The 72,089-nt window shown below is 44.5% G+C and overlaps 1 long non-coding RNA gene across 7 annotated transcripts; it reads left to right on the plus strand.

Moving 5' to 3' along the window:
* Nucleotides 1-13,989: 13,989 nt before the first annotated feature.
* On the plus strand, nucleotides 13,990-58,110 carry LOC121828094 (uncharacterized). Of its 7 annotated transcripts, XR_006070556.2 has the most exons (8): nucleotides 13,990-14,163; nucleotides 32,965-33,068; nucleotides 40,961-41,186; nucleotides 43,129-43,158; nucleotides 45,732-45,806; nucleotides 48,504-48,570; nucleotides 50,002-50,942; nucleotides 54,928-58,110. It is a non-coding gene; the product is annotated as an uncharacterized LOC121828094 (long non-coding RNA). The 7 variants fall into 7 exon arrangements; XR_013050101.1 differs by lacking the exon at nucleotides 43,129-43,158 and having other exon boundaries at nucleotides 13,991-14,163; XR_006070553.2 differs by lacking the exon at nucleotides 48,504-48,570 and having other exon boundaries at nucleotides 13,991-14,163; nucleotides 54,928-58,109.
* Nucleotides 58,111-72,089: the final 13,979 nt, after the last annotated feature.

Genomic DNA, 72,089 nt, shown 5'->3' on the forward strand with positions numbered 1-72,089 from the left:
GAGAGGGCAACTGGGTTTGCACCATAGTTCCAGAAAGGCACTGAGGCCAGGTAGTGTGAAGCAGGGTCAGATCCCCTGCATGGAGCTCTTGAGTTGACTGTATTGAAGGTAGGGATCGCAGGATTTTGGAGATGGCAGGTGTGTGAGATGAGATACCTAGTACAGCTCCAGGAACCAAATGGAGCCAGTCCAAGAAAGAGGGTGTATGTGTGTGTATGAAACAGAGATAGAGGGACCACCATGAGTTCTAGGTCCCAGATGAAGTTACAGGGTTTGCTATTTATCTTGCTTTGGCTCTCTTCCATTGACAGACCTTATTTCTCCCTGGGAAAGTTTGATCCACACCATTGTTTTTGGAAATCTGTAACTTTTAAGAAATTTTTACCCAGGAGTACACAATTAAGAGAAGGCCTTCTGTCTAAGAAAGGCTTTTGGGCCTTTGAACTTTTGAATAGCACTAGAACCACAAGACTGTGGGGACTCTTGAAGTTGGACTGAGTGCACTTTTGAGTTATGAGATGACCATGAGCATGTAGAGGTGAGGGGCAGGATGTTATGGTTTAGATGTGAAATGCCCCCCTTGGGTTCACGTGTTTAAACATTTGGTTCTCAGATGGTGAAGTTGTTTTGGGAGGCTGTGGAACATTTAGGATGTGGAGCCTAACTCAAGGAACTGGGTCATGGGAGAGTAGTCCTTGAGGTTTTATAGCCGAAGCCCACTTCCTCTTCTCACTCTGCTTCCTGATCTGTCAAGATGTAAGGAGGTCCAGAGAGCTAAGCCTCATCACTGCTGCCATGGAGCAGCCCGGTACTGTGCCTTCCCCACTGTGATGGACTGCATGCACCCCCACCAACTGTGGCTCAGAATAAATCTGTCATCCACTAAGCTATGTTTTGTTTGGTATTTGGTCACAGCAAGGTGAGAAGCAATTCCTATCACTCTTCAATCTATTCTAAGTCAAACTTTGTCCCAGGACAGAGCACTAACTTTTGTACAGAGTGCAGAACAAGATTCCAACTTCATTCTTTGGTTTGTAGACATAGTTTTCTAAACACCAAAGTTTGTTGGGAAGACTCTTCTTTCCACCCAGAAGGTTCAATGTTATTGGATGCTGTACTTCAAGGGTAAGAACAGAAATACCAGTGGGAAAAAAAAAAAACCCTGAAGTACAGCATCCAAAAACTCATCTCTGTCCCTGGGGTACCATACCTGTGCCAGAGCATCCATTCCACTGAGAAAAGTCAGCTCTCTGTCGGCTGCTTACCAGATGTTGCACAGGGACATCTATCCTATTCATCTTTCCAATGCAATAAACACATGGCTTTAATGAAATCATGTCACCATAATTTTTCAATGTTCCATTTGACCCTTGAAATATATGAGTAGCTTATGTTTTATAGACTGCCCTAGGTACTGTGTAATTCCCTGTAGTTCACACCTGATGGGTGCCATGAAGAACAGCTTTGTTAATCACTCTTACTATGAAGGGTAATGAAGATGTGGTTTCTCTACCACAGATAGACCCATTACCCTGGACCCATTACCACCTCCAAGCACTGCTTGCTTTACTTGAACACTGTAAGCAGTCATCTTTGGTGATATTTACAACTACTTCTCTTTACTGGGTCTATTGGTCCTTAGAGCCTTTAAGGTGAACACGCTGTTGTTTCAGGCATCTTTTGAATACAAGCCGTATCCAGTCCTATATTAATAGGTGGTAGCCACATTCTTTAAAATGGAAAGAAGTTTGCTCATAAATAGTCATTCTTTGGTACGCATGGGCAGTTTGTCTAGGAATCCATCACTAGATGCCCAAATCTTCAAATGTCCAAGTCTCTTATACAAAATGACTCAGTATATATATGTTTACATATCTCCCCACATACTTTAAATCATCTCTAGATGACTTACAGTACATAGTTGCTATGTAAATGCTAGACAAATCATTAATGTGTTGTATTTTCTAGCAACAATGACAAGAGAAAAGGTACGATTATGTTTATTATTGACAAAAAACCTTTTTCTGACATTAACAATCCACTGTTAGTTGAATCTTCAGCTACAGAATCAGATGATACGAGGACTTAGTTTATTGAAATATATATATCTATTTGACAACCAAGAGAACATTTATTTGATTTGAACAGAAGCCTATTTCAAACTACTTTCAGTAAAATACTGATTTTACTGTCTCATTAGCCCAAAGAAAGGCTGGGCCTTAAAAGATTTTATCAGGCCTCTCTCACTCTCAGCCTCTGCCTGTAGTTTTCTTTCCTCTGTGCTGTCGGCATTGTGAGTTCATTTTTCCTTTTGGTAGCAAAATTGGTCCCCGAAGAGATTATGTGCTAGCCAACTCTTTTTTTTTTTTTTTTTTTAAAGATTTATTTATTTATTATGTATACAGTATTCTGCCTGCATGCCCTGCAGGCCAGAAGAGGGCATCAGATCTCATTATAGATGGTTGTGAGCCACCATGTGGTTGCTGGGAATTGAACTCAGGACCTTTGGAAGAAGAGCCAGTGCTCTTAACCTCTGAGCTATCTCTCCAGCCCCGCTAGCCAACTCTTAAGTGAGTAAGAACATCCCTTCTCCAGTGACTTGAACCTAACCAGGAGAAATGCTATCCCTGACCTGCCTTAACCTAGATGCACAGCTCTAGATCAATCAGTTCGGCAGGAGGAGGCAGCATTCTGGCTGGCAGATAGGTCTCAATCACCCAGCTTTCAAAATGGTAGGGCATAGTTATCACGCTAAACTTCATAGTCTGTGAAAGATGGGATTAGAAATGAGAGATAGTGTGTACAAAATAGTTGGAAGAAATGCTGATCAGGGACAAATCACTCACTTTATTTTTAAAATACCTAAAACAATCCCCAAATAATTCCAACCTCATCACCCATAGTGTAGGAATCTCTTTCAATGTTCTCCATGTGAGTTCTCTTTAAGGACATCCCAGGATGGAGAACTCATGGCCACCAATCATTTTCCATTTCAGTGTGGTGTGGAACCAGTTATCAGAAAGGGTTTTCTTTCACCTATTCCAAGTCTTTTTCTGATTTCTAAAACATTGTCTCAATTCTCTCCATCCTAACTTCTTAAAACACAACAACAGCATGATTTCATCTTTCCCAAAAGTGCTTTGAAGTGTTTGAAGCAAATCTCCTTTATATATTATATTCTATTTCCCAGTGGATTTTGAGGCTTCCTGATTCCATCTGCATCACAGACAAGCACAGTCTTCCACTGTGGTGAGTTGTGCTAGTTGCCTAAACATCGAGAGGCATCTGACAGTTCTTGCCTATGTATTATGCAATTAGTAAATTAATGACTCAGATATTCAAAATATTTCTGAATATTGATTAAAATCTGCTTATTTTGCCAGGCAGTGGTGGTGCTCACCTTTAATCCCAGCACTCAGGAGGCAGAGGCAGGCAGACCTCTGTGAGTTTGAGGCCAGCCTGGTCTACAGAGCGAGTGTCAGGACAGGCTCTAGAGATATACAGAGAAACCCTGTCTTGCAAAACAAAAAACAAACAAACAAACAAACAAAAAATCTGCTTATTGCTCCAAAGTGGATTAACTTTTACCATGCATGGTAATTTTGGTTAATATTAAGTTTAACACTATAGCTAATATTGTTAAATTATGTCACAGCAGGGGGATGTGGGTTCACACAGATTCACGGAAAGAAGACTTAGAGGCACCTTAAGAATGAATCCAGCCTTTCATGGCTGCAGGGGGTTCAGCCTCAGGACTGAAGTGCTTTCCCTCAGCCCAGGGCAGTTTTATTTTCTCTCTATTTACAGTTTAGCCAGTTAATTTCTGTATCTTCAAAGCAACCTGAAAGGAGCTCCCAAAGATACACCGTCAAGTGCAAATTCCTCAATTTCTCAGGTACCACGGTTTTCCGGGTTTCCTGAACCAAATTTTGCATAGGCCTTTGTGTCTTTAGGAGATTCTCAAACAAGATTCACATAGGCTTAAAAGAGAAACAAAGGGTGTGGGTTAAACAAAGGATAGATTGGGGCTAGGTGCTACTCTCAGGAGCCAGGCCAGGACTAGCTCTGCAGGAACGCAGCCATAAGATTATTTACAAAATTTATAAATAATCACTCCAAGAGCTCTTAGGATTGATTATTCTTAACGCTATCCCATGTCACAGCTTAGGCTCAGTTTAGGTAGCTGGGAAAGATCTCATAGTTTGTGAGTGTATTAGTTCTTTTCCTTTCTTCTGTGACAGAGAGAAGAGACTTATTTGAGCCTACAGTTCAGATGGACCCATTTATCACGGTGCAGAAGGCACAGAGCTAAAAGCTCAACACATGGGGGCAGGAACTGGCAGTGTGGCTTGTTTCTATTTTGACAACTCAAGGAGCGGAGAACTTAGCCAGAACTAGAGAAGAATCAAGTCTGCTCACAGTACTCACTTCTGCTAGCTAGGCCCTGTTTCCCAAAGATTTCACACCGCCTGAAGCAAGGCCACCAGCCAGGCACTGGGTGTTCTCACGTGCAAGCCTATGGGGGACAAGTTAAACTTAATCTCTAGCAGTATGTGATGATGTTAGTGTTTGAGCTCAGGCAACTTTGACTGTGAAGCCAGGCTCTTCCCTCATACCTCAGGTTGTGTGGTGGAGGTCAATGGAGGCTATCGTACCTGCCTCATTTGAACGGTTACTCCTACTCTGGGCACACTTTTTACTGCTGAAATGAATCGGTGTTCCTATTGCGGGCTGTGCAGAAAGCAGTCACCGCAACAAGCCTGGGACTCTTGTTTGCCTGTCTGCAAGGATAGCTTTTGATCGGGACCAAATTTGGGGAACGGGATTTCAAGAGTTGCCACTATTCCTTGAAATGGCTCATAAGTTATTTCTTCAAACAATACAATCAATCCTGAATCTGGGCTTTCCTTCATGGGGTATGAAATTTTGATATGTGTAAGGCATGAGTGTCTCTGCATAACCATTTTAGATAGATAGATAGGTAGATAGATAGATAGATAGATAGATGATAGATAGATAGATAGATAGATAGATAGATAGAGCATACATACATACATACATATATACATTCTTCATAACAGATGAACATTTTTACATACATACATACATACACACACACACACACACACACACACACACACACACACACACACACTTTTTTATTTTATTCCATTCCTTGATAAGAATCTTGAAGTAGTAGGTGAGAAAACAAGACTGTATTCTGGTTGCTTCCTGAAGCTTCCCTCTGTGTTGGGACTAAGTAATTCATCAAAACAAAGAAGAAATAATTACCAAACCAGTTACATAGTTTTCTCCCATGTCACTGAAGAAAAAAAAAAAACCTCATTACATTGTTATCTAGAATTTGCTAGCATATTTTATCAAAAATTGAGGCGCACAGTCTGAAGTGGTTTCATTTTCCCTCTCGGTGGTTTCATGGTAGCTGTCCTCTACTGAAAAACAACGAGCTGCCCTGGCTTTGCTTCCTCTTGCTCTGTCTCTTGTTCTCCCTCTGCAACGCTTACAAACGTTACACGTTTTTGTAAATGATGACAATTTCTTTAATTACAAGCTAAAATTGTTTAGAGCGTATCAGTATTTGCATCTTACAGTTCTCGACATGTGCTGATGTCTCGCCCCCCAACCCGTTAAATAGCCAGTCACTTCCTCGATTCTTATCTTCTGCATTCCTTCAAATAATTGATATGTTTCATCTAAGTTATCAAATTTATGAGGTTAGAGTTGTCCAAATATTACTTTTTTATGCTCACACTACCCCCAGGCTTGAGCTCACGAACCCCCTGGGTGCTGGATTACAGATGTGCGCCACTGCACTGGGCTTCTTACGCCCACAAAATTCACAATGGTCCCTCTTCTGTTTCGCTGGCTGTCTTCTATCTGTCAGAATTCTCCATGGCTAACCTGGCGAACAGTCAGTTTTATTCATCTTTTGAGCGTCAGCCTTCAGTTTTGTGGATTTCTCTCTCTGTTGTTTTTATTTTTAATTTCTCTTATTTCTGTCCTAGTCTTGCTGTTGCTGTTGTTGTTATTATTTACTTTCCCCTGCTTGTTTTAGGTTTATATTGCTCTTTTTACACATTTTGTTTATATATTTTCCTTTCTGTTACATTTACCCAGAGCGATACATTTTCCTTAAGCACTCCTTCGTGTTGTATTTCACAAACTCTAAAAAAGCTGTCTTTATTTCCACTTAGTTCAAAATATTTTTATTTCATTCGGGATTTCTCCTCCTATTCAGGGTTTAGTAGGAAACATGTTTAATCTCCAAATATTTGAGAAATTTCCAGCTATCTTTCTGCTATTGATTTCTAGTTAATTTTATTGTGGTCTGAAATCATATTTTGTGTGAATTATATACTTTTAAATTTGTTCAATATGTTTTGTGGCCCAGAATGTGGTCTATCTTACTGAAAAGTACCCCGAGAGCTTGGGAAGAATGTGTATTCTGGCGTTGTTGGATGAAATGCTTCATAAACCTCAATTAGGTCCTGTTGACAGATGGCTGTCCTTCTCTCTGTGTCTTGCTGATTTCCTGCCTGCTGGATTTGTCCATACTGACAGAAGGATATGGACGCTGCATTTGTGGTACTGAGCCCATCTATTTCTCCTTGCCTTCTATTAGATTTTTTTGACTTCGACATTATGCTGTAAGGTATATGTAAACAGGTCGGGTACTATGCCTTCTTGGATACTTGGTCATTTATCTTTATATAGTTCTTTTTATCTTAAATAACTTTCTTGATTCTAAAGTTAGTATTCTAATAAAGCTGCCCCATTTTCATTTTTTTTTTCTTGGTTTTTCCAAGACAGGGTTTCTCTGTATAGTTTTGGTGCCTGTCCTGGATCTCACTCTGTAGACCAGGCTAGCCTTGAACTTACAGAGATCTGCCTGCCTCTGCCTCCCAAGTGCTGGGATTAAAGGTGTGCACCACCACCACCACCCTCCCCCATTTTCATTTTTAAATATTTGTTTTTATTTATGTGTTTGTGTGTGTGTGTGAGAGAGAGAGAGAGTTTGTATCACATGTATGCCGGTACCTGTGGAGGCCAGGATGGGTGTTGGATTCACTGGAGCTGGACTTACAGGCAGCTACAAGCTGCCCATGTGGCTGCTAGAAACCCAGCTCAGGTGCTTTGCAAGAGTGGCAAGTAGTCTTCAGTGCTGAGCTCCCTGTCCTAGGCTAGCATGGTGTTTCTTTCTCCATGCATATGTTTTGTTCTTATGCTGTCTTTCCACTGAACTGGGCCTCTATAGGAAACACACATTTGGTCTTGTGCCTTAAGACTCTGGAACCGCTATCTCCAGCAGGTATGGTTAGATCTCTGGTACCCATGCGCTCAGAACAACAGAGCTTGACAGAGCTTGTGTTTGCCTTCCCTTGGTTGCTGTCTTTATTAGCGGTTTCCTTTGTCTCTCACTTCTTTCCTGCTTTTTCTAGTTAATATGTAGCATGTTCATAATGCATCTGATTTCTTTTGTAGTGTATCGATTCTATATTTTATTTCCTGAAATTATTTGGCGGTTATCCTTATAACCAACAGAAGCCTGCTCTCCAGGTCATCGTGGAGTTGCCATGCCTCCATCCTCACCACAGCACCGTTTCGGCTCATCCACCAGCAGTGAGCTTCCTGCCATTGGTGCTAGCATGGTTTTCGGCAGCTCTCCAGCAGAACAAGGAAGAAGAAAATCACACGTTTACAGTTCATCTTTCCCCTCTACTAACATTTTTACTTCCTTTATTGAGATCCTGTATGTTTTTCTTATCATGAAAGACTTCTTTTAGCATTTCATTCAAGGCACATACAGAAGAAGCAAACCTATTTATTTATTTATTTATTTATTTATTTATTTATTTATTTATTTATTTCCTAAAAACAGCTTTTATTTCTCCTTCACTTTTGAAAGATAATCTGATCACAGCCGATTCCAGGTTGGTGGGGGCTTTTTTGTTCAGTTTTTTAGGTTTTTTTCCAATACTTTCTTTACTCCACACTCCTTTTTGCACAGTTTCTGAGGAGTCTTTGTCTCTGGTTTTTTGATGTTTGAATAGGTGTAAGAATTTTTTTTTTCATTTTTGTCCTATTTAGTGTTTCTGAGTTTCCTGGATTTGAGTTTGAAACTTGTCATTGATTTTGGAAAATTCTCAGGTTTGAATGTTTCATCAGTTCCTCTCTCCCTTATCCTGTATTACCACTACACACACACACACACATACACACACACACACACACACACACACACACACACACACACGCATGCTTGCACACACTCACACACACACACATGCTCACCCATGCACACACTATAGCTTTGTGATTTCCCCATAGTCCTTTCCATTCCCTTTCTTCCTTCGACTCTCAGTTGGGAGGTTGCATTGGAACCTGTGAAAGCTCACTGGTATTTCCTCTATCAGTCTAATTCTCGCCCTTCAAAGGCTTTCAGCATATTTGACTTCTAGGATTCCCCATGCATTCTCTGTTAGCATCTGTGCTTATCATCCAGCTTTTCTTTCTTGTAGCCACTTTGTCTCTAAACAATAATAAAACTCTACTAATAATACAGCATAACTATGGTTTTAAACCGTGTTTATAAAGTTAAAAACCTAATTATGGAGTCCTTTGATAATCTTGGATGATTTCTAGTGTCTGAAACTATACTACTGGTAATATGCACTGTTTCCTGTAAGAATTCATTTCCTGTTAAGATGTGTTGGTCTCCTTGCTGCCCAATAACAACCCTGAAGACGCTGAACCAAATGGCCAAATTTGTGGGAAGCCTGGCGTTGCCTGTGCATGTTGGACTCATCCTTACTATTTTCCCAAGCTGTAGCACACAGGAGTTGGATGTGATTTTCAGTAGAGATGCAAGCTGAGACTGCTCAACTCCGTGAAAGAAGCTTGTGTGCTTGTGTCCACAGGATAATCTGCCTGTAAAGCCATCAGTTAGCACATCTAGCTGGAAGCTGCAAGTCCAGAATCCACCCAGAGCAGAGCTGACCTCCTCCATCTCTCTTGCAGGAGCTCTTCTCTGCCTTCCTCTATTGGGCAGGGCGAACCTCTGCTTGGAATGACTGCCTTCATTCCCTCCCCAAGGCTTTTCCTCTTAAGGATCTGCCCCAAATTCTCTAACCTGAAGTCCTTCCCGCTACTCACACAATGCTGATCATCCTGGGGAAGAGGCGTCTACTTACAACTTCACATTTCACAGCAGTGTTCTTTAAGTAACGTGTGTGCAAGCCTGTCCTCCTGACAGGAAGTAGCTATACATCTTTCCCCACACCCCATTTGACTATGAGCCTTTTGGAACAAGGACTGTGTCTCCTATATCATATTCTACAACCTATTCCCCACATCCACCATGTAATAAAAGCTCTGTGAATATTTGTGGATATATACAAAGTGACTGAATGAGAGAGTGCTGGGATGCTTGAAGGGAGAAGCTTCTTTCGTAGACAGATCAGCCTTAGAGGCATTCTGCTGCTGTCCTGCACTTGCTGCCTTTCATCACATTTGAGAAGTGCCTGCACTTGTTCCAAAGGAAGATGTCCACTATCCTGAGAGCTGGAAACAATCCTTTCCAATAGGCTTCCTTACTGAGATAAGGGGGTTCCTGTCTTAGCTAAGCAGTGGGGAAAAGGAAGGCAAGCTTGGGGGCCTACAAACCACACCTAGAATCTCCTTTAGTTCAGTGCCATCTGGCTGCAGGTGGGCACCTTGTGGATGATGGAGTACTATGGGAGTGCTGACTCTTGGAGCATCCCATGAGAAATGCAAATGTGCATGTCCAGACCAGAGTCCTGCATTCCACAGCCCTGAGCAGACACACATCTGACCAGGGCCTGTAGATGCCTGTTTATGCCTGAATCATAACTGGCACCACATGACCCTGACACATTCTAGTTGGGATAGTGAATGATATGAACTTTTTAAACTTACTCTCATTATGCAATGGGACAATTTAAAACAAATCCCAGATATTATCTTTGATCAGAAACTACTACCACTTCTAATATCAAAGGGATAAGGGCACTTCATAAACACCTTGTATCTTTATTCCATTTAATAAACTTACCAGTAACTTCTTCATGGCATGAAATGTCTAGACAGTGTAAAAATTTTTCTGGTTATTTTCAGAACACTTCTGTAGCATGAACCTATACAAGTTGTGATCCAAATAAGGTTTCCATTTGGTTACATAAGGTTTACATAGTATTTGGTCTGTATTATCGCTAAGATGTCCTTTAAGTCCTATTGTGATGGTTAGTGTTGGTTATTGTCTTAGGTGGGGCTGCTACTGCTGTGAAGAGACACCATGACTATGGCAATTCTTATAAAGGAAAAACATTTAATTGGGGTGGCTCACATTTTCAGAGGTTTAGTCCATTGTTATCTTGGTGGGATATGGCTAGCCTCAAATTCAGAAATCCACCAGCCTCTGCCTTCTAAGTGCCAGGATTAAAGGCATGCACCACCACACCTGGCTCTAAGCTTTTCTTTAATTCCCTTTCACAAGTTGGAAGCTTAGCTGGGTAGGATCTTGCCTGAGGTCACTACTCCTTTTATTCCATTTCTTCATTTGTTTATCTCTTCGAACACAGGATTTAGTTCCATTCCACTTCCTGGTGTTCCTTCTCTCCTCAAATGGTACATTTTGTATTTTTCCTTACTCAGCTTGTGCCCTTCCCCCCCCCCCACCCCGCCCCGACAGGGTTTCTCTGTGTAGCTTTGTGCCTTTCCTGGAACTCACTCTGTAGACCAGGCTGGCCTCAAAATCACAGAGATCTGCCTGCCTCTGCCTCCTGAGTGCTGGGATTAAAGGTGTGTGCCGCCACCACCCAGCCAGCTTTTTATTACACGTCTTCATTAGAGTTACCACTAATAACCACACAACAGAGTCTATACTAGGCTGTTTTGAGATTTTCTTTACCAGCAGAATTAATCCAAAACTCTTCAATTTAGCCTCAGGCAGACTTTTCAGACAGAGGAAAAAAGCAGCCACATTCTTCACCAAACTATCACAAGACCATTCTCTAGGCAGCATACTAAAATTCTTCTCCTCTGCAACCTCTTGAGCCAGGCCCCACAGTCCAAATCACACTCAGCACCACTGTCTTCCATACTCCTACTACTATAGTCCATTAAGCAGCACTTAAAGCATTCAACTGCTTTTCTAATCCTGTAGAGGCCCAAAAAGGTTTCCTAGTGAGTTCTGAGCTTGTTTTACCCAACAGGGCTGCATTAGAGGATGGCTTGACCACGTGTGTGGTTACCAGGTGATTGGAAAGTGTCTGTACTTGGCTGTGCTGGGGGGGTCTTTTGCTCCACCCCTTGGCATTCCTATAAAAAGCCCTTTAGAAGAGACAGGAGGGGCCAATGGATAATGATCCAGGCCCTCCTGAGGCTATCCTATGTTGCTACGTTTCTCTCCCATCTATCTTTCTATCTAAATATTTCTTGCTCCTCCCTCCTCAAGAGTACCCTGGGGAAAAAGTGAAAGGGAACCTACCACAGACAAGTGTGTAGGCCCCCCACATAATCCACAGTCCCAAGCTCCATATTTCTTCAAACAAAAGCATAGTGAGACCTATGACAGAAATACTCCAGTCCCTGGTACCAACTTCTGTCTTAGATTTCTATTGCTGTAAAGAGACCATGACTATGGCAACTCTTATAAAAGAAAAACATTTAATTGGGGTGTCTTACATTTTCAGAGGTTTAGTCCATGGCAGGACTAAATGCCATGCAGGCAGACATGGTACTGGAGAAGGAACTGAGAGTTAATACATCTTGATCTGCAGGCAACAGGAAGCGAACTGAGTATTACATTGGGAGAAGCTTGAGCAAAGGAAACCTTTAAACCAACCCCCACAATGACACACTTCCTCCAACAGGTCACACCTCCTAATAATGCCACTCCCCATAGGTTTATGAAGGCCAATACATTTAAACCACCACAATTGTTGACTATAAACATGACAGGATCTGGAGTCTTGGAGACACATAAGGGATTGTTCAGCCTCTGGGTGTGCCTTTGAGGGATTATCTTGGTTAACAGAGGTGGAAAGAGTCATTGTACAGGAGAGTGATGCCATTCCCTGGGCTTGGTTCTTGAACTGCCTAACAAGGAGGAAGTTAGCTGATCACAGCATTCATTGCTCACTTCGTAATTGTGGAGGCAGGATGACCAACTGCCTCAGGCTCTTCTTCCTTGGTTTCTCCACCAGGATGGATTACATCCTCAAGTTGGGATCCAAGTAAACACTTTCTACTCATGTTTGCCAGGGGTTTTGTCACAGCATGAGACAAATAACTAATACACTTGCCTCTTCTTCTTAGTTTTTACTTATTTTTTCTTCTCACTTACTAATTAGGAAACTCAGATCAATTCTCCTACAAAGCTTTATAATATCTAGATTTGATGTTTGTGTTGTTAGCACATAATTCTATCCACCTCCTGCTTTCCTACAAGGAAAGGATATATCTAGAGTTTTGTTCAGTTAAGGGTTCAAGTCTTTAGGGAAAGATTTTTTTCATGTGCACATTCTATTGCATCATATCGGGGGAAATGAATGTCTAATTCCTTTTTATCTTGATGGTAGAATGGGCAAACGGTTTGGGATGTTGGGATGGCAAACCTTGGATGCTAACTTCAAACAGCTGGGAAGAGAGAACCTCCGTTAAGGAATTGCATCCATCAGATTAGCCTCTGGGCATGTCTGGGGGGGGATTTTCATGATTGTTAATTAGTATAGGAAGACGAAGCCCACTGTGCACGGTACCATCCCTAGGTGGTGTACACCCCTGGGCTGTAGAAGAAAGGCAGCTGAAAGAGCCAGGGAAGCAGCATTCCTTCATGGTTCTGCTTCAAAGTTCCTGTCCTGTTTGAGTTCCCACCCTGACTTTCCTCAAGGATTGACTGGTCTCTAATGTGTAAAATGGAAGCAACCCTCCCCCCACTACGTGCCTTTGGTCCTGGTTCCTATGACAGCCACAGAAGAGCAAGATGAGCACGCGTTGCTGCCCTTATCGATGCTTCAGAATAAATCCACTGGATCTTCACATTTTTAGCAGGCATACACTTTCTTTTCTTTTCTCTCTCTTTTTTGTTTGGTTTTTGTTGTTGTTGCTGTTGTTCTGTTTTGTTTTCCAAGGGTTTCTCTGTGTAGCTTTGGAACCTGTCCTGGAACTCACATTGTAGACCAGGCTGGCCTTACTCAAATCTGCCTGCCTCTGCCTCCAGAGTGCTGGGATTAAAGGCGTGCGCCACCACTGCCCATCCTACTCTTTTTTTAAAGTACATTTTTAATTGAAGAAGAATTAGATCACTTTCCCTCCTCTTCTTTCTTCCTCCAATCTCTCCCAGCTACCCTCTCTTGAACCTCTCCCAGATCCCTCCATTTTCAAGTTGACAGTGTCTTTTGCTTTGATTATTATAGTTACACATATATACAGATATGTATAACAATAACAATATATGTATGTGTATATATGTGAACAAATATATATACATATATATAGTTATTTATAAATGCAACTTGCTGAGTCCATTTTTGTGTGTATATGGTTTCAGAGCTGACCACTCAGCACTAGACATCCAATAAAGGGCTCATCCCCAGGATAGACTAATTCTTCCAGGCGTCATTAGCTGGTAGAAATGGATTTTCATTGTCAAATGGAACAAAAGTCCCATTATTTCCTTATTGTTTATAAGAATATAATTTTTTGTTTCTCTCATTTTTTCTATTTACAGTAGCCAATATTATATATAAAGAAACAATAATTTGATTACATATAAAATACATAATTAATGTGTGTGGTGATATTTTGTTTGTGCTCTAACAAATATAGCTTGCCTGGAGATCAGATTGGGGAGCTAGCCAAGCCACTAGTTAACCATAGAGGCCAGGCAGTGGTGGCACACACCTTTAATTGGGAGGAGGGAGCAGGAAGATCAGGAGTTCAAGGCCACCCTGGACTACACTAGAATGATCCAGTCTAAAAGAGAAACAGAGCCAAGCGGTGGAGGCATACACCTTTGATCCCAGCACTAGGGAGGTGGAAACAGGGAGTGATATGGCTGGGCAGAGAGAGGAATATAAGGCTGGAGCAGACAGGATCCTTTCGGTCTGAAGATTCGTAGAGGTAAGAAGTCTCTCTAGTGGCTGCTCCTTTACTTCTCTGATCTTTCAGCATTTACCCTGATATCTGGATCTGAGTTTTTATTATTTAGATCAATTAGAATTCATGCTACAAATGTGTAGTTCTTATCTCTCTCTCACTGTGTGTGCATATATATGTGTGTGTGTGTGTGTGCACATGTGTGTATATGTATAATATGCATATATATATGAAGCCTTTCAAACTGAAAAAAATATAAAAACTTGTCTTTTACATTTTTTTTTTTTGCTCCAAAGCTGAAATCAGCCACTTCTGCAAACATTTCCAATTGTTATTGAAAAAAGTGTGTACAAAGAATCCACAGTCTGGGGCCGAAGTGTGCTAATTATGAGTACTCTGTCATTGCTTCTAAGTGTTCTCAGGGGACAAAACTATAAAATACATCTTCTTTTTGAATGAAAAAAAACATAGAAGCTCCCTGTTGGTATTTCTTATGAATTTTAAATCACAAAGTTTTCATTTAACTTAACCCTACACATTTCAAAAGTAAAATGCAGACCCAGGACCACGATGTGGACTCTATACTCAGATTCTAGTGGCCAGATGGATGCTGATACTTAGGAAAGAGAATGGTATCACAAAGTCCTGGCCCTCATTTCTGGACTGTCTAGCACAATTAAATTTTATATATAGTTTTAAACTTGATTTCTCTTTTTTTCAGATGTCAAACATTATAGTGAAATATTTTATAAAATCCTGATACATCCTTGTGAAAACTGTGTGGAGAGGAAAGACTGGTATATCATCAGTCCCACTCCTATGAGAAACAGTTTAATGTCTCATATTTGGTTCTAAAAATAACTAGGCAAACAAAACGGATAATACTATGTACGCTGGTCTTGTGTCAACTTGACACAAACTAGAGTCATCTGAGAAGAGAAAACCTCAAATGTAAAACTCGCTCCCTGGGCCATGCACCTCACCTGGGCAGCACAGTAGAGCTGACCTTGTTGGCAGGGGCAGAGGTGAGTCTACTCAGAGGGCCTGAGAGTGGAGAACTGGCCCTTCCCCTTGCTGCCTGCAACATCGGGTGAACTAACTGGGACAATGCTGGAGAGCTCACCCTGGTGGTGAGGATAAGGGAGAGCTGTCCGGCTGATCAATCCAGCTACCACCCATGCCCGGAAGCAGGGCTATGAGTTGGCCCATCCCAACGTTCACCCCATCTATCAACTGCTGAAGTATGTGAAGGGGTTGGTCCTGCAGATCCAAAGCTGCAGGATCTCCACGACACAGAGAAACAGCAGGATATCCAAGAGGAGTTCCAGTGGGGGCCCAGTATGATGGTATGGCAGAAGCCAGAGGCATGGAGCCAGACCAATGACTCACTGCAATGAACACTTACAAGTAAAGACTAAATGGTATACCATGTGACTCACGGGGCCACACAACAGCTACATGATGATATTTTGGCGGGGGAGGGGGATTGCAAGGGCAGAGGGCAGATACGAAGGGATGGGGAGATGAATGGAACAGAGATGCATAATGTGAAATTCACAAAGAATCAATAAAAAGTTGAAAAAAATTTGCTCCCATCAGATTGGCCAATAGGTAAGCCTGTGGGATATTCTCTTGATTGACTGACAGTTGATCATTGATGTAGGAGGGCCCCTGGGTAGGTAGGCCTGGACTGTCTAAGAAAATAAATTGCACAAGCCACGAGGAACAGGTCAGTAAGCAGCTCCTCCGTGGCCTCTGCTTCAGCTCCTGCCTCAGGTTCTCACACCAACTTCCCCCAGTGATGGGCTATAAACCCGTAAGCTGGAATAAACCCTTTCTTCCCAGAATTGATTTTGGACGTGGTCTTTATGACAGCAATGGAAACCAAACTAAGACACCATGTATTGACACGTGGACATGTCAGGGCTCAGAGAGAAGTTCTCTTTCGGAAATAATATATATTAAACAATAGCACAGTTTTTTGAGATTAAGGTAGAAAAAGTATGTCGTGGTTGTTTTGTTTTGTTTTTCTTAAAAAAAATCTAGCAAGTCCTTTCTAACTTTTATTCTTTTAAAATACATTTTAATTAAAAGATAATTGCACCACTTCCCTTCTTTTCTCCTATGTCCAGCCCCTCCCCTCCCCCTCCCTCTCACTCCTCCATGTCGGCAGGTTTCCAGTACCAGGTCTGATTTCCTTCCTGTTGAGTGGGCCTTAAAAGCCCAATTAGGACTAGTGTTTCTTTTCCTCCCCTGACATGCTGCATGGTGCTTTCTGTTACTATAGAAACTAGACCACAGGGAGGAGACTCTTAGATCCAGCTCAAATCATCTGATTCCAGTGTTCTAAGTGTGTGGTGTCTCCAGCAACCTCTCAGAAGGAACCCCAAGGGCAATAGCAATAGCATGTATTGTTTGGGGGTCACTTGGACCCACACACACACACTAAGCTTACTGCATAGGAGGTTTCTCCTGTCTGGTGCTGGGATTTTGTTAGTGTATGATTCTTGTGCAGAGCATTGTCAGCCCAAGTAGCACAACTTAGTTTAATCTCTCTCTTCTCTCTCTCTCTCTCTCTCTCTCTCTCTCTCTCTCTCTCTCTCTCTCTCTCTCTCTCTCTCTCTCTGTCGTGTGCGTGTGTGTGTGCATGTGCGTGTGTGTGTGTGTGTGTGTGTGTGTGTGTGTGTGTATGTGTGTATGTGTATGCATACACACGTATCTTGGATAATTACAGGTAAATATATCATGATTCCTTATGCTTTACCAAACAGCCTTTGTTGGTGTAATTTGTCCTCCCTTCCTTACTGACCGCCCCTCCCCAGATGAAGCCCACTCCCCATTTGTTTTCCATTTTCTGTAGCCATAAGTTTCTCTGGTCCTGCTTGGCCCCACAGTTGGGACAAATCTCTCCCACTTGCTTCCCACAGCTACTTGGTCCCAACTTAACACACAGAGTCTTATATTATTTACAAACTGTATGGCCTATAGGTCAGGCTTCTTGCTAGCTAGCTCTTATAACTTAACTCAACCCATTTCTATTAATCTACATGTTGCCACTTGGCCGTGGCATTACTGGTCTGCTGGCATCTTGTTGTTCCTTGGGCTGCCGGCTGGCCTCTCCCCAACTCTACCCTTCTTCCCTTCATCTTCAGTTTGAATGTACCACCTACCCTTATCCTGCCCTGCCGTAGGCCAATGCAGCTTTATTTATCAGCCAATTAGAGCAACACATATTCACAGTGTACAGAAAGACATCCCACAGTAATTTTCTACTTCATATCACCTGTATCCTGCTATTCTGTATCAAACCACCCCTCTGCCCACAGTCCCTTTATACTTTCCTGGCTTCTACTGTTACTCAAGGTCACATACTAACATATGAAGATTTGGAGCTAGGAACCTCAGATGAAGGAGAATATATTGAGGTCTGGGTTACCTCACTCACTATTACCTTCTAGGTCCATCTATTTACCTGCAAATTCATAGTTGTCATTTTCTTTACAGCTGAATAGTATTCTATTGTGTGTATTATGACATTTCTATTAGTCACTCATACAATGAAGGACATTTAGGTTGTTCTAAATTCCTGGATATTGTGAATAGAGCATCTATGAACATTGCTGAGCAAATATCTGTGGGATGAGATGTGGAGTCCTTTGTACAGTTGCTGAGAAGTATATAGCTGGTCATATGGAAGATTTGTTTTTAGTTTTCCAGGATTCTCCATATTTGTCTTCAGAGTGGCTACACCAGTTGCATTCCCACCAACAATGAATAAGGGTTCCCCTTTCCTCAAAACCTCACCAGCAATTGCTTTGTTGATCTGGGATCTTTTCCGGTTTTATATTAACTTTATGATTTTTTTCTATTTATATGAGGGATGTTGTGGATATTTTGATTGTGATTGCATTTCTCTATACGTTGTTTTTGGAAGGATGGTCAATTTTCACAGTATTAGTTCTACTGATTCATGAACATGAGATATCTTTCCATTTTCTAATGTCTTTTCAATCTCTTCCTTTGAAGATTTGAAATTTTCATTGTAGAGGTCTTTCACGTGCTTGGTTAGGTTTATTCCTAGATACTTTGTTGTCTTTGATGCTATTGTAAATGGGAGTGTGTTCATCATCCATTTCGCAAGTGTTTGTTGGTGGTGTGTAGAAAGGCTACCCATTTTTGTAACTTGATTTTGTATACTGCCGCTTGTAACTTGATTTTGTATCCTGCTAAAATTAATGATTGTTTCCAGAAATTTTCTGGTGGAACCTTTGGGATCTGTCATGTAGAATGTCATATCATTAACAAATAGGATAATTCTTATCTTCCTTTTCCTATTTGTATCCCTTTCATCTTCTTCTCTTGCCTTATTGCTCTAGCTAATGCCTCCAGCACTATATGGAAGAGAAGTGGGCATAGTGAGCCGGTCTGTCACTGATTTTAATGGGATTGCATTGAGGTTTTCTCCATTTAGGATAATGCTGGCTGTATTTTGTTGAGATATGTTCCCTCTGGTCCTACCCTCTCTAGGACTTTTCATAAAAGCATGTTGGATTTTGTCAATGCCCTTTTCTGCTTCTAGTGATGCAAATTATGTGATTCTTACCTTTAAGTTGATTAATATGCTTTACTGTAGGTAGTGACTTCTGTATGTTGAATCATCCCTTCATTTTTGGTATAAAGCTAACTTAATTGGGTGAACCATCTTGATATGTACCTGTATTTGGTTGTCTAGTATTTTGTGGAAGTTTTATATCTATACTCTTCAAGGATATTGTTCTGTAGTTTGTTTGTTTTCTTGGTGTGTGTGTGTGTGTGTGTGTGTGTGTGTGTGTGTGTGTGTGTGTGTATCTGTCTGTCTGACTGGGTGTTAGAGGAACACTGACTTCACAGAATGAGCTTAAGAGTTCTTATACTTTTATCTTTTTTAATAATTTAACAAGTATTGACTATAGTTCTTCTTTAAAAGTCTAATAGAATTCAGCTGTGAATCCATTTCAACCTGGGATTTTTTTCGTTCAAAAGGCTTTTTATTTCTGTTTTAATCTCTTCCTTTAATGGGTCTGTTTATGTCATTGATTTTTACTTGATTTATCTTTGGTAGTTTGGATGAATCAAGAAATTAATCTGTTTCTTTTAGATTTTCCCACTTAATGGAGCACAGGTTTTAAAAGTATTTCCTTATAAAGTTCTGAATTTCTTGTATGTCTATTGTAATGTTTCCCTGTAAAATTCTAATTTTGTTTATTTGAGTTGTCTCTTTATTTTGTTTAGTTGGATGTTTATCTTCTCAAAGAACTCTTTGTATTGTTTTCTTTGTTTATATTTCATTAATTTATACTTTAATTTTTTTTTTATTTCTTGCTGGATACTGGATTGGGGTTTGTTTTTTCTTGTTTTTCCAAATTCTTCAGTTATACAATTGAGTCATTTATTTGTGCACTTTCTGATTTTCAACCTAGGCACTTAGGGCTCTAAACTTCCTCTTAGAACCACTTTTAACGTGTCTCACAGGTTCGATTATGTTATGTTTCTTTTCATTCAGTACAGGAATATTTTTTATTTCTTTATCAATTTCTTCTCTGACCGATTTGTCTTTCAGCAGTGAGTTGTTTGACCTTTGAGTAAAATGTGGGTTTTTGTTTGTTTGTTTGTTTGTTTTTGGTTTTTTTGGCATTTGGGTGGAATATTCTGTAGATAGAATACGGTAGTATATAGTTGGGTCCATTTGATGTGATATCTTTTAATTCTGAGGTTTCTGTTTAATTTTTGTCCAGATGATTTATCTATTGGAGAAAATGGGGTATTGAAATCACTTATTATTATTGGTTTTTTGTGTTAATCTGTGTTTTAATCCCCTTACTACCCTTTTTAATAAAGTTGAATACACAAAGTTGTATGCATATATGTTTGTAATATTTCCCTGATCCCTTGATTAGAATGAAGTACCCTGTTTTTGTCTCTTTGGATGAGTCTTAGTTTGAAGTCTTTTCTTTCAGGTATTAAAACGGTCATACTTGCTTGCTTCTTGATCCCATTTGCTTAAAAAATAATTTTTCCATCCTTTTACTTTAAGTTTGTGTCTACCTTTAAAGCTGAGCTTCTTGTAGGCAACATATAGATGGATTTTGTTTTTTAATCCATTCAGCTAGCCAATGTCTTTTAATTAGATAGGTGAGGCCATTAATATATAGAGTGATTATTGAAAGGTGTGTGTAGATTGTAGTCATTTTCTTGTTGTTTTGCTGGTTTGTGTTGTTAGTTGTGTTTTGTATTTCATTAATTATAGCTTCGTTTATTTTCTTTCTAGAGTCTCTTGGATATGCTAATTCCTGTTTTCAGTTCAAAGTATCACTTTCAGTATTCTGTTTAGCATTTTTTGTTGGATATGAATTTTTTAGGGTGTTTGGTTCATGAAAAGTTTTTATTTCTCCTTCAACATGGCAGATAGTTTTGATGGGTAAGGTAGCTTATGTTGGAAGTTTTGCTCTTTTAGAAATTAAGAGAGCAATGTTCCAGCCTCTTCCAGCTTTCAGAGTTTCTATTGTGAAATCAGCTGTTATTCTGATGGGCTTTATTTGTATGTAAGTTGTGTTTTTTCCCTTTAAGTTTGCAATGTTTTTTTTTTCTGTATATTTTATGTTTTACTATGGTATTCCACAGGGAGTTTCTTTTCTGGCCTTGTCTAGTTGGTGCTCTGTGTGTTTCCTGTATGGGTGTGCGTGTCTTTCCTTAGTTTGGGGAAGTTTTATTCTATGATCTTGTTAAGGACCCTGATCTATGCCAAAGCTAGAATTCTTTGTATCTATATCCTCTGCTTGCTCTTCCAGCCCTGATGCTCCACGTTCTGCTTGGTGCATTCCACTTGTAAGATTTTCCCATACATTTTTCAGTTGGAATACTGAGTTTTTCAATTCTGTCTTCATTTCAGCTGTGTTCTCTTTGATGTTTCTATTTATTTATTTATTTATTTATTTATTTATTTATTTATTTATTGAATTTGGCTTTTCAAACCATGAATTGTCCTTATAATTTCTCCGAGCTTTGTATTTGTGTTTTCTCGTACATCACGCAGGTATTTATTGTTACCCTCTTTAAATTCAATGAAGTTTATTCACATGATCTTTACATTCCTCGACATCTTTGATAAAATATGTGATTGTTCTTTTAAATTCTTAATCTGGGGTTCATCTAGGCAGTTCTTATTAAAGAACACTTTATGGGGTCTAGTGGGTTTGAAGGGAGACATATTGTCTTGGACATTCATATTGCCTTTTTTTTTTTTTTTCAATTTGACCTGGTCATGCATTCTTTTTTGCTTGTGTATCTGATGTAAGAATCTGGCCCACCTTAGGCTGGGCCAGTGCTAGAGTTATGTGGTCAGAGATAGTCCAGGTAAAGCTGTTTAATTGGACCATGCATAGATGGCTACCAAACCATGATTCTTGAGCTTGGCCTGTGAGGATAGAGATGGCATGGGTCAGGGGAAGGGTGGGAGAGGAAAGGACCAGTCAAAGGTGGCTCACAAACACAGTGGCTTCGAAGACCACTGATCTGTAGCTAGGCCTGCAGGTGTGGAGGTGGCAAGAGGGTGAAGGGTGAGAAAGGGAAGAAATGACCTTCCAGGCAAAGACGGCTCTTGAACAAAGAGGGCTTGTTGGCCATGCCTCTGGAGCTAGGCTTGTAGGTGTGCAGATGTGTGGTGCAATTCTTATAGTGTAAGAGTTACTAGTTAAAGTGTGATAGAGATACTCAGTAGTTACGAGCACAAGCATGCACTGCTGTTGCAGAGGACAGAAGTTCAGTTCCCAGCACGTATGAATGGTGGCTCACACTGTGCATAATTCCAGCTCTAAGGGATCCAACACCCTTTTCTGGACTCCAAGTGGATTTGTACTCAGGCGCGCACGCACACACACACACACACACACACACACACACACACACACACACACAAATATACATAATTAAAAACAAAATAAATTAAAAAAGTAATTACTGAAAGAGCCAGCTTTCTTAAATTCATATAAATCAAGCCAAGGTTATCATCAAACTGCCAAAGCATGGAACCTGTAAACAGTAACAAATTTAAGCATTAAGGAAATTGTCAATCTAATTTCTGATTTGATTTTTCCAAAGTTGTGTGTGTATGTGTGGAAGCAGGGGGGAATAAAGAAACACAGTAAAACATAATGCCATAGTTAATTCAAAGAGTTTTAATTCAGTCCATCTGCAACATTGCCACCATTCAAACTACACCTGCATGCTGATTTGGTGTTTTCAGACCTACACATAAATGTGAGCATATGTGCAAATCCCCTGTTTAATATAGTGCTTACCAATCACCTAAGCTCTTCCACATAAATAAATAGATGTTTTTTTCTGTTTGGTTGATAAAACTTGTGATGCACTGGCTCTGGTACAGGAACTCACATTCTCATCTACACCTCTCCGTTCACTGTCTGCTGGGCTGGGCTCTGTGGTTATAGAGGGACAGGGCTCAGAGAACAGGGAAGCCAGAGGCTTCCATCTCGAGCAATGCCAGATTATGGCACACAGTCTGAACTAAAATCCACTTGAGGAAAAAGGGCAGACTGAACTTGTGGCTTGTGTTACAGTTCCTGTGAGTGGAAACATGGAAAATCATAGAGAAGCATCTAACTATAAAAACAGAACATGAAAGCAAAGGCCTTTCTTGAAGAAACAGACAAATTCAAATGGCCGGATCTCAGCCATAGGGACCGTCACCTCTCCCAAATATCTGGGACCTGTTACATCCGTAAACACAACAAGATGCACTTGTACTTTGCTGCATGTTCTGTCGTGGCAAAGGTGAAGCAAAGAACACCAAGGGATTAATCAGCGACATGCATGATTAAAACCAGAAGGAATAGGATGACCTACAGGTCACAGGGAATTAAAAACCTGAGCAGAGTTTCCACAGAAAGCGGATACACAATATGCTCTGTTGGGGCACTTAACTGTAGCGATGTTTCAGACACACTGATTTCAGGTTTCAGTGACGCCCCTGTCTGCAAACTGTGGAAGAAAGGTTTGGCTTGTAAGTAAAGGTGACACAAGGGACTGGACATGCCCTGAAGTCACTTGGAACCTTGTCAAAAGCCTTCACCGACTCATTTCTTTCTTAACCCGCAAAATAGCAAAGGTCGTGTAGAGAAAGGACATGCACGTCCCGCATGTCTGTTTGCTCTGCATAGCACTTTATCAACTTGACTGGATGCCTTCTGGTTATTTTGACAGCATTCTTTGCCACATTCCAGTGAGATAAGCAGTCCCTGTGCCCACTTTGCCAGTGATAAGGACGAGATTGTGGAAGTCGTCGTTTTGAGACTGCACAGCGTGAGAACCCTGCATCCAGGAATGGAGCTCAGAACCTGGGAAGGCAGTCTGTGCTATTGTGCCTCTGAAGCAGACTGCCATCCTCTCCTTAGATCCGGCCGAGAACATCTGCGTTCATCTCTCGCCTCTGTCAGCAAGCATTTGGGGCAACTAATAAAAGCCAGTGTCTTTCCCCAATGCACTCAAGTGCTCATGTTGCCCACCATGATGGGCGTGTGTGTCAAGGAGAAAGAGCTCCTAACTGGCCACAACTGGAACCTCTGACTTGACAGTGCACTAGGATTACTGGTTCTGAACTTCCGCTTTCTCTACCACAGCATCTGGTGATAGTTCTTCATTTGCTCTGACGAAGGGCAGTGGGAGGGTTTGTTATTGGAAGAGTTAATGGCCCCACTCCTCCCAGACTCATGCAAAGCCACCTCCGGCTACTGAAAGTCACCGTGGGTTGCCAGAAAGTGCTCTACACTTTCAAAGCTAATTTTAGTTTGCTTTCAGTGGTCTGGAAAGACAACAGGCTCACCATAGCTCTATACTTTTGCCATCTTCCTGTGGCCTTCTAGAATCTACATCTGTCCAGGCACGTGCCTATTCTGAAGGAAGAGCCTGTGGCAGAACTCAGATTTTACAAACCTCACCTCCTGCTACAGAATTCGAGTGCAGTGTGAGGAGAGATGAAGCAAAGATGAAGATCCATCTCTGTCACAGTTAACTGAGTTCTCGTACTACCCCTGAGACTGGGAAGCTGCTGAGGTCTGGAGAGCATATCTTAATATGGGTGGAGCCTGGTGGTGTCTGTGCACACCTTTAATCCCAGCACTCTGGAGGCAGAGGCAGGCAGATCTCTGAGTTCAAAACCAACCTGGTTTACGGAGAGAGTTCCAGGACAACCCGGACTGTATAGAGAAACCAACCTGTTTTGAAAAACCAAAAATACACAAATAAATAAAAAGTTTGTGTGTTGAGAACTTGGTCCTCAATGGGGCAATATTAAGAAATGAACCATCAAGAGATGGATTATAAGAAAAGTATAGTGTCCATTTGGAGCCTCGGGCTCACCCCTGCACAGTTTGGGAAATCCCATTCTTCTCTCTCTCCAAACCCCACCCACTCAGAGAGTCTCCCAACCAAGGAAAGGCAATTACAGCAGCTTCCTCCCCTGCTGCCTCCAGCCACCCAAGTCCCACTTGTGGCAGACACATCATCACCCCTCGCCTACAATCTATAAAACTCTTTTGCCCTGACCTGGGCACGCAATTTCTCTGGCCTCGATCTCTGGGACCAGTGAACCCACCCAGGAGTTGCTTTGTTACACCTGTTGTTATACTTTCTCAGTTCAGCTTGATTTGGCTTACTGCATCAGCAGAGAAACTTATCGGGGGGCAGGGGGAGGCAGGAGGGGCAGAAAACCTGTTAACTAGGTCCCTCGGAGCCCTGTCCTCAGAAATGAATAATATAGTTCTTACATCATCCCTTCTAGCTCCTTTGAGAGTGGACTGGTGGACTATTGCAAAAGGGTTAAACCTGGCCCCTGGATCTCTCTGGCTTCCTGTCTCACCCTGTGATCTCTCCCATAGCTTCTCCCTCCACGCTGCCATCCTCCATGTGTAACGAAGCAGGAGGGCTTTAAAGAATACCATTGTAATGTTATTTAGAATCTTCAGCCACAAAAAGTGTGCAGCAAATAAACCTTTCTTCACAAATTGCTCACCTACGTGTATTTTGTTATAAAAATTTAAAAAACTAAAACAGAGAAGTTTGGGGATTGTCCTACTTATTTGAACTTTTCATGAGAGAGAGAGAGAGAGAGAGAGAGAGAGAATTGCAGAAGGGTGGCATGGGTCAGAGAGCTAGGCTTGCCATGCTGGGAAACATCACCTGCAGCCCAAGGCAGTTAGTTTTGCTCTGTATGACTGGACTTGGGTCTCTGGGCTTATCAGATCAACTAGCACAAGCCAGGCACTGGTGAATCAGGCAGCATCCACTCCGCCCTTTCCTCCCTGACTCTGAGATTCACAGGTCTGGGAATTATTCAGAAGTCGTTCACTGCATGAGCACTTGCCATGGGACTTGCAGATAGGGTGAGTAACGATCTCTTTTGGATGGTGATATGAGAAATGCACATGAAACCTGTTAGGTCCAAAGGAAACTCCAATTCCCCAGATTCCAAAAGGCAGCCCAAATACTCAGAAATGACCTCAGCCTGGACTATAGGAGGATTTCTGGTCATTAGATAAAAGCCAGCATTCCTCAGGAACTTGTGAAGCTGGTTCCCCTCTACCAGAAGGAGTTATTGCCCTTACTTCTGGCAGAAGGGACATACAATGACTATCTGTGGTGCCTCTCATCATATTGAAGCACATTCTCACCTCCAGGCTCCCTCAGTGTCCCAAGTACCTGTTACACATTCAAAGTCCTAGCCCTGCTCACTTCCTCCCCTACCCTAAACTTCCTGCAGCTCACAGGCTCCCCTCCCCCAGCTACTCATTCTCCTTATAACCCTGCTATTCACACTCCGTTTGCTCTCACTCATACATACATACATATGTACATACATACATACATACATACATACATACATACATACATGCATGCTCTACTCCTCTTCTCTCGTTGATTTCTTTGTTCTTTATCCCCTGCTATTCTCCCCTCTCTCACAGACAGCCCTGGCCATGTCCAGTCTGACAGCCATGTTTAGTCTACTGCTTTCTCTCTCTGCTCTGGACTCTTCCAGATGTCTCTGGCTGTTCTCTCTCTCTCTCTCTCTCTCTCTCTCTCTCTCTCTCTCTCTCTCTCTCTCTCTCTCTCTCATATCCACAATAAACACAATAAAGTCTTCCCCTTAACCACACCATGCAGGGGCCATGTGGTCAGTTGCATCTCCCGGAAGACCTCACCTAGTCTAATTCAGTTACCATGAGAGCCAGTTCCAGAGACCCCGTTGCTTATGTCATTGGCTATCTGCCCTGAAAATAAAATACACCATGTGTTTCTCGCCTATGACCCCAATCTGAAACTTTCTGTGATCTTGGCACATGTTAAAATCTTTTTGACATGAAGATTCATTTCTCAAACATGAAAATTTCCAAATAAATTCAGACTTGGCCTCCTCTGCTAAACAAAACCCTTAATCCACCTCTTTGGGCTTGGGTGAACTACCAAGAGGCCAAACAAATGGGTAAGAAAACAAGCAAGGAGGAGTTTCCTTTAGGTGCTTAACCAACCAACTGGACTTTGAAACTACCCTGCTTGTTCTATCAATGTTCCTAGAATATAGTGCTTGGCTGTGGGGCCACCCTGGCACCGGGGAGGCTTCCTGGTGCCATGACCTGACTGCACAGGAGTCTGAACAGAGAAGCATGTTAGGGGGGTAAGAAGGAATTCTAGAACAGTCTACCCCAAGGAAATCCCACATGCTCCCCCATCTCCCAGTAACAGAGTATGAATGTCTACTAGGGAGTGGTAGTGAGATATAATGGGATGACAGCATTCCAAATATGGGGTCCTCGCAAGTCCTCCATCTGAAGTACCCCATGTTCTGTCTATCCTTACTCTCTTGATCGCTGCAAATCAGTTTTGATGGCCACCAATGACTCATAAGCTAACATTCCCCACCCTGGATTCCAGACGCATATGTTCACAGGAGGTTGGGGGTCTCTCTGGGGAGTCTGAGAAACATCCTGACTTAATGTGCTCCAGACTCAGTTCCCCCACGAGGCTGCTCCCTCAGCCAGATGCTCAGGCCAAGCTCCCTAGCATACCAGTGGACCTGCTTTACCTCTTGCATTACATCAATACGAACGACTTCTACTGGTTCTGGAAAAAAAAATCACCCAGAATTTGACCTCCTACTGCTTACTGTCCAACACCAAGGCAACCCAGCCACTGTAGCATGTGCTGTTGAACACCACCTCTCCGGCTGGTTCCTGCCTTGGTGGCTTCAGCTTGTTCTGAACCCAGAAGTCAGCATCAGCAGTGTACTAGATGATGCTCAGCCTGCTTCCAGCTCAGATATGGCTTCCTGCTCACTCACCCGGCAGCCATGACTCTCTCTTCTGTATGACCTGCTGCACATGTCAGGCATGCACACACTCAGGCCTTTGCAATTACTGTTCCTTTAGCCACACAGCAGCTTCTTCAGTGCCTCTGTTTAGTTGTCTCTGAATGGAGTTCATCCCAGCCATCCAGCCCACGTCCTGATTAGTGCTTAGGTCTCGCTTCCCTGGTTTGTATCTTGTTATTGGCATTTGACAACATTTAATAAAATGCACATTCTGTGTGTGTGTCATAGATTGCTAAAGTCTGTCAGCTGTTAGAGCATGGGGTCTCCAGAACAGGAAGTACTTCTTTACTCCCTTACATTGAGCACTTAAGCCATGTCTGGCACCGAGCAGGTGTCTGGGCATCTCTGAAATGAAAGAGTGAATAGCTGTACCTACTCTATGTTCACACAGCTCCCATGCTGCCTCAGTCAAGGGTTTGTATCAGTTTACTCAAGGATCCAAGTTATTTCAATATGAAAAATATTTCCAGCAATTCCAAGTTCTCTACATGAGATCATTTTCCAAGGAGACGGAACACACACGTGTCTCCTTATTCCTGGTGCAAAGTATATCCAAGACCCTCGGGATTTTATATAAAGCAAATAGAAGGCCTGGAAGAGAGAAAAGAAGTCCAAGGTCCCAGCCTTGGACTGGAGAAATGATTGGTTCTGCAGGAGCTTTCCTGGTTTACTTACCTCATACACACCCTGGATCAGGTACTAGGAAAGCTAACGCACTCAGGCTAGGGTGTGGCCCAATAGAAGAATACTTTGCTAGCTAGCTTCCATCTCCAGGATCATTTTCAAGAACAGAATACAGGGCATGTAGGACACACACCTGCAATCCAGCATTTAAGAAGCTGAGGGATGAGGATCATTTGTTCAAGACCAACCTTGAATATACAGCAAGACCCTGTTTTAATAAAAGTAATATTTCTAAAATGGGGGCTATTGATGAATGTAGCTCAGAGTTCTTGCCTATCAAGTACACATTTATGGGTGCATTCTTTCGTATGAGGGAAGACAGATTAAAGCTAGCATTCTGGAAAAGAATTAAAAAAAAAAAAAGACAGCCAAACTCAGGTGCAGCTCACCACACCTCTGCCAGAGCAGGTAATGATGAGGCCAAGAAGTGAGGAACTGATCCTTGCTGTCCAACAGCAACGAAGAGCTCCACCCCAACCCAGATGCACCCCAACCCAGATGCACCCAACCCAGATGCACCCCAACCCAGATGCATCCCAACACAGATGCACAGAGCTACACCATGGAGAACCTGTTCATCCATCTCTTAATGGCCATAAGAAGGCAGTTCCCACTCCAGTCATTAGACAGATATGAAAGAAAGCCTACTAAACATAATTTAAATATACTCTAGCCTAGGCATATCTACAATGCCCAGATTTCAATGGAAAGAGGAGTGAGGAAGTGATGTGCAGACATCAGTGTGAGACAGCCCAGTAGCGGAGTTGTCCAAGAGGAGCCTTGATGAGACCCGTCTACAAAATGCTTGAGTTGGCAGTTCACAAGCCTTAAGCAATATAGAATATGGATGGTTCAGAAAGGAAATATTAAAACTCATCAAAAAGAAAAGAAAATAGAAGCAAACAAAAATTGAGGAACCAAGAAACATAATCATTAAAATTATAAAACTTAATAAATGAAGTAACAAAAATGGAAAGAGCAAAGGAAAAATTCCGCTCATGTGAAGACAGAACAGAACAGAGCAGTCAAGAAATAAGCTGAAGACACTGAGCAGAGCTCCATGGAAATGTAGGACCATATCCTGATGAGGGTCATCTCAAACTCAGTTAAGTCACAATGATGGGCTCTCATGATTAAGAGCTGGACAAGGACCACATAGCCACAAAGGCACACTCACTCACTATGAGATACTCTGTGCCACCTCAGGACTCTGCCAGCATGAAGTCCATCACCAGCCTGGGCAGGAGGTTCTGGGTGTGAACAAAAGCAAACTGAATAAGTCATGGGAAACATGATCTCTGCTTTGGTTCTGGCCTCCAGGTTCCTGACTTGACCTCCTGCCTCAGCTTCCCTCAGTGACAGACTGTGACCTGGCAACTAAATAAACCCTTTCCTCCCCAAGTTTGTTTGGGTTGGTGTTTATCACAGCAACAGAATCCACCTAAGACAAATGACCAGAGCCCCTAATTAAAATGCCTCCCAAACTCAACCACCATCAATTGCCAATAGTTCCTCGGCTAGGAAGTAGAGCCTCATGAGTCCTCCCTGATCTGAGGTAGAAATTTTGATTGGCTTTCTGAGTACATGTAAGCACAGTTGATCTGAGTTCCTGAGGGCAATAGCCAAGACATGTCCCGAAGATTTCACAGCACTCCACCCCACCCTCCAGCTCTTACACACTTACAGCCTTCTCTTCCCTGATGTTCCCTGAGCCTTTGCAGAGAGAGGGGAGTGCTGATGTAGCTCTTCCATTTAGAACTGAGGACCCCAAATCATGTTTACTCAGAGTTTCGACCAGTTTTGTTTCTGCATTAATTGTTACTGGCTGCAAAAGGAAGCTTCTCTGACCAGGGATGAGAGCAGCCTAAATCTACAGGTATAACCATGAATATTTAGAAGGTGGTTTGGCAGCAAGTCTGTTTTTCAAAATAACAATAGTGGGTCCTGAAACATCATTTAGAAAACCCCAATAAAATAAGATAAATATACAAACGTAAGCCTAACAAAATATCTGCAGGATCTTGTCCTGGAAAACTACAAAGTGTTGGTGAAAGAAATCAAAGATCTAAAATGAAGATATGAACTGAGTCCCTTGATTGGAAGTTCTAGCATGGTAATAACATTAATTACTAAACTGATATAAAAGATCTGTAAAAATCCAAGGTTTTCATAGATATAGACCATACAAGTATACTTAATACTGCCTTTAATTTATATAGAAAGCTATATGAAATAGCTAAAATTAATCTAAAAAAAGAAAAAGGAATAATAGAAATAACTCACTTCCCTGTAGAGAGTTGAAGTAATTAGTTCTGCATAGTATCCATCAGGAAGTGTCCACATGGGTAACACAGACCCAGACTTACATAAATATGCTTCCCTGGTCTTTGACATGAATGGAACACTTCTGATTTTGCCTGATAGATGCTATGAAGCAGAGTAAAAGGATCTAGCCACTCCCTAGCTAAAGAAAATTTGAAATAAAAGGGAAAACATGCATAAGTTGGTTGTACTGGGAAATGAAAGCTTTAGGTCCCCGAAATACCTCAGTCAGTTGTACATGGACCCCAAAGCACAGATAACCTTGGGGATAGCCACCAGGAACACTGGACTAGGGTTCAGTTCAGACCAATGCTGGCTGTGCCTGTGCAAATGTCTTACAGCCATCCTGGCCAGACCCAAGGGACCCGTAGGTGTGACTCTGCCACTCTCTGAGGAGCTGGACCCAGAACCCTATTTAAGAGACCTCCAGAGTTCCCCAGCCTACTGGCCTATGGCCACCACCCCCACTGCACTATCTGGGACTATCTGGATCTGAACACAGATCAGCTCCCTCCTCCACACAGAGGTGATGCATCCACACGGCCCAAACTGCTGGGTTGCTGTCTGCATCCCTCTCCTGCCTTTCTGGAGACCCTTTTACACAGGTTGGTGTAGAGAGAGAATCCTGTCCCTGGGTACTGGACCAGCTGCAGGAAAGGAACCCGTGGGAGTGACTGGCTTGTCTGGAAAGCCAAGCTCACTGTGCCTCAGAGCTCATCTTGTGAAATTAATTGCCATACTGGGATCTCTAGGGGAGGGGGAGGGGGTAGAGGTAGGTCCAGCTGGGTGAGTCCAAGGGGGCCCCAGATCCTAGAGTAGCCATTTTATAGCACATTCAAGGCATCGTGAAAATTAAGGTCTCCCCTGTGTTTGGTGGATGTTGAATTCTTCAGTTGCTGTTATCCCAAATGACAGGCTATAGGCCTCTAGAACTGATGCCTGGCTTTCAGTCTGTGACCACTTTGAATTTCTGGGTTTAGACTCTGATTGGTCCCAGTTCTGAAGTTCTAGCTGTGACTCTGGGCTCAGACTCCAAATACTCCCAGATGGATGCCCAGTTTGGTGAGTGTGGTGGTGATAGGCCAGTGGGTGGGGGAAGGGTCTGACTCCGGAGGTCTCTTAAATAGGGTTCTGGGTCTAGCTCCACAGAGAATGGCAGAGTCAGAACTATGAGTTCCTTGGCCTGGCCAGGATGGCTGCAAGTGCCAAGGGAATGGAGACGGGCCGGGAGGAGGAGCTTTGGTGGGTAGCGGAGGAAGGACTAGGGTGCCTTAGAGAGGAGGCATGAAGGGTTGGGGCGGGGAAGACACAGGTAGCCTCTGTGAACATGGACTGAAAGTGTCCACGTAAAGCATCTAGGGGTAGGGCACCCTCTTAATGAGTCATAGTTCTGGGTCTTTCTCATATGCTCAATGTACTTCGGTAAAATGCTGATGTGCACATAGTGTATAGGTAGTTAGTATAAAGCAGTAGTGAGATATAGGTACAGGACAGAGATGCATGGGCTGAAAACACACATATTCAGTTGGTGCAAATACTGCAGAGTTATGGCAAGGCCACAGTTGGTTTGCTGAGACTCCTAGGCTTCCAAACTAGTAGAAGGAAAGGTACATTCCAAGAGACAGCTAGTGTCTGTGTAGATGTGCCAAATGGGTCTGCCCAGTAACAGCACTGGGACACAGTGCAGCTTTGGAGGCAAAACTCCGGAGCTCACCCAAACCAAATGTAAAGGTCAGGTGCTGGTGAGGCATAGTCCAATGTGTGACCAAGAAGCCCTATGAGCCAGCAGGATTTTCACAATGGGGAACCAGTATGAGGCAAGAATGATCCAGAGTCCTTTCCAGAAGGACTACTGGAATTAAATTCCTATTAAATTCCAGAGTCCATTCCAGAAGGACTACTGTATGTCCCAGTTTGCCCCACACAGGTCCAATTTAGGCATGTCCTGACATAATCATGTTCAAAACTGCCACCTTCATGATATGGAAGAGCTTAGGCCTGGCCAGAGGCAGATGAAATTTTGCCTGATCTCCTGCCTGAGGTACCCTGGGTCACCCTTGGTTGGCCCTCATGGTGATGGTCATGGCAAGATTGTAAAGACAGTGCAAGGGTTACAGGCCTACAAGGTGTGTGGCCCTTGTTGAATGAAAATTGCTGGGAATTTTTATCTTTGGTATTCAAAGGGTAGAAAAGGAGAGTTATTTGTTTTTTTTCTATGGCTCTTGCTTGGCACCCAGCATGGGTACCCTGGCTGAGCCCTCACCCCCAGAACCACACACAAGATCTTAGACTTTTCTGTTTATTTGCCTTTTTAAGAATGGAACGGCCCCCAGAAGAATGGCCTGGTTTTCCTCACTCTTGTGTGTTTTTTTCTCTGTGATTTCTTCTTCCATCTGGCCCAGCCATGTTGGCACAGTGACACAGTGGGGTCACCCTGTGGGACCTGGCCTGGACAAAGCCCAGGCGGCTAGAAACTGGGAGCAACTCTGGTTTTCCCATGGCTCAGGTAAGTGCCCATATCCTGAATACTCTTTTCCTTCTTTTGTTGTTGAAAGAAAAAAACCCTTAACAAAATAATAGCAAATAAAATTCAACAGCATATGGTAAAAAGAAAATATGCCAAGTGAGTTTATCCCAAGGATGCAGAGCTAGCCCTATATTGAAAAGTCAGTTCATTTAATCCCTATATTGAAAAGTCAATTCATTAAATAGAAGGGGGGAAAGTCACACCCATCATATTAATGGATACAAAGTAAGCATTTAACAAATCAATTTTGTCTGTGAAATAGTGTAATAAGAGTACCTGTGTATATGGTTCTGGTTTGACTGTAAATAATCAACATAATACCCTAGAACACTGCTGTATTGGTCAACTCTTATTGGTATAATGAAATACCCAAAGTAGGCTAACTTCGTAAAGAAAAGATGTTTATTCGGCTTGTAGGTTCAAGTGCCCAGTGCTGGCCTTCATGCTGGCAGAGCCCCCAGGCAGGGCACAGATAGCATCACACAACCAAACACAGGGAACATGTATGTCTCTATCCCTCCTCTTACCAAGTCACCAGGATTCAAAAACTGTGGGCTCTATCCTAACAAACTCATCTAATCTAATCATTTCCAGAGGCTCTACCACTAATCTCATAGCTGGGTTATATTTCTAACCTCAACACCATTAGCACAAGACTTTGGAGATTAAATTCCTATACAAGCCAGAAGGAACAAACCCTATCCAAACCTCAGTGGGGCCACTGCCATGTGAGAGGGCAAGTATCAGTGCTAGCTCAGATTATAACTCGGATTACTTTATGATCTGAAAGACTTGAGGACCCAAGAGAGGGCTCTGTTAGAAAGGCGCTTGCCATGCAAGCATCAGGACCTGGGTCTGAACCCCAGAATTCGTGTGAGAGCAAGCCTGGCGGGCGGGGGGCAGTGCATATGCCTGTGTAGAGGAGGTAGAGATGGACAGACCCCTGAAGTTGGCTGGCCCCAGCCTTGTGGGTGAGCTCCAGGTCTGAGTGACCTCATATCAAAACACATGACAGTGCCCAAGGAAGAGAGACACCCAAAGTTGTCCTACAGCCACCACAGGTGGAGGCACACACATACACACATGAACATACACACTCGCACACATACACACTTGCTCACTCAGACACACTAGCGACAACAGTACAATGAAGTCAGTGGTCTCAAGGGAAGGTTCTGTGAGCTCAGCCCTCATCTGGAAGTTTTCCGTTCTGTGGGGATTTCACACTGGGACACTGTAGAATAATCATGGGGGAGCATCCCTGGGTCGATCATCAGCTTCTAGAGGCGTGCTCACCTTCCTTCCCCCTGGGATTGTGGCTTGGATCATAACCCGGGGCGACACTGACTTCTGTTCCACTGATTTCCACCAACCAGGTTGGCCTGCTTCTCTCAAATGCCTTCAACTTCTTCCTCTAAGGCTTCTCTGTCCTTCCTACACGCCTAGCGCCTGGACTTTTCCACATTACTCTCCCCAGCTCCACACGACTAATGTAACTCAGCAGAGCCTTGGCAAACCTCTGTTTAAAGAGGCCACACTTCGTGTTCCTCTCACATGCCGGTTAAGTGGAACCCACAGAGGCCAGCGCAGGGCCAATCACTGAAGAAAATTACCTTTTATTATTTTATTTAAGAAAGAAATTTAAAAATTCAGCTTGCAAAAAAAAGTGACCCAAACCCCCACTTTCTACCCTTAAACTTTTCTCCATGTTTATTGCCCACCATAAATTTCTTTAAAAAGGCAACCGATGTAGTAAAACCATCACAACAAAGCTGGAACAAATACGCAAGCCTAGGCAGAGGCCAGATTTATGGTCAAAAATATGGAGTGTGTCTCAGCGGGGGCAGGTCATGAAATAGTATGAGCTAATATTGGGGGTGTGAAAACAGGCATTGTTGTTTAGTTAGCTAAAGTCACACAATTAAGCGATTCTCAAAAATCAATTAGGCATATGCCGTAAGCAGGATGACATGTTTTTATAACTTCTCCCTGGATGTTTTATTGCCAGAGGATGCTCATGTGGGCACTAGAACAAGAAAATAAAACACCAGCCGGGGAGTCAAAGTGCAGAACTGCAGCCATGATTAATTAAGAGTCCGATCTGGAAACGCTGGGGTCGCAGAGCAGGCAGCAGGGTCTCGGAAGGCTGCTTTCCCAATGCCCACATTCTGCAGCAAAGAGTCTTTCCGCCCGTTGCTCTTTGTTTTTTCTGTTCTTTTTAATTTAGCACAGATACAGCTGTGAAAACTGGATATTCCATTTGAACTCCATATTTATGCTTCTAGCCAGCGGTTCCAAGGAGACGTCATTTTAAAAGCTTTTCATGGAAAGTGAGAAGCACATTGCTTGGGGTGAAGCCCTGGTGCCACACTGATGTTAAGGAATGCTTTTGTCTTCCTGACATTCGTAAAAGCAGCAGACCCGTCCTCTTTGGTTCTTGAGCCAGCAAAGAAACAGAGTCACAAGGAGCGGTGTCAGACATCACAAGAGAATGCAAAGCCGTGTTCTGAACAGCTGCAAATTCTCCCGCTTCCTGTATTCACTGTCAAGAGGCAGGATTTCTTTGCCTACCCAGTGGATCTTGGCAGGCCTAATGTTTAAATCAACAAAGTGGGGTACAGTTGGCGGATGCCACCTTCGTACCAGGCCCTCAGCACTCCACTGGAGGTTCCTCTTTCATTTCTGAAATCCTGCAGCCACTGGGTGGACAAGGCCAGGTCACCTGCTGTGTTACAGGAAGCCTGTGGCCCACTCTCCCCTGTTTATGCCTCAGCCAAAATAAAAACAACCTCCAGACTAGTAAAGCGGCCCCCCCAGACTGAAGGAACCCCCTCTTAGCTCATCACAGACACGAGCCAGTCCAGCCCCCATCCACTGAGTCTGGCTCTCAACAGCAGGATCGTCCAGCTACCCACAGACAAGTAAGCAAAAAACCCATAGTTGCTTATCAGCCACTAAGCTACCAGGTAAAAGCTATAAGACTGTAAGCGGCCCAGAGGACACATGGCAGCCCAACTTCAAACCAGCAAGCTTGCCCAGGAAGACCTCTAAACTGTCCTGCACACCACTTTATGCAGCCCGGAAGTCTACTTCATTTGCACATTTAAAAATATTGGGGTGACTCTGCTAAGCAGGCCTGCAGAAGGCGGTCGGCCCTCATCATTGTTCTGTCCCGAGCTATGGACCTTTACATCTCTGAGCCTCAAATTCTCCTTCCAAACTTCAGTCTAATAGTTCAAGGCTGTGTTTCTCAGGGTGGGGTTCCTGGACCAGTGACTGCAGCCTGTCAACACTGTATTTCCTCTGACCCCAGCTTGCTCCTGCTGGTTTAGAATTGTGGGGTTTCTAAGACTCCCGTGCTCTGTCAAGCCCTCGGGTGATTACAACTTCCTGGCTCAACTTGGAGCGCTGCCTGTAGGGTTGCGTAGGGTCGCTGCGAGCACGTGCAGCACCTAGTAGGGCCAGCTCCTGTTGAGTCATGGTTCTTGACCTGTCCCCGTTGTTGAATGTGCGTCAGTAAAATGCATATGCACACGTGAGTGGGCGGGTAGTTAATATAAAATAATAGTGAAATAGACGTACACGACAGAGATGTATGGCTTGGATATACACATACCGCCCCCTAGCCGGCCGGAGGTCATCCCACTTCTGAATTACACCGAATGAATGACATAAAAGCCCATCAATCACTTTCTGAAAACAAACAGGCCGTCTGTCTCATCAACAAATCAGCAGGATCTCCCCGGCATCTCTTCGAGAAGCTGCAGGCATGGCTGACCTGCTCAGGCCTGAGAGGGAGAGGCTCCTGTCAGGACACCCTGATGCCCCTTGGTCTGAGGGGCTGCTTCCTGGAGTCTGGAAGGTGCTGTAATCCCTATTTGGTACCCACCAGGTTCTACAAGAAAGGTCAGGACTGAATGGGGTTTGAGAAACTGGGATGTGGAGGAAAAGGCCAGTAAGTCAGAGCCCTCTTGATTCGCCCAGGAGACAAGCACCTGGACTCCATAATGGATGGCCCAGTCACTCTGTTCATCTCTGCACATCAGTGACTGCTCAGGACAGTGCTGTGTTGGTGGCTGGACTTCTCCAAGTGTGAACGATGCACGTCCATGTGCCACACGTGCCACCCATGCACGGCACACAGGACTGCAGTACAGTGTGTTCGAGGTCTTTGGTGAGAACTCTAAATAAGCAGAGGTGTGAGAACCGGAGCTGACTCTGAGGAACAAATCCCTATAGCCCCTCAAGCCAAAGAGGTGCAGGGAAGGCGGGGCTGGAGGAGGGGAGGGGAGGGCTAGCCAGTCCTGCAATGATCTCACCTCTGTCTGTACATTTCTATTGTTGAGGGGGCCCCTGAAAGAAGACAATTGCCTGTCCAGGTCAGCCATTTGAAGCAGCTGTAGTTCCCAAAGAAGAGGCCCAAACACTAAGACACTAAGCAATGTCCCTCCGAGGTCTTCGCTTCAGTTCCTGCCTCCAGCTTCCTGCCTTGGGTTCCCGCCTCGGTTTCCTTTGATGAAGGACTTTAATCTGGAAGCCACATAAATTCTTTTCTCCCCCAAGTTGCTTTTCATCAGCATTTTATCACAGCAACAGAAAGCAAACTAGGAAAGAAATTAGAACCCTGAGCTGGGTATTGCTGTGATGGACCGGACCATATCATTTGCAGGTGAGGATTGTGGAAGCGTTTAGAACTCTGCAAAAGTTCTGGGTACTCAGAGATTAATCAGCTGTTCTGGGGAACTTGGAAGGTAAGAATGTGGAGAGAAAAGCAGATGATAGAGACCTGACTTATGAGGCTTCAGAGGGATGTTTGGGGGTCCCTCAAAGACTCTACTGGGGCCATTCGTGTGATATATTTGAATTAAAGATCTTTAGAAATGAAAACCTGTGCTTTACTGGGGCAATGGACGCTGATTAGATAGGTCTGAAAACCCAGCTGTGATTAACAAGAGGCCAGGATCACTGAGGTAAAGCCTTCTGGAAAATAGTCCTTAATGTCAGCCACAGAAGCTGTGGTCCAGAGTGGATCAAGATGGCCTCTTTAGCCATCAGCCAAACTTGGGAATGTGTGAGAGTTTTCCATGTGATGCTGGGTTTGACAATATAAAAGTTGCAGAGCTGAAGGGATCATGGAGAGAAACTGAGGCTTGGCAGCATGAGGAAGATCAGAGTCCCCGAAGAAAGGCCAACAAGCCACTGATGAAGATGCAGCCTCAGTTGTAGTGGACACCCAAGATATCAGAGATGCTAGGACTGTGGGGTGACCACCATAGACAGTATCAAGTGTGGAGTGGACATCGTGCGTATTTATAGGGTATCTCCTTGATTGATAATTGATGTAAAAGGCCCAGCCAACTGTGGTGGCACCATCCTTAGGTAGGTGGGCCTGGGGTCTATGAGGAAGGTGGCATAGAATGAGGCTCTTAGGTTAGGCCTGCCTGGAGCTCATTCTTGAATTAATTCTGTCTGTCCTAAGAATGGTGTCTGAGCATCTCAAAAATACTGCCCTGGTGCTTTGGTCAGAAGCTGTACTTCTGCAGAATGTCAACAGACAACGGTTGTAAAACTTTATAAAAACACAACCAATAAGAACAAATATTTAAAGAAAACTAGTTTGAAAATTAAGTACTTGTTTACAGATGTACTCCTTGGGTGACGAATGTCAAATGCCTTTAATTACTGAGACACGCTGTTTAGAGAGCACTGTATAAGGGTGTGCTTAATTATCTTTGCTTAAAAATATCTACATTACAATTAGGAACACGTGAACACAGAGCTGGGAAAGTTTAATGTCGCTAACAACTCTAATCTGAAGGCCCCAGCTTACAAAAGTGTTTCCCTAAGCCTTGTATCTTAGAAAGCATATATTATATACCAGGGAAGTAAAGCCATATAGCATATGAAGGCGAAAGAAGCAATTAGAATCATTATTCAGAAGAACAATATAAAGTCCTTTATATCTTAACCCAGCTTCTACTTTTGAAATAAAATTCAAGATTGTTGGCTCAGTGAGATAATATGTCCAGAGCACTGACTAAAATAAGAACTATAGAAATCTTTCAAATCTAGAGAATGGTGCTGGTGACCACAAGGAGAGTCATTTTCTGTTGTCCAACTGCATCTTATACATACAATATAAATAGTTATTTAGTCAAGGGGAAGAGAGGCAGATCTGAGCGTCAAACAGCAGACTTTCCCAAATGCCAGCCTTTACCTCTGCATAGTACTGACGGACTGAAAACAGCATTTTATATGACCGTCCAGATACAATGTACATTGTATAAAACAGAGCACTTATCAATCACTTTGCATGTGTTAAACATGTCTTTAATTCTGCAAGCTTTTATGTAACGTATAAACTTTAGACATACACCTCTAAACATTTATAGTCACAGATACATAGGTATTATTAAATGCACTAAGATCACCGCAAAATGGTGGTTTAAGTGGTCATTTAAAAGACTTTAACGTAAACAAATACTTAAATGAACCTTGACTTTGTTCAGAGAATTTTTCTACATAGCCAAAAGCCTGATAAGGACTGGAAAGATGGCTCAGTAATGAAGGGCATTCGCTGTATAACCCTGAGGTTTGATTCCACACCCAGACAAGCCAGGCATGGTCTGACAAAAGTTACATGTGCCTATAACTTTTGTCGTAAGGGACAGAGAGAAGTGAACTGTTTGGGATTGCTGGCTGCCAGAATATCTAATAAACAGGGGCTCCAGGTTCAGGGAGAGACCTTCCTGAAAGAAATAAGGCAGAGTAGAAAAGGAGGACACCCAATGCCCTGGCCTGGCTTCTGTGTGTGTGGGGGGGGGGGGGGGACATAAACTCAAAAAAAGAAATAAAAAAGTGAAGAGATTTGTCAGCCAGTTGTTTTCAGGAACCCTAGGAAGAGATGACCTTCGGGCTTCAGAAGCCATGGTACCTTTAGATTAGTCCATTGGAGTCGATGGACAGTGCAGACTTGGTATTTTCCATGCTTACACAATCATAATAGGATGTCCTCAGCATCCGTGGTTCTCGGTTTTCTATCACCTTTCAGCAGAACTCCAAAGACTTAAACTCTTCTAGCCTACAGCACACACCCACCAAGTTTAAAACTCCAAATTTGCTCAAAGGAGCTTCCAAATCAATACGATCTGTCATAATGCGGCATAATGGTACCTAAAATCTGTGAGGTGTTCCATTTGTGTTGTCTAATGATGAAAGAGAAATCTAAGTTCCTTTCTTGGGGTTCTTAGTCTCCTTATTAAAAGAATTTGACAATCGACTCAAACAAAAACTCCAGGACAATTTCGTTTGAGTTTAAAATAAAAAATCCAGGACAGGCAGTTGCCTGGAAAAGAAGAATAGAGAAGAGAAGGGAGGAAAAGGCCATGCCAGCTGAGTTAAGGCAGCATGCAGGTCAGCCATGTGGTGGTAGGCATCCACATGACTAGGAGGGAAACCCAGTGTGTTGAGGAATGCAGTCTTAGAAAAAAGAATGACCAAGAGGAAACATTACGACTCTCTGAGTAACTCAGGAAAGTGAGCAGCCTTAGGAAGCTGCGTGTCTGTGTTAGGGGAGCGGGAATTCTGGGAGCCCTACATATATATGGCTCACCACAATTGTTACCAGAGTTGTTAGGGTCCTAGACTGGGCCCTGGTAACCCTAACAGGCAGTGCTTGGCCACGAATTTTCAGTAGACCAGTGTGTGTGTGTGTGTGTGTGTGTGTGTGTGTGTGTGTGTGTGTGTGTGTGTGTGTGTGTGTACTCTCATGCAGAGTCAAGATATCCTTTCTGGCAACTGGTTTCTTTCATATGCTAATTTTATAATGCTTTGCTTACTTTTTCCCCTGACTATCCAATTCTCTTTCTCAGTTGGGAATAGGAATGAGCTTCATTTGTAAACGTTGGATTTCTGGGAAGAGAGTTTTATGTAGACCTTGGTGAATTCAAGAATTCATGAACTGCTTTTACCTCACCATCACCGAAATGTTGTCACTTGGATTTTCTCTGACTTGCCTGCCACTCTCCAGTGCTGTGACTGCACTGAAAGAAGCCATAGAAAACCCATAGGAGACACGGAACGCGGACTAAAAGGAAGGTAAGGCTTGTTAACGAGCCATTTGAAATGCTACCAAAAGTGAGAGCAGACAGTGGCTGGAGAGACCATCGCATAGGAGGACACTCTCAAGGGGAGGGCGGCCAGTGGCCAGAGGGACCCTTGTGCTGACCTGCGCATTTAAGGTTAGGGTTATTTTCTGAAGTCTCAGCAACAGCCTCCTGGGCATATTTTCCTGTCCAGGTGACTGTCAGGCCCATCTGCATTAACTCAAAGGGAGGAGACAATATTATGTCTTTGTTCTTTCCTAGAATGCCTCCTGCTAGATAGTAATTTTATGATCCTCTTGGATTATAAATTGAGAAAGACAAGTCTCCACCCTAGACCACACATAATTCAGGTTCCATTCTTTTAACCCTAAATCATATAACATAGCATTTAAAAAAAGTTAAAGAAAATAAAAATAAATCTGTGTTGGGTGGTAGTGGCCCATGCCTTTAATCCCAGCACTCAGGAGCCAGAGGCAGGCGTATCTCTGTGAGTTTGAGGCCAACCTGGTCCACAGAGTGAGATCGAGGACAGCCAGGACTGCTTCACAGAGAAACCCTGTCTCAAAAAAATAAAATAAAATTAAATAAATCTATAAAAGTAGCCATGGTTTACAGGAGAAAATAGCCTTTCCTTAAATGGCCTCAGCAAAGCTTCCGCCTTCCTCCCTTACATACAGTACTTTGCATCTTAAGACAGGACAACTGAAGCGTTGGCTCCCTCCTTCACACAGCACTCCAGGCTTTAAGGAAGAGCCATTGTAATATCCCCTCCCTTTACCCACCTCTGCTTTTCCCTTCCAAAATGAGTGGGCTCAGAGCTGATTGCAAGGGACAGGCCATCCCCAGTGACCTTTCTTAAATCATTTACTGGGGCCAGGGAGATGGCTTAGACTAAAAGTACATGCTGCCAAGTCTGATGATCTGAGTTCAATCCCCAAGACCACACAGTAGGAGAGCACCAGTTCCCTCAAGCGGTCTTCTGACCTCCACACGTGTGTCCTGCATGCATGCCCACACACACACAAAGAAATAAAAATGTGATAAAAGTGCACTTATTTATTTGTGTGTGTATGTGTGTGTGTGTGTGAGAGAGAGAGAGAGAGAGAGAGAGAGAGAGAGAGAGAGAGAGAGAGAGAGAGAGAGAGAGAGTGAGAGAGAGAGAGAACAAAGGTGCTTGCAACCAAGCCAGACAACTCTAGCCCCACCCCCAGAGCCCACAGGACAGAGGGAGAGCACTGACTCCCAAAGGTTGATCTCTGATTTCCATTCACACACTGTGGCATGCATTCTCCCCCTCCAAGATAAATAAATACGTGTTTTTTAACAATTAAAATTTAAGGAAAAAGTGCATTTGTGTAACTTTTATAGTAGTATTTCTGTTCTAGTTTGCTTTTGATTGTTCTAATAAACCATTGACCAAAACCAACCTATGGAGAAAAGGGTTTATTTGGCTTACAGGTTGGAGTCTGTCATCAAGGGCAGCCAGGGCAGGAGGTCGAGGCAGGAAGGGAAAGTGAAGAAGCCATGAAGGAACAATGCTTATTGGCTTGCTTTCAATGGCTCGCTCGGCTTCCTTCTTATACAATCTAGGACCACTTGCCCATGGATGGCGCCAGCCCCAGTGATCTGGGCCCTCGAATATCAATCATTAACCAAGAAAATGTCCCATTTATTTGCCTAAAGGTCAAGCTGATGGAAGCAGTTCCTCAACTGACATTCCCTCTTCCCAGATGACTCTAGCTTGCGTCAAGTTGATAAGAAGGAGGAGGAGGAGGAGGAGGAGAAGGAGGAGATGGAGGAGGAGGAGGGGGAGGAGGAAAAAAACCTAGCTAGCAAAATATTGTTATAATTTTTGGCTTTGTTTTTATTTACTTTTGTTAATTTCCTGTTTTGTCTAACATATTAATTACATTTTACTCTATTTATATACATAGGAAAAGGTGCAATATTTCCTGGGCACTCAGGTCTGTAAACTTTTCATATCATTTTCTCTGTATTACAAATGAATTAAACAAAAATTAGTAAATTAAAACATATTTTACTTCCAGTTTTGTCAAAGGAGGTAGGTTTTAATTTCTCCCCACTATGGCCACGAGACTAAAGCTAGAACACATGAAAATTTAGCTATGAGATGGATTAACTGATCTTTTCCAGAGAAAAGAGGATGGGCCCAGGTTGCACAGTGTTTTTTTCAAGTCTGGGCCAAGGAAAATGGGGTCTGGGAAAAAAAAAACCTTTCAATATTTTTTATTTTAATTAAAATATCACATCATTTCTCCTCTTCTCTTTCCTTCCTCCAATACCTCTTGTGTCCTCTCCCTCCAACCCCGTACAGGCCCCCCTTCTTACTCCTCAAATTCCTGGCTTCTTTTTCCTTTTATTATTTTACACACACACACACACACACACACACACACACAAAGACACACATGGACATACACGGACACTTATGCATTAATATAAATATATAAATACAACCTGATGGGTACATTTAATGTTGTTTATTTGTATATGATTTCAAGGCTGACCACTTGGCATTAGGTAACTAGTCAGGGGACTCATCCCTGGGAAGACTAGCTCTCCCTCTCTCAGAAGTCATCAGATGCCTGTGGTCCTTTGTCTAGGGTGGGGCCCCTTGGGAGTTCCCCCTTTCATGTCAGCATGTCAACTGGTGTTGTCGCTGTTCAGTTCTTGTTTAAGGCACAGTATTGAAGGATCATGGGTGTAGCATCCCTGCCATTTTTAGGAGACACAATCTCACAGCAGGCTTCCTGGTCCTCTGGGTCTCACACTCTTTCTTCTCCCCTATTCCATAATGTTCCCTGCACCTTTGGTATAGGAGTTGTATTGTAGACGCTGGGGCTGGGCACCCCATGAGCAGCTGTTCTCTGCATTTTGACCTGTCATGATTTTCTATGATGGTTTCTGCCTGCTGCAGAGAGAAGCTTCTCTGATGAGATTGAGAGTTACATTTATCTGTGGGTTTAAGTATTAGGAATGTGGTAAGGAATTGTGCTGGTCTAGTAAATGGTGGTAGTAGGTTCTCAAGTAAGAAAGGGTCTCCATGCTTGAAAGAGAAAAGTCTGTGGACAAGGCATCTCCACCATGTTATGGTTAGTAATAGCTGTCAGCTAGGCACCCCTGTGAGGGATTGTCTAGATTAGGTTAACTGAGGTAGGAAGAGTCACTTTAACAATGGGTGGCACCATTTTTTGAGTGGGCCCTTAGACTGAATGAAAGGGGCTGTATTCATGGCTATCTGCTTCTTGACTGTGGATGCACTGTGACCAACTGCCTTAAAATCCTGCTGCCATGACGGACTGTACCCTAGAATTGTAAGCTCCCCCAAAACCTTCTTCCTGAAGTGGCTTTTGTTGGGTATGTTGTCACAGCTATCAGACAAGTAACTAAGACAGAAATTTGATAGTTAATCCTGGTTGTCAGCTCTATTGGATCTGGAATCAATGGAGAGACATACCCATAGACAGAATTGTAAGAGTATTTCCTGAAATGATTAAGTGGGGTTGGGGAGGAGAACCTTCTCCCAGATTGGGCACCACCTTGAGGTAGTCTCCCAAATATAAGGAGGTCGGAAGGGGAAAGGTGTTTGCCTACCTGCCTTCTCTCTTTGCTAGCAAATGCATCTATCTTGCTATTGTTGTTGTTGTTGTTGCTGCTGCTGCTGCTGCTTCTGCTGCTGCTGATGTCAGAACCTAATTTGTTGGTTTTTCCAATGTGGAACAAAAATGAACAGTTCTCCTAAGCCATTTACATAGCACCAGCCTTCTCTGGGTTATCTTACCAGCTTGAACATACTGTGTTTTGTTACATGTAGCCTGAGGTCAAAGGAGTTTCCAGTCTTCTTTTGTCAACTGTCTTATTAATCTGTTAATCTTGATGCTTCTCTCCCCCGCCCCCACACACACACAACTACAGAGTGTGTGCAGCTCTCAGTGTCTGTCCTATCTGAGTTTTCCTACTCTAGAGCACCCCATAGCCCCATTTTCTGTAGACATGAATTTAAACTCTTAGTGGACATATAAATGTATGTTGTCTAGGCCACCTTCTACTCCATCCTATCCATGTCCCCTGTTATGTCTTCTGAGCTGACTCAGACCCCATAACTTTACCTTCCAGACATGTGATGTCAAGCATCGATACAGTTGTGGCTCTTTCCATTGTGGCCTGGAGTCCCTTACCCTTCTGCTTGGCAGTGCAGGAACACTCAACAAGAAGATTCTTTCCATATCTTATTTTGATTTGAACATAAAGTATATACTTAATAGCCCTCTGTATTGAAACCTTGGCTCCCAAATTGAGAGGTTAAATCATGACTATGCTACCTTTATCCATAGATCAGTTTATTGATGAGTTTGTAGTCAAATGAACTGTTAGGAGGTGGGGCCTACTCATCTTCCTTTTGCTTCCTCTGCTTCCGGTCTGCCCTGAGCTGATAAAACAGGCTCATAGCCCTGGAGCCCAGACACAGATCGAAACCTCTGAACATGTGAGCCAAAATCAATCTTCCCTCCTACAGGTCATCTTCTCAGGCATCGTGTCAGAGATGAAAAGTGACTGGCCCACCGAGTCCATCTTCTGCATCCAGTGTCTGGTATGCTGCTTAAATATCAAGCAGATATTTTCCTTTTAAAATAAAAGGAACAGAAGGGAGAGGAGATGGGGGGGGAAGAAAGAGGGAGAAGGGGAGAAAGAGGGAGACGAGGAAGAAGAGGATTTTTAAGAAGAGGAATTTTCTATGCCTTCTGTCTCCTTTATTGTTCTGGGGCAGAAGGAGGGATGCTGGGCCTGCGCATTTGAGGACACAGCCTGGAGCACATTCCATCGATTAATCTATTCATCCCTGTTTGCACTGGGGTGGAACTTGGCAGAGAATGTGCTGTTGCGATTCCCTCCTCTGCTGCAGGGCCGTTCTCCAGGATCCCTGGGCTCCTCATTCTGAGGACGCGTGGGCCCTGTGTGTACACAGGCACATGGGGTCATTAATCACCCCCACCACCTTAAAGGAATTCTCCAGGCCAGAGGGGGAAAGGATACTATAAAAGGACTGAATTAGAGTCCCTCTGCACCAATATCCCCCAATATGCAATTTATTGCCAACAACCAAAATCTCATTCTCAGGCCATTAACTAAAATAGAAAAAATATCATCTTAAATTCTAAACATAACAAGGAATGCATTGTAACAGGCTTCCAGGCCTGGGTGAGCAGATGGGTGCCTTGCTTACTGGAAACCTCAAGAACTCGGAGTATGATGTTCCCCTTCCCAAGCCCTCCGACTCAGAAGCCACAATCTTGGTGCAGCTCTCGTGTTCCTAACCCAAATTCTTCCCTTAATCGAAACTTCACAGCTGCAGAGCCACCCAGTCATCAGAGCCTCAGAAGGAAGCCAGAAACAAAATCCTTTCTAATTAAATTAAAGAAACGAATGGCCTTTATTTAGAAGGGGCATGCCCTGGGCTCCTTGGCTTGTAGGTAGTGGTTTTTGTTTTGCTTTTGTGGAATGCCAAAGAGTCACAAGTGACAGAAGTAGCTGGTGCCTCTCAGGCTCCACTTGAATGAGTTTTTCCTACTTGGGCTCCCCTGAGACCAGGGTCCAGCCTTATTACCAAATCCAGAGACGGCTTGGCTCTCGGCATCAGTCTACATGTGGCCTGTCCCTGTCCCTGTCCCTGGTGCCTCCCCTGCATTGGCTTCTATTTGATCAAGAGCTGACTGAGGCTGTTAGCCCTGCCTACCCTTCACCTGCGTCTGTCAATCTCAGAGAGATCATGACGTAGGGCTTCTTGCTCATACTCTGCTTCCCACATAGGAGGGGAGGGAGACTGGCAGAGGTCTCCTGAGTCTATTCTTGTTCCTGAGCCCCGATGAGCTCCCCCTGGAGCCAGTTGAATCTTGGGTCCTTATTGAGAAACTGTCACCATAGTTCCTTAGGAGTCCAGACCCAGTGACATCAGCCCTTGCAGAAAATGCTGAAGAGCAACTGACTTTCACAATAGAGCCCAGTGGCTGCCTTCCATAGATCACCTCTCCGGGCTCACCTCCCCACAGACCTCCTCACCAAACTTCCTGCTCTGTTCCTTCGCCCACCTGTCCCACTGTGAGCAAGACTGCTCCTATTTACCGTATACATGAACAGTACAGAGCCAGGCCCAAAGGAGTGCACAGCCTTGTATAAGTCAGCTTAGCTGCCATAACAAATATCACAGACTGAGACTTAAACAGAAGATGTGCACTACCCCACAGTCTTGGAGGCTAAAGTTCAAGTTGAAGATGTCAGACAGGCCAGCTTCTCCAGAGGTTCTGTCTCCCATCTGCCCTCCATGCCTCTGTGTCCTGATCTCCTCCTCTGTAGGAGCATCAGTCATGTGGGAGAAGAGTCTACCTGTAGGACCTCTTCGAATCTGACCGTCTCCATAAAGGCCTCTTTCTGAGGTGCTGGGGGCAAGGCTTACATGTAAGAATTATTGAGGTGCTCAGTCTGGTCATTGCAGCTTCAGACAGTGACAACCCACATCTTTGGCTTTCTGGGAAGAAAAGAACTAAGATGTTGTCTGCTTTCTCAGGGAATGATGAAACCCTGGAGCTTAGGGACAATGTCCCTCCTTCATATTTGCATCTTTTGGGTGCAGGGCAGGGCACAAAGGTGTCATGAAAACATCTGGTACCAGAGAAGGGGACCAGTGCTGATGAATGCCTTCGACCCCAATCCCCAGACCTCTATTTGAGCGTGCTCCTTCAGGGATGGACTAGACAACCCAGAAAAGTGTTTGCTACTTTCTAAACACTTGTTGTGTGTGTTATTTCATTAGGTCATAGAAATCATACCCTGAGAAATTGGTAGTTCCAAGCTAGCAGATGAGAAACTGAGTATAGAACAGAAGGGCCCCAGCCAGAGGGGAACCATCAACTGAGTCCCTCCTGGGCTGGGATCTGAGGTCTATTGAATCCTTTGGTCCAGCCCCGGTGTCAGGATCTGTGATATAGCTTTTGGTCCCAAGGACACCTAGTCAGGCAGCATAGGGAGACAGAGAAAGCTGAAAGGACTTGAGAGCTGAAGGCCTGGAGGTGGGGCCTCTGAATACCCAGGACTAAATCTGCCAGGAGTGACACCCGCACCATGCTAGTTAGCTTTAAGTATCACTGCCTAGAGTGGTGGTTCTCAACCTGTGGGTTGTGACCCCCAGATATTTACATTATGATTCATAACAGTAGCAAAATTACAGTTACAAAGTAGCAACAAAACAATTTTATGGTTGTGAGTCACCATAACATGAAGAACTGTATTACAGGGTTGCAGTGTTAGGAAGGTTGAGGACCACTGCCCTAGAGTCATCTGAGAGGAAAGTCTTGATCGAGGTAAGTGTCTAGGTCAGATTAGCCTGTGGACATGTTGCTAGGGGGTTATCTTAATTGCTGTTTGATGTTGAGGGCCTGAGCCCACTGTGGGCAGCACCATCCCTAGGTAGGTAGTTTGGGGCTATATAAGAAAGTTAGTTAAGCATGGGCCTGGGAATCAATGGGCCACATTCCTTCAGGGTTTCTGTTTCGGATTCTTTCTTGAGTTTTTGCTTGACTTCCTTTGATGATGGACTGAAACCTATAAAACAAAATAAACCCCTTCTTCCCTAGATTGCTTTTGGTTAGAGTATTTTATCACAACAACAGAAAGAAAACTTGAATACACATAAGCCATCCTGAAATCACAAACACACACATACACACACAAATGCACGCACACACACACACACACACACACTTACATACACACACACACAAATGCATGCACATACACACATTTACACACACACATACACACACACAAATGCATGCACACACACACATACAAATGCATGCACACACGCACACACATACACACACAAATGCATGCACACACTTACACACACATACACACATAAATGCATGCACACACACACTTACACAGACATACACACACATGCATGCACACACACATGCATGCACACACACAAATGCATGCACACACACACACACACACACACACACACACACACACACACACACACGCTCCTCTGAAATGCCTGCACTACCTGTGCCATCTCCACTGCACAGCCTGAATGCAACATTGTCCTCTGCTCTCCATTTTGTTCACTCACCCGAGTGGATCCGTGTGCTTTCTCTGAGGTTTAAGGTCGGTAATCACATTCTGTCTGCAAACACTGCAGCATGGGTCCCAGACAACAAAATCAGAAAGCCTGAAACTCAGCTGAAAGGCTTTCTCTTACTGATGGCACTTTGATAACGAAAGAAAGAACTGGAGTTGGGACAAATTGGCACTTGTGACAGAAAAAGACAGAATGACAGATGGTCAAAGAGAGATGATAAGATTTTCAGTCTTGATAGTGAGAGGAAAGTGACTGCATCTTACAGACTGCTCCAACCTTGGGAGCGACTCGGCCAGATTAACTATCGGTTAATCTGTTGTCTAATTTTGTAGTTGATTAAAATATCACAGAGTCTTTTTTTTTCCTTTCAATTTTTCTTTACATTTATTTATTTATTTACTTGGTTGTGTGTGTGTGTGCGCGCGCGTGCGTGTGTGCGTTTATGCATGTACGTGCATACAAGTGAGTGTATGTAGGTGCTAGGGCACATGCCTGAAGGTCAGAGGACAACTTGCTGGAGTAGGTTCTCTCCTTCTACCATGTGGGTACCAGGGATTGAACTCAGGCGCCTTTACCCGCTGAGGTACCTCACTGGGCCCTGTTGTGTGTTTGATGTCTGTCTATCTGCCGGTCTATCTGTCCACAGAAACTGGCTGGAGTCAATCTCACATGAAGATAGGACCTGAAGATGCCCGTGCTTCAGACTTGCAGCAGGAAGTCTCCGGCCATGCTTCCTTCTGGAGACCTCTGAGTTAAGGCTGTGCAGGGCAGAGCTACGGACAGCCAGGCTGGGGGAAGAGGCTTTGGTCTCACTGCAGTCATGGTCAGCAGCAAATGTGACGGGAAGAGCGGCTGAGACTTCCTTGGATTTTAGGAGCCCGGTGCACCTGGCCGAACTGTTTTTCTTCTCATTAAACTCCGCTTTGCAGAGCTCATGGGCAGGCCCTCTGTGGTCTGGGGATGGGGCACGGTTTAGACAAGGAGTCACTTCTTCCCACGCTGTGGGGGAGGGATCCCAAGCTGCCTTAGAACGATGAAAGTCTGAGCAACTCGCCTAGTCCCTGGCTTAGGAGGGGTCACTCGGGCAAGTTGAGCTCTGAAAAGGCAGGGGGCTGTCTGCCCTTGGAAGGTGGGTCTAGCCACCAAGAAGACCCCAGCTTGAAAAGTTCCCAACCCTCACCAGTGAGTTTTCTCCAGTGTCCTCATAAAACTCAAACTACAAAAAGATGGTGGTGGGTCCGACGCTGTTGCACACGCAGGACAAACATTTATCATGCTGAAGGCCAGGCAGGCCGTGGTTTTGATCTCTTGTTTACATAGCCTTATGCTCTGCAGTATTCCAAGGAATCTGTGTCCCAGGCCGCTGTGGAGACCTCCTGGGGCCAGCCTCTCCTCCTCTGCCTGTTCTGCCATGTATGTTTTTGCAGCTTTTCCAGCCTCTGCTCACGTGACTGTGGCCCTTGCTCATGCCTGCCGGGATTCAAGTGCACTTGCTAGAAGAGGGGGCAGAGCCTCACATCTGTGCCCAGCAGGAAGCAAATGCCGCTCACCCCAGCACAGCTTCCTCCATTCTAAACATAATCCCAGGTGGGTTTTTTTTCCTTCCTTCTTTCTTGTAGAAAAGAAAGCATTAAGGGTCATTCTGTCTCCCCACATGGACTGGACGAAGCCAGAGTTGGACTGGAAAATAACAATAGCCCAGTGTGATTCATCAGTGGGTTCTCAACGCTGTGCTCTACATTTGCATACCGTGTCTCCCCAAACCTCCCTGTCAACCAGGAGTGGAGGCTCTTGAGGTCACATGAGGGCCAGAGTAGTGTTAAAAGGACTGAAATATCAGTTTGAGTCTGATTCTAGAATTTTCCATCTGAACGACTGTGGTGTCTCCCGTTGGAGAAGATCCTCTGCAGCTTCCACCTGCCCCAGCTGCTCGGCCTCACTGGTCCTCGTGGATCCTGAGCAGGCTGCAGAAGATTCCATGTGTGGGGCCTGAGAGAGCAAGCCCAGGCCCCAGACAAAGCCCCGGTGTCTGTCCAGAGCCACAGGCTCAGCTGGTCTCCCACCATGGGAGCATCCAGACTCACAGACAGGCTTCCTGTTGCTTCCTTCAGGTGGCGTTGTGCCCTAAGCCTTGCGCTCAGAACCCGCCACAATCAAAAGCAGATGTGCTATCATGGGCTCCAACCACTGGGGTTGGCTATGACCTTCCCGATCACATAAACTTCATCCCAGAGGACCCTACCCCAGGCTGTTCTGTGAAACCCCTATACCTATTCACCCAGACGAGGTTAAATATCTAGATTTCAGACATTTCTGCCTCAATCCAAAAAATTCTCTTATTCCCTTAAGACCTGATCGCTTACCATCTTCAACCTGATTTCTGGGTCGCTTTGAACTTTAATATCCCCTCTGCACCATAGAAATCTATGTGCTTAGGAAGACCGCTAAAAGCTGAATGCTGGTGGGCCTCCAAAGGATTCAGTTACTTTTCCATTTTTTTTTTTTTTTTTTTGGTGCTGTGGGTATTGAGCCAAGGGCTTTGCTCACACTGAGCATGCTCACTGTGTAGAGAGGGTGTTGCAAACACACAGGCTTATTTTCCAGATACTTTGCACAGACTCAAGGAGCGAATGAGGGATGAAGACTCAGTTAGGCACCAGCCTTAATCAGCCACCAAGTTTCAGTATGATACGAAATCACAAAAGCAAGGGACCCATCCTGCCCCTGCCTTCAGCCCACCCCAGCACTGTGGAACCAGTTCTTGGGGAAGGTAGCCATTGGCATTATAACTGACTCCTGGGTAAGGGTGCTGTCCAAATGGAGAAGTCACAGCAAAGTTGAGCGCCTCACCCTGGCCTGAGGATTAGAACTTCTGCCTTCATGGGTGTGGGCATGATGGGGCTGAGTGGGATCCAGGTGGTGGAGCCTCAAAGTTCAGGGAGCTGGGTGTTTCTCCACTAATTCCAGAATGTGAAAGTCGTGGGAAGCCATGTGGACGCCACAGCTTCCTTTCTTGGCTAAAAGGTGGAGAAAGAATTCCCTCGAGGCACACCAGTCCATCTGGTCACCTCCTGTGCTTTTTGAAGCCAGTTAAAAATGTAGCCCTCCTCAACTCCGTCCCTTCCCCTTCTGGCAGGCACAGGGAGTCTTTTGTCTCCCTGCTCACACCAGCACCTGCATGGTTTCACAAGAGCATTGAATCCAGTTCTCAGGACTGTGCACGCCCACCTGCCCCATAATCTAAGTGAGGGGTGGGGTCGTACCACCACACAGTGTCCCTGGAGCTGTGGGAAAGAGAGTCCATGTTCAGAATCACCCACTGAGTCAGTCCGTAGAAGGACACAGCAAGTGTTTGGATGTGAGCAGGGATGACAGTGTAGGTGGCTAGGAAGTGCTTCCGGTGGCATCTGAAGGCCATAAACATGAGAAACTGCCGGAATCTCAGGGAGGCAAATTATGAGACAGGGAAAGGTCACTAATGGAGCTCTGGCTTTTCTTCTAGGAGATTCTCCAGCAGAAAAATGCCCTAGGAGCCTAGCTGCCTGAGCCTAAGATAAACTTGAAAATGGAGTATTTGGCAGGCCTCAGTGGCCACGGCCAGTTGCAAAAATCCATTCATTGCTTTCCATGGACAGGGCATGGGGCTGGGTGCACTGAGAGACTGGACACAAACTAATCCGTTCCAGATGATATGATGCTTTTCCCCAATTTCCAGAAGGACAGATGGACCCTTAGGGAGCTGGCTTGAGAGAAAGAGCTGGACCATTCACAGGCAGAGTGAGCATGAACTGAGCTCTCCCAGTGCGCTGTGGGCGCTCTTCTCTCAGTAAGGAGAGCAGGAATCTCAGATCCCGATAGTGCAACTGATAGATGTAAATGAATGTGGTTATGATTTGCTGAGGGAACATTCACCATCACTGTCGAAGCCTGGGTTGAATTTGTTTGCTTATTTGTTTTAAATCTGTTTTGACTTGGTGTTGCCGCTGTTGCTTGTGTTTTATCTTGATTTTTGAGACAGTTTTAGCACACAGCCTCGACTGGTCTTGAGCTCAGAACCCACCTACTTCTGCCTACTGGGTGCTGCAGTTACAGAAGTGTAGCACTGTGCCCCCCCCCCAGCCTGGTTTCTTAGCTTCTGACCACTGCCAACACATTGACAATTCTTTGCTGTGGGTACCATCAGAGCACTTGAGCAGTATCCTTAGTCTCTACTCAATAGACATCACCAGCACCTCCTCCTCTGCTGTGACAACCAAAATAGACATTGCTAAATGCCCTCAGGATGGGGAGTTACTTGATTTTCTATTTTTTTAAATTGAGACCCATACTGTCTAAATGCAGTCACCAGGTGTCTCTCTCTGATGGTCTCCTGGGCCCTGCTGCCTGCTCTCATCTGTCACCACACAACTCAGATGACATAAAGAACGGCGGCAAGCTGCCCACACTCTCCTGCAGATACTGTTGTCTCTGGGCTGTTTCTCCAGCTAATTCACATGCTAGCCAACTGACTCACTGTGCTCATTCGCAATACGTTCCCACAGACAGCATTCACCTGCAGTCTGACGTCACCACCACCCTCAGAGGAGGCCTGCTCCCATTGTTTGCCCCTCCCTGTGCCCATTCCCTTGCTGCAAAGCTCACACAAGGGTCATGCAGAGGTGACCTGCCCCCTTTGGATGCCCCCCTCATCGATTCTTGCTTGTCCCTCGAAGAGAAGCCCGTTGCAAGTTTTGCATCTCTTCTACCACATGGAAATTAGAAACTAAACTCTTGTCAAAGTACTTCCTGCTTGCAAGGCCTGGAGGGAAGCCAAATTCACTGGCCCTACACACACACACACACACACACACACACACACACACACACACACATCAACATCCCCTACAATGGCCACTCTGAGCGAATGAGCTCCAGAGAAGAGGAATTCTGGGTGGTCCTTCCAGGGAGACTTTAAATTCACTCTTCCGTTCCGGAGCAAATAAACACCTGTCAGATGCTTACTTGTAGATCACACAGTGTGGACCACAGTATATGGTGTCTTAGGACTGAGCCATCCACAGAGTGACCCACAGTGCATGGTGCCTGAGGGCCCAGTCACTGGTGCTTACTCAGCTGCATCAGAAGCAGCACCATAAGCATCAGAAATCACAGAGAGCACATTGTCTTTTTACTTTGCCAAGTGTGCAGCTATCAGGAGATGCAAACCCATTCTCCTGCCTGGGAGTTAGGACACGCTGGTCTAGATGCTTGGCATGTTGGGGATGAGAGCCAGTAATAGTCAGAGGCAAGCCAATGAGCACATGGAGCCACATAGTCTCAAGTCCAGGCTCTAATGGCCCGTATAACTTACATTGTTCACATCTGCTGCCTCATCTGGGAAGTTGAGACTGATCGTGCTGCTGTTGGTACTAATTCCATCACTGCAGAGCCGTGTGAGAGCCGGATAATGCTCCACGCCATCAATGTGTTTGTAACTCCAGAGATCACAGAATATGTGTCTGGTGCATGTATCACAGATGTAGATGAGTGGTGTGGCCCTGCAGGTCCTGATGTCATTCATGTTCTTTTCCAGGTTGAAAAAATTGAAACCCTTTCCAAGAGGAAAGTGCAGACCCTGAAGCTGCCAGCTTCACCAGGCCAAGGACATGGACATATCCAAGAATATTGCTGTGCTGTGGTAGGGTGATAGAGGCAAAGAGGCCGCAAAGGGTAGTTTTAAAGGTCCTTATGGTGGCTTGAATGAGAATGGCCCCCACAGGCTCATATGTTTGAATACTTGGGCCCTAGTTGGTGGAACTTTTGGGGAAGGATTAGGAGGCATGGCTTTATTAGAAAAGGTGTGTCATTGGGGGTGGGCTTTGAGGTCTCAAAAGCCCATGTCATTCCAAGTTTGCTCTCTCTCTCTGCCTTATGGTTGTTGTCCCAAGATGTGAACTCTCAGCTACTGCTCCAGCACCATGTCTGTCTGCCTGCTGCCATGCTCCCCACCATGATGATCATAGACTCACCCTCTGAAACTATAAGCTCCCAATAAACTGTTTCTTCTATAAGTTGATTTGGTCATGGCGTCTCCCACAGCAATATAAAAGTAACTAAGACAGTTCTCCATAGAAACAGAATAAGGGCATTTTTACACAGTAATTTCTCCATATAGTTGTGGAGGCTGAGTCCTGAGATGTATAGTTAAAAGGCTAGGAACCCAGTGGTGTTAATGGTTGAAATATAAAGATCAACAGGCTTAAAATGAAGGACAACCTGATGTTTCATTTTGAGTCTGGAGACAGAAAAGGCCCACATCTCAGTTTGACAGACACCAGGCTGAATTCTGTTACTCTTGGAAGGGCCAGCCTTTCTATGCTATCTACCCTTCAAGTGATTAGCTGAGGCCCATCCTCATGGAAAAGCAATCTCCTTTGCTCATCTTAGCAATTTAAATGATATTCATCCAAAATACTTTTACAGAAGCAACCAAGAGGTCTGGCTAGAACATGTCACCCCACAACCCAGTCAAACTGACACACAAAATTAGCTATGGCAGGATCCAAAATCCCCAGAGGAGCTGTGCATTATGCAATGTGCCACTTATACATGAGGCTGTTGTGGGGGTGACACAATCAGGTTTACTAAGCACAGTGCTACTGTGAGAACAAGTCCTTCCTGGGACAGGGGGATGGCCATGTGTGTGATATGTCAGTAGCGCTATCTGCCGCATAGCCCTGGTCCCTCCCTCCACCCTCCAGGAGAAAGAAGAGAAACGCAGCCCTGCATGCCACACTGCAGATCACAAGGTTCACTCATAATTGCTGCAGGCTGACCTGGGGCAGGATGGGCCAAGACGAAGGAAAACAAACCGGGGAGGATTCTCACAGCAACTGAGGAGGAAGTGTGGTCAGCAAGGGTTCCTGCATGTTCATCTCAGAGCTGACAGAGCATGGGCTGAGCTGGACAGAGCGTTTGATTTAGAAAGTATTTTTATTCTATTACCTATTTCATTATAATGGTGACTCTACTCCCCGAGCCAGAAAAATAAACATCAGCTCTGTAAGACCCTTTGGTCTGATAGAAGGGCATAAACATTTGCAACCTTCTTATTTCAAGCGGCCGGTACTGCTGCCTCAATGGGGGTTCCCTACAGAGCTTTTCTGTGCTGTTAGGCTTCAAGACCTTGCCTTTGTGTGTCAGGAAGATGAGGCCCATGTGCAGTCTAAACACTGCTATTCTATAGGCTTGGAAAGGTGAAGGGCTTGGGGTTTTTATTGCCACCTCCTGATATGGAGGTGAGTGTTTCCTATTCTGTCTGTGCAATGGCAAGGACCTATGTATTGACGAGGTCAGAGCAAGCAGACCAGAATATATCCATCAAAACAGCCTTGGGATTTCTGCCCTTTTTCCTGAGACACGGGGGAGCTGCAACCCAACAGAGGCACTGGGAAAGCAGTCTGCTAGCCTTCTGTTATTCACTTTTCTTTTTTTTAAAGAAACAATTCTTCCACTTGACCAGATGCCAGTTCCAAATAGAGTCTGCCCGAGGCTCTCCTGGATCCACTCACTGAACAAGTCATTGTTCTCGGGGAATTAGGAGTCTTATTCTAAACATGTGGTACCAACTTAGCATGTCCCTCCCTCAACGTGTACCTGGACGCCTCTCTGTGTGTTCTGCCCAAACCCATTTCCTACTGAGAAGAGCACCAGGCCCTCATGAGCTAGTCACCCGGCTCCCCAGAACAAAGTCTGGGGTAGAGTTGAAGTAGCAACTTTCCATCTGTGTGTGTTTCCGCATAGACCAGACCCAGGCGCCCACAGAATCATGCTCTTCACTCCCCACACTCATCTAAAACACTGTTCATCTTCTCTGAACAGATGAAAAGCCAGAGTGTTTGCAGCCCTGTAGAACTGAACACCAGACTCCACATCCCTTCTTGCCTGCTGGGACCAAGGCATTCCACAAGGCTTCCCTAGCAGTGTGGCCCAAAGCTGTTCCAAGGGAAAGCTGCCTGTAAGACATTGGAGGAAGAAGAAGGAAATAGAAGCATGCAGAACTCATTGGGCTAGCTAGTGGCCATGTGCTTAAGCCAGGCATGGAACGTGGGATGATATAACCATGTCCTGTTTCCAGTGTCTTCACAAGGGTCCCTACAACGCTTGTTCTCTAGTGCATGCAAGAATCATGAATTAATATTCCTAACAAATGAGCACTTGCTGTATCAACACACCATTGGGAAGAAGTGGAAGGCAGTGGATTGCTTGAAGTTTACAGAGCCAAAGACTGAAAACCCTTTGGCATGTTCCACAGTTCTCAGTAAAGCAGGGTCTGGTTGGGCCAAATTCAACACCTCCACACACACCTCCGTTATTTAAATAACATGAAATTCGCCATCCTACCACATTTGGGAGCTCACATTTTATATAACCTCGAGAATGTTTTTCATCTGTCCCCATGGAACAGTCACAACCCCCCTCACACTGTCTCTGACTTTGAGTATGCTAGATACTTCACAGGTTTGAGAGCATATGCTATCTGTTCTCTGGGGGCAGCTTAGGTCACTAGGTGTAATGCCCTCCAGTTTCACCCATGTCATATGAGTCCCCCCTCCTTCCTGTATAGGAGGAAATGGAGCTTCACAGGCACCCAGGGAGCTCCTCCATTCCCAGGCCCCCGCCTCCTTCTAGCATCCTCGCCTTCAAACTGGAAGGAAACGTGACTGGGTTTTCTTGGATGGCTCCCTTGGGGATTTTTACACTCACTCCATGCTTATTAAAATGGGATTTTACTACATAGCTATTGGAAATGAAAGCTTAGAGAAGTAGCTATTTCCCCATTAATGTTAGAAGGCCAAGGTGGTTTAAAGGAGAAGATTTGGGGTGGGTCAGCTGACCCAATTATAGGCCCAGGATGATCCAGGCCCATGCTTTTCAGTCTGCCGGATGAGGAAAGTGGTCATTCAGGTAGTGTGAGCAGCAGGGCCTGAGAGTAACATTACCAGCATCTGGACACGCCTCAATGACAAGGTCTCATGTTCTAGCTGCTAAAACAACAGGGTGGAAATCCACAAAAGAAATGTGTGTGTTTCTCTGGAGTCTCCCTAGGGCCCATCCAGCTAGTTGGGCCCTGATAGAGATGGCTGCAAGTAGGGATGGTTGTAAGTAGAGGATGGATACAGATGGGGATGGGTGCAGTGAGGGGTGGATACAGATGGGGATGGGTGCAGTGAGGGGTGGATACAGATGGGGATGGGTGCAGTGAGGGATGCATGCAGTGAGGGGCTGGGTGCAGTGAGGGGCTGGGTGCAGTGAGGGCTGGGTGCAGTGAGGGGATGGTGCAGTGAGGGGATGGTGCAGTGAGGAGATGGGTGCAGTGAGGGGATGGTGCAGTGAGGGGATGGGTGCAGTGAGGGATGGGTGCAGTGAGGGGATGGGTGCAGTGAGGATGGGTGCAGTGAGGGATGGGTGCAGTGAGGGGATGGGTGCAGTGAGGGGTGGGTGCAGTGAGGGGATGGGTGCAGTGAGGGGTGGGTGCAGTGAGGGGATGGGTGCAGTGAGGGATGGGTGCAGTCAGGAGTGAGTGCAGTGAGGGGGTGGGTGCAGTGAGGGATGGATGCAGTGAGGGGTGGGTGCAGTGAGGGGATGGGTGCAGGGAGGGGATGGGTGCAGTGAGGGGATGGGTGCAGTGAGGGAATGGGTACAGTGAGGGGATGGGTGCAGTGAGGGGTGGGTGCAGTGAGGGGTGGGTGCAGTGAGGGGATGGGTGCAGTGAGGGATGGGTGCAGTGAGGGGTGGGTGCAGTGAGGGGATGGGTGCAGTGAGGGGTGGGTGCAGTGAGGGGTGGGTGCAGTGAGGGGATGGGTGCAGTGAGGGATGGGTGCAGTGAGGGGTGGGTGCAGTGAGGGGATGGGTGCAGTGAGGGAATGGGTACAGTGAGGGAATGGGTACAGTGAGGGGATGGGTGCAGTGAGTGATGGGTACAGTGAGGGAATGGGTACAGTGAGAGAATGGGTACAGGGAGGGGATGGGTACAGTGAAGGGATGGGTGCAGTGAGGGGATGGGTACAGTGAGGGGATGGGTGCAGTGAGGGAATAGGTACAGTAAGGGGGTGAGTACAGTGAGAGGGTGGGTGCAGTGAGAGGGTAGGTGCAGTGAGGGGATGGGTGCAGTGAGGGATGGGTGCAGTGAGGGGATGGGTGCAGTGAGGGGTGGGTGCAGTGAGGGGATGGGTGCAGTGAGGATGGGTGCAGTGAGGGATGGGTGCAGTGAGGGATGGGTGCAGTGAGGGATGGGTGCAGTGAGGGATGGGTGCAGTGAGGATGGGTGCAGTGAGGATGGGTGCAGTGAGGGGATGGGTACAGTGAGGGATGGGTGCAGTGAGGGGATGGGTGCAGTGAGGATGGGTGCAGTGAGGGATGGGTGCAGTGAGGGGATGGGTACAGTGAGGGGATGGGTGCAGTGAGGGGATGGGTACAGTGAGGGGATGAGTGCAGTGAGGGATGGGTGCAGTGAGGATGGGTGCAGTGAGGGGATGGGTACAGTGATGGGATGGGTACAGTGAGGGGATGGGTGCAGTGAGGGATGGGTGCAGTGAGGGATGGGTGCAGTGAGGGATGGGTGTAGTGGGGGATGGGTGCAGGGAAGAGTGGCTATAAATGGAGGAATGGCTATGGGCGGGGACTTAGCTCCAAGTGGGGGTGTGGCTGAGGATAGAGGGTAGGAGAATGAGTACAGATGAAGGCTAGCTGCGGATGGAGTGGCCCTGGGGTGTTCAAGCCAGTATCCTCATATTCATGCATATGCCCTTGCTTTTCCCTTTCTGATTTGAAGAGCCCTTGGATTTTCATGAGGAATTTGTAAACCTCTCTGGCACCCCTGTGACCATTGTGACAGGCCACTGAACTGTTTGTGAAGAATAGCATTGCTAAAGGCTGAACACAGATAGGCAAGCTGTGGGAGGAAAGGTCATGCAACTTCAACATATCTAAACCTCCAATGGTCTGTCCAGCCACCCCTGGATCTCCAGGCATCACGGTTTTCAAAGCGTGGTATTGATGTACCAAAGGGCTGTGGTTTGATGGTCCAGCCTAGCTTGGTCCTGGGCCTGCCTCATCCCCGTCACTCCTTCTCCAGGAGGTGTTCCCACTCTGAAGGCCCCGTTGTTCACCTTGGTTTAAAGTTATCAAGAAGCAGGAGAAGAATAAGAACCCCACGGGGCGGGGGGGGGGCAGGAAAAGTCCACTCATAAGTGTGACACTTCTCAAGAGGGGCCTCTAGCATTGTGATCCACCGGAAGCAACCCAGAAGCCATCTGCAAGGGCAGACGGCAGATCTATCAGCCTATCCAAGTCACGTCTTTCTCCACTGACCAAGCTGGGCATCTCTACTCCCCTTAACTAAACCTCAATTTTAATGATGCTAAAATTATACCTCCCGAAAAAAAATCCACCACCAAAAGTTAGTTGTTACCTTAAAATATCTTTGCCCAGAGAGATGAATCTGGTTCAAAGTATATTTCATAAATCATCTAAAAGGAAGTTTTCTAATCTCTCCAGTTCTTAACTGTCCACATGCTACCTTACAGCAGGACAGGTAATGACCTATGTACCGAGGAAAATGTCACCCCTGGCCTGATGCAGTCAGCCAGCATTGCTGAGGGAACCTCACCCACTATGTGGTCATTCTCATCTCCTTCCCCCACTGCGATTTTATTAGGCAAAGTTGCAGAATCTTTTTCTACAATTGTTTTCTTCGTAAACAGCCCATGCACAGTGTTTGGATTTTCCATAATTTCATTGCACCAGCGCTTGCTCCTGAGAAAACAATGCTGGGGGGGGGGGCGGGCTCGACAAAACGAAGCTAGAAATAATTGGGGAGTGAATCAGGAGCTGGTGTGATTCTTACTCCTTGAATTCCAGGAAAGCGGGGATGTGGCACAGCCCTGTGTGGAGCAGGCGCCTGGCAGCCCGCCCAGCACACAATGGGGCCTGTGATAGCATCACTGGCTCCCTTGGTGAGAGGACAATGGAAGCCAACAGCCACGCAGGCCCCAAGCTCAGAACCATCACAGTCAACAGGACAGGCGCAGGCACCCACTCCCTCGCCCGGAATAAGGATTCAAAATAGGACCTGGCCAGGAGAGCTAAAGAGCAGACCCTGGTTCTTTCAGATGATTTGCCAAATGAGCACTAAAGTAACTGGGCTGTCCTCTGCAGAACAGATCCTGGGCCTGGGAAAAGAAAGCCACAGCTTGGAGTAGCAAGGAATTCTGGGAAGAACCTGAGGCCTGGAGCCGGGAAGGCTGAGTTTTGTGTCTGCCCTGGTTCTTTTTCAGTGCGTCACAGGGAGGAAGAGATGCTTTATCGACTTCCCTCGCCTGACAAGATGAGCAATTCATAAGCCTACAAGCAGTGGTGGGAATGGAGGGCCGTGACTGACGACTCTGAGGACAGGCAGTGTATGGGCAAGACATTCAATGAGGGGACCTGTAGGCCCCAACAGGCTGGACTTCCTGATGCTAAGTCCTCCTTGGGAGGTCAGGCAGACAGCCATGATGTATAACATGTGCTACAACGTGCCCTCCTGGGCCACATAGTCTCCAAGGTGGATCAGCCCTAGCAGGTTTTGCATTGCACACATTTTCATTTGGAGGTCCAGGGATGCTTGAGGGGTAGCCTGGGGTACACAGAGCTGGATCTCAGCATTGATAGATGCAGAGGATGGAACTGAGAGCTGAGGTGGAAGTGCCAGGAGAGGGTCCATTGGAGCAGTGCCATATGGGCCAAGTACTGTGGGACCAGTGGGGTACAGGGTACAGAATGATTTGGTCCTCCAAATCCTTATAAACTGATGCTTAACGCTTGAACTTTGCCCTGAAGTTTTATGGCTTTAACAAGGAGGAACGCATATTGGAAGATAGACTTATTGCTAGGACCAGAATTCCAGGTAGTCTTTAGAGGGTTACCTGTGATGGGCTGTAAGAACCAGAATGGGGTGCGCCTTTCACTGCTCTTCCTTGAATGCCCCTACAGCACCTGGCATCACATTAGCTCAGTGAGTGTTGTTGGTTAAACCAATGTACACTATGCGCCCCTTACCTCTTGAGGTTCTGGAGCCAGGAACAGACACTGGAGGGGCCAGCTGTGATCAGGCCTTTCCAGGTTGGACTATGACCTGATAGGTAATGTCTTGCCACCACCTCATGTCAGCTTTCTGGGTTTCCAAAGATGACCAGTGTGGTATCCCTGCTTCAGCCCCAAGTGGCTTGAGTATGTTACTGCATGAAGTTTGTGAACTTGAACCTGCAGAGCATTGGACTGGACAGACTCATAATACTGAAAACTGGCCTAGGTTTCAATGCAAAGGGCACCGGGGTTCAGAACTGCTAAGCACTTTAGCTGATTTTTAGTTAGACCAGCTTCAATTTTGCAGCATAAACAGAGTATAGAACATCTGTCCTCAGGTTTCAGGAGCCCATTCTGATGACAGATAATAGTTCTATACCCTTGAACCAGAGTTCAAAATGACTAATAAAATGGAGGACCCCACAAGCTTCAGTTTGATAGTCATTAAATTCTAGGCATAAGTTACATGATGCCTATTTTATGTATGTATTATCTAAGACGCAGAAAACACAATAAATTGATAGGCTTATAACTGGTTGCAAAAGTGTATATATGACTCAGTTCTATTCCATTGACCAATGAGTCTGTTTTATGCCTTAAAAAAAATCTGTAGCTCTGTAGCATGGCTTGAAATCTGGGATAGCGACACCTTCAATCATTTTAGTGTTGTTCAAGATTGTTTCAGCTATACTGGGTCTTTGATGTTTCCAAATGAAACAAGATTTTCTTGTCAGTTTTTGTGAAGAAATGCATTGAAATTTTGCTTTTATTAGGATGGCCATTTTCACAAAAATTAATCCTACCAATCCATGAGCATGGGAGATCTTTCTATCTTCTTCAATTTCTTTTTTCAGTGCCTTACATTTTTTTATTGTGTAAGTCTTTTATTTCCTTGGTTTTATTTATTCACAGACAGACAGACATTAAGTTAATGTAAATGGTATTATTTCCTTGATGTCTTTCTCCACGTTTATCATCTATATATAGGAAGGCTACTCATTTCTAAGGTCATAATTCTTCGCTGTAAAAACATGTTAGTTTAAACATAATCCCAAAATTCTCAAGTAAGACAGAATATCAGTATACCCATTGCCTTGGCCTAGAAAAAGCTAGAATCTACTGATTGATATGTGACTTCACACATGGAATTGCGTAGTTCCTATGATCTTAGGCTAACGCCTTTACTCTCCATACCTGCAACTTTCCATGTAATGTATGTTGTCTCTCCACCTCTCAACGTTTCACTCAGTTACCAGGTCATAGAAGACCAATATTTTCCTCCAGGCAGGAGCAGTCCAGGCTCATACTGTCATCATTATGCTAATGTTGGTTTATTTCTTAATCAAGAGGCTCTGGCTTTCATTGTTAAAGTCATTCTCTTTATGGTTTAGTTTGGATAGTTCTTTTTCCAGTCCACTGACATCTTCTTTTCTAACTCACACAACCTCAGATCTACCTATTAAACTTTTCATTTTAGATATTAATTTTTAGTCCTAAAAAATCGAGTTGTCCCACTTTCTCGTTTCTGTGCCCCTGGGATATCACCCCTGCTGGGCAGCCATTGATCCCATCTTCTCACTGAAATCTCTTAATACATTTATACCAACTGCTCCCAAGTCCTTCCCTGTTAGTTAAAGCAATCCTCGCTCTTGATGTTGACTTCTTTCTAGGAAGTATTATCTCTTGTTCCTTCTTCCCTAGCCTCGCTATTTTTGATACGTTACATGACTGAAAAACTAGAATTCATTTTTTCCTTTAAAAAGTACTAACTTTTGTTGTGACAGGCGGTCAATTTATTGTATAATGGCATCAGTGTGCCCAGAACTGATTTTAAGCTCTTTCAACATGTCTTAATAAACATAGCCCTTACTGAAGGGCTGAAAAAGTCCACACCTACAGCCTTGCCTACCCAAGGACTCACTCAGTTCACTTCCCTAATCTTGGTTGGAATTATTCCAGAGCTATATGTCCTTTGCAATCTCCCTTCAGCTCATAGTTTCCTATGAGCTAACCAGACTCTCGGTCCTCTCTTACATAAGCAAAGTTCATATTCAACCACACTCAGAGGGATTCCCAAATATAGTGCTCCACAAATTCTATACACTTCCGTGGCTTTAGCACCAAACTGCTCCCTCATTTGGCTCTAATCCTTCCTTCTACCACAGTTTAGAAAGACCCTCCATGCAGAAACCAGCAAGAACAAAGCTTGCCCCACACTCCCTTCTGTTAAAACCACAGCCACGTATTTATCATCGCCATCCTTAGCCTTGAAGTGGTTATTGACACTGTTCTCGCCCTCAGCCTTTGGAGCCTCATCAGCTGCCATATAGAAGCAGTATGACCACATGTCTGTGAAGGGCATGTGGACAACATGGAAACAAATAGCCACAGCTGTGTCTCAGGTGCTTCAGCTGAGGCAGACAGGACCTCTTCAGAAGGTTTTCACCAACACATCCATCTGTCTCAGTCTTCACGGGGCTAGGACTCAGTGAAGTTGAGCATCCACCCATTGACAAGTCCTCATACCAGCATTGCTCAGTGGGTCTGAATATAGATATGTATGTAGACACACTGCCCGGGTTAAGTTTTTGCACAGGAACAAAACGCAAAACGCTCACAATTCAATTCACTTAGTTTAAAATATATTTGCCTCTGGCTTATTGCCTCTTTGAGGTTTTTTTTTCTTTAGGAAGAACAAGAAAATGTTATTCTAGTATCTCTCAGGACAATACAATCCCACATCAGTTCCAGGCCCTGTTGGTTACCTTGGCAAGTTCCTAATATTTCCTTTGGCATCTCCATGACTCAATTGGGAGTGCACAAATGGGGATCAGCACTTGGATCAATGACTAACTCAGCGGAGGCATGGGAGAGTTAAGATGGAAGCGGTCCAGAGGGGCTGAAGAAGAGACTAGAGCTAAGCATATGCTATGTAATGAAATTCTGCTCTGGATAGTTTCAATCGACGAGAAAGCTGAACTGATTTTGTTTTCGCTAATGTGTGTTTATCATTTACATATTACATTGAAAATAGCATTATATTCTCTAGCCTGTTTCTACTTCTGACTTCATAGAGATTTTATACTTTATGACAGATTTTAATAAAATTGTATCTATCGTAGAGAATACCCCTCTTAGTTTTAACTCTGCTGGCATTTGTGAAACAAATTTTTAAAAATTTCATCTGGTCTTAAATTTGTGGAATGTCTTGGTAATTTTTTCTATTCATTTACTCATTGGAAAGTTCTTCTTCCTGTATACTCAGCATTAATATATTTTCTAATTTTAGTTATTTTTATTTTGTCCATATTAACTTTATTTTTATGGGAAATAAAAGGGATTACTCAAAAATCACTTTCACATTATTACAAATTCCTCCCACATCATTTTAACTGTCAGGCTTACATAGTTTATCATGTTATTTTACACATTGAACTTGTATCAGGAGAGATTCAATGCTCCAGATTCCCAGTTGAACTTCCTGCCCATATTGTAGTTCTCAAAAGTTAAGAAACTAATTACTTTAACAAATTAATATTAATATTTGGCCAAGTAAATTTTTGTATCTATTTTAGCATGGCTTTATTAGCTTTAACTGTATCCCACTACATTTGACATAGTTAATTTAAGTAAATATATTAGAGATTAAAAATTAAACTTTAAAAGATTAAAGATTCTTAAAATTATGCTACTTTATCTTATTTATTTAATATATATGAGTTATTTGGCTGCATGTATGTCTGCACCACATGCATGCTTGGTGCCTACAGAGGCTGGAAGAGGGCATGGGATGCCCTGGAACAGGTGCTATAGGCAGTTGTGAGCCACCCACTATGGGTGCTGGGAACCGAACTCCAGTTTCCTACAAGAGCAGCAAGTGCTCTTAACTCTGAGCCACCTCTGCAGCCTCTCATGTAACTGTTAGTTATAAAGTTTCTACCATGGACCAAGAACTAACAAAGAACAAAGTCCTCCCCATAGGTACAGCGTCTAGGGAGAGCCCGTGCAGAGCTGGAGCTGACTCATCATTTCACAGAAATGAATCAGTAAATGGACTACTGTGTCTAAGCACAGCCATCCTTGGAATTAGGCATCATGGCCATATTTGCAGCAGCACAAAGCAGTACCCATCAGGACCCCCTCCCAGCTGCTGCAGACCTATCAGTTGTTAAACATTTCTCAGAACGTTACCAGGAGAGTCAAACAATAAGAGGTATATACAATGCCGGGCGGTGGTGGCGCACGCCTTTAATCCCAGCACTCGGGAGGCAGAGGTAGGCGGATCTCGGTGAGTTCGAGGCCAGCCTGGGCTACCAAGTGAGTCCCAGGAAAGGCGCAAAGCTACACAGAGAAACCCTGTCTCGAAAAACCAAAAAAAAAAAAAAAAAAAAAAAAAAAAAAAAAAAAAAAAAAAAAAGAGGTATATACAAGCATGTATTTGTTTTAAATGCAATTTATATACTTACATATGTGTCAGATGGTGAACAGGACAATGCTCAAGAGAAAATTAAGACAGTGATGTGGGGCAGGAGTGCTAAGAGTTAGTCAGAGGTGGGATGGAGTTCTGGGTAAGTGACCAAGGAAGAGCTCTCTAAGCTGCTCAGTCACATTGAAGACTGAAGGAGGGGATGTCACAGATATGCCTGGGTACTGAATACTGTGGGTAGGTCAGTCTAAAACACCACGGAAGGGACAAGCAAACAAGCTTCTGGCCGAGCAGTCAGACCCTCCACTCTTGTGGGTGGAAGAGCAAAGGTGTAAAAAGAAGCCAGAGAGTTGCCTAGTCTTCCTGAGGATAAGGTACTTTCTGAACAGACAGAGAGGCAGAGACAATTTGGTTTTCCTCCTATAAGTGAAGAGAATTGTCCGTACAGCGGGAGATTCTCCAAGAAGACTCCAGCTCGGAGTTGGAGGGAGACTGGATGTATAGGAACCGGTGTGAGAATATGGTGGTTCGGAGAGAAGGACATGCAGTTCAGTGTCTTCAGAGCAGAGAGCCACCCGGAGCCTAGAGAGGGAGTCTGCGGTGGAACTGCACCTGGACACTTTCCCGGGTCTGCTGAAACTTCGCCTCAGCCCAGGAGACCCAACACTGGATTTACTGCAGCAGAATCATTCCATACTCCCCTGACAGTCACTGAGAGGGAGGGGAGGGCAGAAGTTCAATAATTCAGAGCCTGAGAGGACATCAGGACTCATCATGTGAGTCTGTGGACACTTCAAGCAAAAGCTGGAGCTGGCAGCGGGGGTAGGGAGGCAGAGGGGTGAGAGTGGGAAGGAGAGTGGCAGGGGGTGTTGTTGGGCTTCCTTCGGCATGTCCCAGTGGAAAATAACATCAAGTCCAGCACCCCATGCTCACCCTCAACCTCGCTCTGCTGTGTGAACATGTAGGGATAATGAGGACCCCCTCCCAAATGTGCCAAGCTGTTTGTTAGTCACCCAAGGAAATCTGTGGTTGAACTGTGGTTTATTGACAGAACTCTGTGAATGTACCCTAAAATATTAAGAATAAAATTTCAAAATAAGAAGGATGTAAGTCATATCTGCAAGGAAATACCTTAAATACTAGGCAAATAGCATAGCGGCTCCAGGAGGTGAACACGGGCAACCAGGGCTTGGAAAGGTATTGGCCCATGGTTCTCTTTATCCTGTGTGCTCAGCTAATCCATATCCCCAGATTTACCGAATCGATTCTCTTGTATCAACTTCTCTTGAACTATTGACTCAATGCCTTTGATCTGGGGCTGATTTTCCACTGTGTGCTTGCTCTTTGGATGCCATGTCTTGTTTTCCCAGGCTCCCCAGGCACACCTGCGACGTCCTCTAGTGGTAGAGGCTTGGAGCCTCCTCTGGCCCTGGGCAGTGCTGCCCACCACTGCCTCTGTTCCCAGGGCTCTAGACTCATCCCCTGCATTCCAGCTGTGGTTCATTCTTAGAAATTCAGGCATTGCTCAAGACGCCCTGCAATTTAAGTTGCATAATAGCCATGGGTTCTGAGCTATGCTTCGGGCACGTTTGTTTTCAAATGGTTATTCTCGGGGCTTGCTTTTCTTACCAGTGTTTTCTATCTCCCAGAAGTCTCTCTCCTTTGACTTCTGACCATTTGCTTTGGTTTTCCAGATATCAGGAATTTCTCCTACAGAAAGCTACCAGAGACAAACGCTACCGCAAAAGCCACTTCGAGTGGGAGACTCATTAGAGGTCCACTTGGTGCCATTGGGAGACATATTTTAAATAAAGTGTAATAATGACGGTATGGGGACCAGCTCAAAGGAGACATTAAAAGAGCCTCTGCCGAATGTGAGTGCTGCACAGGCTTCACTGCGCCTTAGTACTGTGACCAGCAGTGTCTCCAGGCCACCGTAGTTCACCATGCCCCCCTATGCCACAGAAAGCCTGCACTCTCTGCTCCCTCTGCTGCAGCTACCTCACCCAGCAAGCAGCCTTTGTTCTCGATTATGTCCCCTGTGTCTACCCCTGGACCGGCAGGAGCCTTAAACATAGCAATGTGCGCTGGAAGTGCGTAATAAAAGATGTGTAAAAACAGAGCCCCTATGAGAATCCATACCATCTCAGCCATGACACTGAGTTGCTCTCTCTGTTTTCTTTTGTATAGACTACTTCTGGAGCGTGACCACTGAGGTGCTCACTCAAAGATCTTATTTCCAAGGGAAAGAATTATGAGCATCCCAAGGTGAAAAGATGTGGTTGTATTTTCTGAATTTGCATAATGGTCCATATCCAGAGCCTGGTAGAGTTGATTACCAGAATAATCTAGCAAGGGAGAAAGTGCCATTTGGATTTATTTTTGCAAGGTTCAGCTCAGTACAAATCTCTCTTAAATAGCAGATCTCAAATTATCCTGTTTCTATGGAAACTTATTTTTTTAAGCCAACATCATAATCACTCCTCCTAAATCAAGCCATTGACTACTCAATCAAATGAATTTAGATACCGCAATGATATACAGCATTCTGAGGAACACTGAAGCCCAAGACAGAATGAGCTGCAGGAAGTCTAGAAGAATAATTGTTTCTAAAGTTTACTCGTCTTACAAATGTTTTTCCTCCTCTTGTCAGTTAACAACTTCTCCTTGACATGACTTGACTGAACTCATGCAGATTTTCCTCCAAGGAAATAACCCACTTGGGTAGCATGAACTTTGAAAGGTCACATCTTTTGGAGTTATCTGCTGCCAAAAAAGAATGGCTCCCATTTATTTTTCAAGGTGGAAGGGTTTATTTTTTTCCTGTTCATGAAATTAAAAATGCCCAGAGTAATTTAGCTCAGACCAACCAAACAAAAAAGTCACGTTTACCCATCAATAGGACCTGGAATGCCAGAGCCTGCAAGGAGAATTATTTGACACTTTCCTTTGGTAGGTAGGCTGTCAAATGATGGATTTTGTCTTAAAACTTAAACTATGCTTTTCTACGGCAGATTCTGAACCGAAGAACTGTAAAGTAGAAAAGGCAAATTGTTCTTGGGGATTTGTAAGCGAGCATGCTAAGCAAGTGGTCTCAAGTCCTTTTGGATTAATTTCTAACTGCTAAAGTGAAAACTGGGCAACTAGTAGCTTGGCTAAGAGGCAAAAAAGAGTCACAGTTGATCTTTTGAAGCTAGGGTGGGTGTGAAATTGCAGATGAGCAGTACTGTACAATTTACAAAGGAAGTTTCTAAGGATTGACCCCATTTTATTTTATTATTATTATTATTAAAAGATTTTCTATTCATTTTACATACCAATCAAAGATTCCCCTCTCCTCCCTCCTCTCTCAGCCTTCTCCCCATTCCACCCCCCATTCCCACTTCCTCTGAGGCAAGCTGTCTCCTGTGGAGTCAACAGAGCCAGGTACATTCAGTTGAGGCAGGTTCAAGTCCCTCCTCCCTGCACTAAGGCTGTGCAAAGTGTCCCACTATAGGCACTGGGCTCCAAAACGCTGGCTCATGCACCAGGGATGGGTCCTGACCCCACTGCCTGGGGGGCCCCTAAACAGTTCAAGCTGGACAACTAGGATTGACCCCATTTTAAACACCCCACAGAGACTAAGGACCCAAGTGGGGTGGAAGGAGCATGCTGAACTCACATATTCGTGGAGAGCCACAGTCCCACCTGGTGAGGGGCGTGTGGTGATACCCCTCGAAGGGATACACCTTAAGGAATTGTCCAAAGAGAGGGTCCCCTTGGGCTTGCTGCCTGACTTGTACCTGAGACATCTCAAGTGGCCTGTACATAGATAGGTCAGACATAGGTGAGCCCACTCAAGCAGCTTTGAGAAACCAGAAACATCTGCCTGGGGAGAAGAAGGGTCTAGATAGAAGGAGATCCTTGGTCCCGGCAGGTTATGGGTTCCAGGAGCCCTGCGAACAGGAACTGCCGTGAACGCTCAAATCCCTCCCGTGAGACAGTGTGCACTGTACTGCTGCTCGGCTCTGTTGAGGTAACGGTAGCAAGAAAGAAGTCTGCTCAAGTTCAGTACCATGGAAAAATTTTAAAATTCCTGATCCCTGCTTGTTTCCTGGGGTTATGGAACGTGTAGATGTGAAAGTCCAACTGTTTACACTGGGGGGGTGGATCCCCACAGTTGTTTGGGTTTTGTTCTTAATGAATGAATTTGGACGACTCTGAAAGACAAAGCAGGTGTTTTGTTTTGTTTTGTTTTGGTTTGGTTTGGTTTGGTTTTTTTCGAGACAGGGTTTCTCTGTGTAGCTTTGTGCCCTTCCTGGAACTCACTTTGGAGACCAGGCTGGCCTCGAACTCACAGAGATCCGCCTGCCTCTGCCTCCCAAGTGCTGGGATTAAAGGCGTGTGCCACCACTGCCCAGCAAAAGCAGGTATTTTAAACACAGAATTTTGTGCTAACACAAAAAGTTTTCAAGATTGGCGTGTCATCCCATACTTTTAATTATATCACTCAGAAGCTGAGGCAGGGGAATTGTGAATTTGAAGCCTAGAAGCCTAAACCTGGAAATAAAGGAAAGCAAATGGAAAGGAAAGAAGGAAAAGGTAAAAAGGAGGGAGGGAGAGAACTCAGCATCTCTCCAGTCCCAATGTTAACAGAGCCACACTTAGTAATGTTTACATGCTTGGGAAACAATGCATGAGATTGCTCCATCTCCACAACTGGGTTCCTCGCTTTCCTGGCATTGAATATACCGTGGGATTATTTGCCTCAGCAAATATTAGCATCTCTTCAATAATATGACTTACTTTTTTGAAGAACTGATATAGCTCCTAGTAACATCAGATCTTTTCTCAGGGTTTCTTACTTCTCTTATGTAAATACTAGTCCCCTAATTTTGTAATACATATATCAAGAAGATCCCCTAATTCAAAATAATGTCAAGGCATTGGTATTTATTTCAAAGCCCAGATCCTTGAAAGAGGCAGCTGAGAAAATATTGGTTGTATTCTATAGTATATTAAAATTGTTGTACATCAGAGGGAAGGACATGAGAATAGTAACAGTGACCAGGAAGCCACTAACTTACAGCACACTTAGGCAGTCCGGACATGATGTTGAGTACTTCAACACGACATCTCACTCGATGTTAAGATGCAGGTGCTTTTATTAGACTGATTTCAAAGAGGAGGAAAAACTGAGGCTCGAAAAATGAGTGATTTAA

Source organism: Peromyscus maniculatus, chromosome 3, assembly GCF_049852395.1.
Source record: "Peromyscus maniculatus bairdii isolate BWxNUB_F1_BW_parent chromosome 3, HU_Pman_BW_mat_3.1, whole genome shotgun sequence".
NCBI classification, from domain to species: domain Eukaryota; kingdom Metazoa; phylum Chordata; class Mammalia; order Rodentia; family Cricetidae; genus Peromyscus; species Peromyscus maniculatus.